The following is a 66837-nucleotide window of genomic DNA, read 5'->3' as shown; positions in this document are numbered from 1 at the left end:
GGCAAGCCTTACCGTTGTCAGGGAAAGCTATACACAGGTGGGTATATTACAGTGTATTCTAGTGACCTAAATTAGAATTAAGAAAAATTCTGCTGTGTATAATAATATATTAACTCTTGGTTTATATATATATATATATATATATATATGATAAATATATTTTTAATTTGTAACTTGTATTTTGTTTTCTACCATTACACTTTTATCTTCAGTAATCTTGAGGCTTGTCTGTTGGAAAGTAGCTCTGTGACGACTGAGGCCGCAGGCGTAAGACCACTTTCTTCAATAACTAGTAACATTTCAGAGAGTGTTTTAGAAGACATCAAAGGTGAGAGTTTGTTTAGAATTACTCAATTGTTTGTTGTTTTTCTGATGTTCTTACCTGGATGATTTTTTTACCATATTCTCATGATATTTCAAGTCCGGGTGCAGGTGGGGTGGGGTGGGGGGTTTTTCTGTCTGGTGAAAGGAATTTTAGCTTCCTATAGGCATTAATCTATAATAAAAAAAGTAAGAAATAGATGACATATAATCTGCAATTTGAATCTGAACCTGGTTCTGATGGTGCACATGGCTAGTAGGAAGTTGTGTGAAACCAGCTTTACAAAACATTGTGGTTACACAAAAATTGCAACAACTAAAATTGCATTCTTCCAAAAGATTTTGTATGCTTATTGTCTAACAAAACAATGATGAGCGTGTCATAAATGTATATGCCTATTTCCCCAATGTCCATTAGTGAAAACAAAAACAAAAATAAACTCCTGAATATGATTTTTGTTCCCCCTTTTTTACCGAAAATTGTAATAGTGTTTCGTTTTGTAAAGCTGGTTTTACATCTTCTCATTGACTATGCGTGTGTACTGTCACCACTATATTATACCCGTAATCATAAAACCTGGGCCTTTTGCTGGCATCTGGTGGTCATAAGAAAGCTATGGTAAAATGCACCAATCAGCTGTCCCCTTACATTTTAAAGAACCTACTTGTAGAATCAGATGATTTGTTATTATTTTTATTTCTATATTTCAGGTACACAGCCCATAAAATACACACAAAAAAGAAAACATACTAAAATAAAATATAACAAACATTTAAACATACAAAAGGCGTCTGTAATGGCACCAGAATATTAGTGCTCTTGTTGTAAAAAAACAAATGCTGGTTGGTCTTTACTATCATGATGTTTACTCATGAATATAAAAATCAAAATTCAATAGTCATCATGGACAAGACCTTGATAGTTTTACTATGTTTTATGTAAATGTATGTTTTGATTGTCATTTCTTTTTGCCAGTGAGGACTTGTTTTGTGGCTGAGCTTTCAAGAGCCAAGTTAATCCGGGAAAGTCAATTACTCGGTGATTCAAACAAGGTGAATTCTTTGTTAAATTGTTATCAATAATAATACAATGAATTTCATGTAAGCTTGAATGTGTTTTTGTATCAAATATTTATAAATGTTCATAACAATTTTAAATGACATCTAAAAACAACTTGACCAATCACAATGTGTTTATGAATGCATAGCTGTAAATCTATCAATAATTGAATGAAATCTAAGACTCATGGGTAATGGACATTACCAAATATCTTTTATAACCAATGAAAGCATATTCCTTGGATCTGAATGAAGCGTAAGGGTTTCATAAATTTCAATAAAAAACATTCATGTCTTCATGGAATTCACTGTAATAACTTTGGCTACATGTATTTACATATCACGATCAACAATTGAAATGTTACCTAGAAAAATAAATAAATCATAGGACAGTGATCAATGTAGAAATGTTTATTTTTGTATCCTTTTTGACTCCCATGTGCGAAGCACAAAATGGGAGTCTTTGCAGTTAGTGTGTCTGTATGTGTGTATGTGTGTATGTGTGTATGTGTGTATGTGTGTCCGACTGTTCCACTGCTATCTCAAGAACCATACATCGGTTTTTGATGAAACTTGGTGCATATATGCTCTGGGCCAATGCGCAGATTTGATTAGGTTTTGGTAAAAATCCATGCTCGTTAATTACCTAATTTGCATGATAATTAGCTAATTTTTAGCTGTTCTATGACTGTTCCACTGATATCTAAAGAACCACTCATTGGATTTTGATGAAACTTGGTACATACATGCTCTGAACTAATGCTAGGTTTTGATTAGTTTTTGGTAATAATCCGTGGATACTAATTACCTAATTTGCATAATGATTAGTCAATTTTCGTTTTTTCCACTGATATCTCAAGTACTAATTATCACATTTCAATGAAACTTGATACATAGATGTCATATGACACTGCATAGACCTGATAGTTTTTATGGTAATATCAGTTCATATTAATTACCTAATTTGCATAATTAATTAATTTTCAGCATTTGATATAAGTACTAATCATCACATTTCAATGAAACATGGTACATAGATGTCATATGACACTGCACAGACCTGATAGTTTTTATGGTAATATCAGTACATATTAATTACCTAATTTGCATAATTAATTAATTTTCAGCATTTGATATAAGTACTGATCATGACATTTCAATGAAACTTGGTACATAGATGTCATATGACACTGCACAGACCTGATAGTTTTTATGGTAATATCAGTACATATTAATTACCTAATTTGCATAATTAATTAATTTTCAGCATTTGATATAAGTAGTGAGCATTACATTTCAATGAAACTTGGTACTTACATACTCAAGGACTATGTAGAGATTGATTGTTTTCGATAAATATGTGTGCATAGTAATCACCTAATTTGCATAATTAGTTAATTTTCAGCTTTTCCACGGGTATCTCAAGTACTAATCATCGCATTTCAATGAAACTTGGTACATAGATCCTTTAGGACTATGCAGAGACCTGATTAGTTTTAGGGTAAATAATTGTGCATATTAATTACCTAATTTGCATAATTAATTTTTAGCTTTTCTACTGATATCTAAAGTACTAATCATCACATTTCAATGAATCTAAAATTATGCAGACCCAATTAGTTTCCGGTAAATATTTGTGCATATTAATCACCTAATTTGCATATTTAACCAACTTTCACACTGATATCTCAGGTACTATACATCACATATCAATGAATGTACATGGATGCTGTAGGACAATAGACAGACCTGAATAATTGTGGGTTAAAATCTGTACATATTAATTACCTAATTTGCATAATTAACCAATTTTAAGCTTTCACACTGGTATCTAAAGTACTAATTATTCCATTTCAATGAAACTTAGTACAAAGATGCTCTAGGACAATGTCCAAACCTAATTAGTTTGGGGTAAAAATCTGTTCATATTAATTCCCGAATAAGCATAATAATTCATAATTTTTTGGTTCTAATCACATTTCAATTAAACTTGGAAACATAGATTTTCTGTTACATTGCGCAGACCTCATTAGTTTTACACTCAAATCTGGTCATATTAATTTTCTGATTTGCATAATTAGTTTTCAGCTAAGTTATTTCGAATTATATTTAATGTGTCTCCAATACTCTCAGCACATGGGAGTTCTTTCTAAGCTTTCTTTGATTTTTTTTATCAGAGACCACCCCCTCCACCGTCAATTGATTACCCACTTGATGGGGAGAAGATACTTCACATTGATGGCAAAATAAGAGAGACATGTTGTGAGGTTTTGTTTGAGCAAGACAATGAAGAAATGTCTATAGCTACATTGATACTAGAATCAATATTAAAAGTAAGTATAATGCAATTTGTTTTGGTTGTTTTGTATGTGCACAGGCACTGTTACGTTATCTTATTAGATAAATCACGTGCTAAGACGTTTACATAAGCACATGTGCTTAAAATATTACCAGTAATTCCCTGATTATTTATTTGAGAAATGAAGGATCATATTTTTGCCGGTAAGGAGTATACATGCTTTGTACCGGATATGTATATATGATGAGTGTATATCTGTTATGTATAAGATGCCTTTGTACGTGCAGCTTCACTTACATTTTGATAAAGGTTTTGTTTGAGGTGAGTTTTCAAATGCTGGGTTATACAATGCAAGGTTTCCATAGAGATTCAAGTTGGAGGCCAATATGGTAGACAAGATACACCTTCATGCAACTCATGGAAAATTATACACTCACTACACTAGCTCATTTTGCTAGATTTGGGGCTCACTGCCATCACATGCAACTCTGCATTAAAGAACATACATTGCATACTTTCCATAAATTTCAGCAACCTAACGTACCTGATTCGTTTCTACCATTTCAGTGCCCTTTAGACATACGGAGGGAGTTGGCTGAAAATATTATCTGTGTTGGAGGTACATCACTACTGCCAGGATTTCGACTCAGACTTAAAGCTGAGCTGTTAGATTTACTTAACAAACCAACCTACAAAAACAGTTTACCTATTCCAACTATTAAATTTCACAACCCGCCTTCTGTTGCCAACTATACTGCCTGGCTCGGAGGTAAGTTTGTTGTTTTAAAAACATCCTAATATATAGCAGTGTAGAGTACGTCTGTCTTTGTGTTCGCTCATCCGCCTGTTTATCCGTCAACCAATCTTGTTCCACTGGAAGCTCAAGGAACGCTTGTCACAATTCTCCATTCTTTTTTTTAATGTCAGATAGGAAAAAAAAATTAATGAAATAATATTCTCTGGACTTTCATTTGCAGGAGCAATATTTGGCGCTTTGGATGTACTTGTCCACAGATCTGTTTCCAGGGATTCATTTCTGCAGCATGGCAGGCTTCCAGACTGGTCGTCACTCGATAATAGCATTCTTGAACAAGATCAACAACCTAAAGAAAAGACTCCTATTGCGCCATTAGCAACAGTGAGCAGACAATTCTCCAAAGGCAAATAATTTTTTTTTTTTTTTGCAATCTGCTACGAATGTAAAGCCATTAATTAAAGTTTATTGTCGGCAGTCTAATTTATATTTCTTGGTATAATTAGGGAAACAGTGTCACAGTGAGGCATACAAATCAGTAATACTGTGGGCACATTCAGTAATCACTAGGTCTTATTTTGCTATTTTCACTGATTAGAAAATCACTCAATCAATGTGAATGTGTAAAAATACAATAAAATTTATTGTTTCACAATTTCACCAAAAAATTCATGAATTTTGAAACCTTTTTTTTTTTGTTTAAATATTTTCAATTTGAATTAATGTATTTAAAACCTAGCGAATATGTTCAAATAGTAAAATTAAATATCAGTGTAAAATTGCTTTTACAATCTCCACGAGTCCCTTTTCACTGATGGGCTGTACAATCTGTGCAGAACAGAAATTACTTCAGCTTGTATGCTTTTTAATAATTCCAAAAAATGTATTTCATAAAATTAAATTTCTAAATCAGCAGCTGCATGATATAAGGTTTTGGAACCCTGTCAAATAAACAATATAGTAAACTTTAGATAATGTACAATGTAGTACCCCTGCAATACATGATATTAATGATATTGATATTAAAATTCAAAACTCTGTACATGATAATTTGTGTCAGGTGTCAGGTAACTGATCAGTTCGTTTGATCATCATGTACATTTACATATTTTTGTTCCTGGCGGTAGTTTCCCAAATATTGAATGTCTCTTTTTTTGGGGTGCAAAATACACTGCATTTTTCAATAGTGATCATATTCCATGTTTGGAAGCATGTGACAGGGACGTGTGACGTCTTCATGTCATAATGGCAATTTAATGCATGTAGTGCATTTTTCTGACGGAAACCATACTCCATGTTAGAGACAGGGCTGTGTGCACATCTTCTATCATAGTAGCAATATTACCCCTAAAAGTCACATCTGTTAGTTAATGTACATTTTAATTATTCCAAAAATCTCATCACAAATACTGAAATTCTATGCTTAATATCTGTTAATATCTTAATATCTGTTATTCAATAGAATTGCATGTGTTTACAAAAATGACCTGGGTCAGTGGGAATTTGGCAGGTACTTAAAATCCCACCATAACAATTTTTGTTTTAATATGTGCATCTCTGGAGATGTGTTTCCAATATAGCAAATATTGTATTTTGAATCAGTGGCCTGTAAATCATTGTGGAAATTATAAAATTCTGTCTATGACTAGATTCTTAAATGCTGATTTAAATTTATTTATTATAAGAGTATTTTTGAATCAAATACGCTAGAAAATACTGGGACAGGCAACTGTGGTCTTTTCTTGAATGTACCGTATCTTAATTAAGATTTGATCGTGGTTTTGAACAGTCAACACGAAGGATTACATTTCAATATTTCATGATAAATTGCAATATAGATGCGTTCAAAACAAACACATTTTTAAAAATCAGACATACACTATTTGAACAATTTTTTTTCTAAATTTTCGTCAGGCTCTGTAGTACCCGTAACATAATTCGGAAACGTAATGATATACTGTAAAATACTTTATTTCCACTTGGAATTTATTTTTGCTGCTGGGATGATTCAGTGAAAATAAAATCCAGCGAATATAACTTTTTTTCCTATATTTCACATTCAAGTCATCAAAAAATCAGTAAAAATTAAATCCAGCTAAAATACAATATTTTATAGTAATGAACTGTGATTACATAGAAATTCCAACAAACTTTTTCATTTTCTTTATTTATTGAAAGTCTATATTGTATTTTATACGAGTCACAATTTTAAGTTTTTTTTTTAAATTCAAATAAATTAAATTACTTGTTTATTTGAGGTATGATAGTTGAAAATTTACTATTGATCCTTTTTTTGTGTTACATTTCATACCATGGTTCTTTTCAAATAAAGTGAAAATAAACCAAGACTATGATAGATTTGGTGGTAAGATTAGGTAATGTTTCTGTTTGTTGTGGTTACATCTCCTAGGTATATTGTTCGTATTTTACCGCAGCATTAATATCTGATATTACGGATAATAAAAGTATTGTCGCTTAACGTATGTTTTGTGTGTGTTCTTTTCTCATCTTTTAAAGCACATTTGTCACAGCATTCAGTGTTCGTGATGGTACCGTGCAACATATACTATGCATGTAGAAGGCCCGGTTTGTTCACTTGAAATTAGAACGTTCACTGTGAGATGACAGTGACGATTTATATTTATGAAGTCTATTCTATCAACATCATCTCTTGATCCAAAATGGAAAATTCAATATTTTTTCACCAAGACAAAATCAATGCATAATTGCGATATGCGATTTGAACAAATTGTTGTAGATATTACATTTTAATCCAACTTTGAACTTTCATAAACAAAAAAAAAATATCATGGTTATAAACAAAACATGATGAAATTATCACTGCAAAAAGTGAAATATGAAACTATGTAAATCAACCTCTATGATACATCAGTACAGTGACTAAGTAATGGTTATTGCCAGTGCAAAAACATTCAACATTTAAAAACAAACTTTAATCCAAGGTATTTCATTGGAGTTTTGAAACAAATTAGGCCCAAAAACTGCCGACTGTTTAAAAGGTGGTAGTCGTTGCGCTACGCATGCACGAGATATGGGTCTCATAGAAACAAAGATGGCACCTTTGGCTGTTGCGCAGATCAACGAGTACAAACTGAGACGTTTAATTAGGTGTTTTTGACTCCTGTGTGCGAAGCAGACAATGGGATTCTTTGCAGTTTAGGTTTAGTAAAGGGGGAAGCCATGGTTCAATTTATATAGGAACACAATTTAATCAAGTTCATATCTTAACTATATTAAAAGTTAATTGAACTATATTAAAAGTTAACGTGTCTCGTTACGATGGTTAGACATGTATATGTTTGTGTGTGTCTGATCGTTCCACTGATATCTCAAGAACCGTGTGCTGGTTTTTAATGAAACTTGGTGTATAGATGCTCTGGGCTAATGTGCAGATTTGATTAGGTTTTGGTTGAAATCCAAGCATATTAAAACCTAATTTATATGATAATTAGCTAATTTTTAGCTGTTCCATGACTGTTCCGCTGATATCTAACGAAACTTGGTACATGGATGCTTTAGACTAATTCACAGATTTGATTGGTTTGGGGTAAAAAATCATGCATATTAATCACCTAATTTGCATAATGATTAGTACATTTTCAGCTTTTCCACTGATATCTTGAGTACTAATCATCACATTTCAATGAAACTTACAGAGATGTCATAGGACAAGCACAGACCTGATAAGTTATTAATATTTGTGCATATTAATTACCTAATTTGCATAATTAATACATTATTTACTCCAGTGTGCAAAGCACACAATGGGAGTATTTGCAGTTAGCCTGTCTGTATGTGTGTATGTGAGTGTGTCTGAATGTTCCACTGACATCTCAAGAACCATATGTTGATTTATAATAAAACTTTGTGCATAGATGCTCTGGGCATGATAATTAGCTAATTTTTTAGCTGTTTCATGATTGTTCCACTGATATCTAAAGAGCAATTCATTGGATTTTGATGACTTGGTACATAGGTGCTCTGGACTAATGCACATATTTGATTATTTTTGGTTAAAAATTAAAGCATATAATTAACCTAATTTGCATTATGATTAGTCAATTTTCAGCTTTTCCACTGATATCTCAGGTACTAATCATCGCAGTTCAATGAAGGCACAGACAGATATGTGAAATATTAATTACCTAATTTGCATAATTATTCACTTTTCAGCTTTTGATTCAAATACGATTACCTCATTACTTTTCAATGAAACTTGGTACATAGATGCTCAAGAACAATGCAGAAACCTGATTACTTTTGGATGAAAATGTGTACATATTAATCAACTAATTTGCATAATTAGTTAATTTCCAGCTTTTACATTGATATCGCAATTACTAATTTTCCCGTTTCAATGAATCTTGGTACATAGATGTTCTAGGACAATGCACAGACCTAATTAGTTTTGAGTTAAATTCAGTGCATATTGATTACCTAATTTGCATAATATTTTGTTTTGGTCTGTGACAGTACTTATCTTAATTCAATGAATCTTGGTACATATATACTCAAACAATATGTGATGATCTGATTAGTTTTAGGTTTATATACATCTATAATAATTACCTAATTTGCATAATAATCCACAGACATGATTAGTTTAATTTTGATAAAAATGCATATTGATTATTTATTATTAGCCTATTTCTGATATCTAAAAAAATCAGATTCAAATTGAATTCATCACAGAGATGCTCTGCAATTAATTGTACTGAAAAGCATGTCTGAAAAATCAAATGTATTTTCCGTATGTATTATGAATTTTGATAATGTGAATTGCATTGTTTTCATGTTGTGCATCTTGTGTTTCTCCAATACTCAGCACACGAGAGTTCTTTCTAAGCTTTTTTTGATTTAGGTGATTGGAAGGTATCGAAGGAGTCATCGGTGGTAATTAGTGTCGCCCAGGTCAAACCTCATACTTGCAATTTCCATTAGAAAAGCGCATTGGATTATAGAAAAATCAATGTTTATCAACACAAATGTTGCACATGCGCAGCACGACCACCACCGCTCTTTAATACTTTTGAACTTAATTGTTGGAAAATGATTTCAATGAGAAATCAATATCAATTTCACCTTATTTTTTCCCCTATTCATTTTTGCTATCTGTTGAGACTGTCATCAGGAAATATGTTAACCTCATATGACGAAGAGGAACTACATAGTCAGGGGCGGATCTCGGATTCTGGAATAGGGGGGGGGGCAATAAGTTCGGCCCCCCTCTAAATCCGCTCATGATAGTATAGTATATAGTACCTGGGATAGGAACAATCACTTGGAAATTCTTGAAAATAACTAAGATAAGGAAGGGAGAAAGAAAAGATAGGAGATATACATTCAATTATCACTATAAAAACAAATATTTGCCATCTTTGAAAATAATAAAAAATAAAAAAAAAAAATTTTAATACATCCTCCTTCGGACCGGATTCGAACCAGTGACCTATGGATGACAGTGTCATTTACCTCTACAGTCCACCGCTCTACCAACTGAGCTACCGAAGGGATTTCATAAATTTTGTGATTTCTAAAATATTTATTTAATCGATTGCCAAAATGTTGCGTAGACGTTTTATTCACCTGCCTTTTCATTTTCATTTTGATTTTTGGTGGTATTATACAATGTCTAGGTTTTAATAAAAGCATCAGCTTTTACTGAACCCGTGTCTTTCTTTGTGTACATCACAAAACGAGTTCTGGTTCTCCCACAATTCATTGCGCCAAATGTGTTCAACATGGCGGACATGCAAGAAAGTGTTGTCGAAGAAGCAGCAAATTCCATAGCAGACGCTGAATCTGTTATTCCGCACCAACTACCCGAAAAGGTTCTAAATCATGTAGACGAAATAACGGTCTTTGGTTTTGATGCATTAGAGAAGGAACACCCGCCAATTGATGCTGAATACATGCGCCCCACGGTGTCGGTCGTCGATGAAAACTCAGGTTTGGTCCTGCAGTCAGAAAATGTATGTTCGTTCCAGGCAGCCCCGTCGTCCCCCTCTGACATTTCGCCTGTGGTGAGCGAGGCACCTATGCAGACAGAAACGATACAAGAGGCGGTAGCCCCCACAGAGGCCACCATTCTCTCAAATGAAAATGTCAGTCCAGCTGTTACGCTACCAGCTAGCATGTTACTTGGGTCAATCGCAAATTTCATCGATACATCTGCAGGAAACCAAACAAATTTTAGCATCAACGACTTGCAGAACAATCCATCTTTAATGAATGTTTTGAACAGTGCGGAAGTCCAATCTGCTATTCAAAACAATCAACACATAACCATAGTACAGGTACCTGACAGATCACTTTTGGGAGACTTCAATAATCTAGGGGACAAAAACTTTTCTAATCTCATACAAGTACCATCATCATTAACATTGGACAACAATGTTAGTAATTTGTTGAAAACACAAAATGTAACTGCAGCTACAATACCAACAGCCAACCATTTATCAAATGTTGTCACGACGACTCCTACCCCTACTGTACAGCCTTCGCCAATAGTAACTGCTGTTGGAAAACAAAATAAATCTGACGAGAAGAAAAAGCCTCGCCGTGCTGTTACACGGTCAGGTCGTGTATCAAAGCCGCCAACGTACAGAGTAAGAGACTATAAAACCTTAAGACCGGGTGCCTTGGCAATGTGCAGTGATTCGGAAGAGTATTCAGACTATACTCCAGATGATGAAGATGGCGAAGACGCTGATCGCTCAGAAAACGTCAAATACCCGTTTGATTCAGAAAGGCCGAAACGGTTCCAGTGTGATAAATGCGATAAATCATACATTGGTAGGGCCGGCCTCGCAAGGCACTATAGACTGCAGGCAGATCATGGTAGTATAGAAGACATTCCAGAACCAGCTCCAACTCCAACTCCAGCACCTGTCCCGAAAGTACAAGTGACGTAAGTATCTAAGAGAAGTGAGCGGAGTAGAAGTTATTGTATTTTAGTTTATACATACACAATAACTTGGAACTTATTTTGCACTTGCCACTGAAAGAGCAACTCATTTCTTTACATGAAGTAATTTTTTACCAGGAAAAATGCATATTATTTTGTCATCAGGATACTGATCTGAACTATCATACATGTATTATAGACTTAAAAAATGCCAAATTTCTTTTACAAGATTGTGCTTCCAAGCATATACATGAATAATTGTTATCCAATCATCTAGAAACTTCAGACAATTTAGATATTTACATTACTGAGATCCAGATGTTAGTCTACCGATATGCAATACTAGTCTTTGTAGTAATCTGATATCTTATTTTCTGTTGTTTGAATCATTTTAAAACCAAAGTTTAGTCAGTTCTGTTTTTAAACGTTATTTTGGGCCAATGTTTTTATGCAACATTTTGCTGGGATAAAGTTTTGTATTGTTTTAGCCCCTGGATCCATGGTGTTGTTTTGAGTGGGCATTATTTACATTCGGTCGCAGGCTGCCCACTCAAAATGGATCCAGATATAGCAAAATGTAGTGGATGAGCAGCAAATTGATTCCCACTGTTTTTGATCAAGCAATCAAAGTTAGTTTTTTGCTGTGTCAACCTCATGATCCATGGTGGTGTTTGAGAGAGTAGTCAGTGATCTATTGTAAATAATACCCACTCTGACAACATTGTGGGATCGAGGCCTAGTATTGTTTTGGTTCTTTTTATGCACTCTATGTTCTATAGTGGACAGAAGAGACCTTGAAATTCATGAAGTATTTATAGAGGAACAACAAGCTTATATAGTTTGATAATTGCTAATGACCTCATTATTTGTGTTTATATTTTGACTACTCATAAATACATGTACTAGCATTTGCACTAGTCTTTTTGCCCTGTCTATTTTGGTCATAATTTTTCTAAGGGACCATGAGATTAATACTGTTCATATAATATTGAGGAAGATTAATTCTATAAATGATTACTTGTTACTTCGTTATTTTCGTTTATATTTGTCAAAACTGAGAGTATTATAATTGTTTACTTGTATGTGCTATTAGTTACATACAGTTCAGTTTTTGGCCAGAATTTGTCTACCTAATTTCAAACTAGCTGAAATCATTGTCACTGTCAGGCTTTTTCTTTTCTGTTTTTTCATTTTTTTCCACGTAATGGTACATACTGGTAGTCACAACCTAGTTGCATAATACACTGTGCAGTATTATATTAAAGTGTTCAGAAATTGAAAATGTTTGTTTTACAAAAATGTCCATTTTTTGTTGTGCAGCGAGACTGACAGACCAATGCCAAGGAGACGTGGAAGGCCCCCTAGATTAATAAAGCCTGCCCCGACAAGTGCGGAGTATGCAGTCAATACACCCAACTCCGTACCTACCACTGCTACATTGGATGGTAACAGTATGGTACAAGGGGATGGCCAATCTCAGACACCAAGTGATGTCAAAGTCATTTATCAAGCTCAGACGCTTGGGAAAAGAAAACAAAGAATAAAAGAAGTGAGTGTCTCCCTGTTGCCTCGTTTCCTGCTTTCTTTAGAAGGAAAGGTAACCAGGAATCAGTTACTGCCCATATATACTTCTGTGATAATTGTGGTGGCCAGTTTAGCTTATTACTAATGCATGTGTATTAATATTATATCAACGTCAAATTGTTTCGTAAAGCTTACATTGCAAAACATTTAGAGGGATGTCACCTGTGCACGCACAGGAATTGAGTCCCAAGCGACGATAACAGCACACGCTGAAAACATAAAGGTTCATGGGTAGACGCTTGTTTGTAAACAATGACACACTATGGCCAACTGACGCATGCGCAGGTGACGACTTCCTCGCTTTAACTTGGGTGCCAGATTTCAACGCTCCGGGTCATACCATTATCAAAGGGGGCGTAAGTTGAAATACAAACAAAACAGTTTTCTTCCAGGATTTTTAGCAGCAATAAAAAGAAACTACATTCGCTGATACATGTGGTATTAAATGTATGCATAATATTGCAGTTACAAGCTACAATTGTGCTTCTTTTCTTAATTTTATTTCAGCTTCTGCAGGCATTCTATTAATTTCTAATTTAAATTATCATTTTATTTAGTACCGTGAAGGAACAACCTTGTTCAAGGAACAAATTGAACAGCATGCTTACTTTATTGTGGATATAAAGGCCACTTAAAGTATGTACTCGTAGATTCCAGGTTGAAAGAAAGGGGAAACCACATAGATTGACCCATGAATATTTATAATTCTCATTCATGGTGCAATATTTTTTCTTCCAACAGCTACTAAAAACAGTTGGAGATGAGGACCTTTTAGAATTGGTCCTTCCAAGATTGTCCAAAGTTGTCACAGTTTGGGAGTTTCTACTTATGAAAGTTGAAAAGGGACGACCATGTCGAGCATACTTTCCCGATGTTTACAAAGAGCTTGGAAAGATACGCAAACAGGTACAGAGGATGGCCGTCGAGTGTTTGGAAAAGGCTGAACAACCTGAGCCAGTGGAGAACAGTTCTGAGAATGAAGTAGATGAAAACATGGTCATTGAAGATGAAGTGATAGCAAACTTGCTTGGTATTGAAACAGGGTGTTACAAAGTCAAAAGTTCCATGCCAGAGGTTGAATTCAAATACAAGCTACTTGTCACCGATCCAACAGAGGCTGAGAGAATGCCGCTTGACAAGCGAACTCTTGAGGTTGTATCACAAGATGAACTTGTTGATCAGTCTCCAACAAAGAAAAGGAAGGTAGATTGTCAACCACAGAGCCCATCAAAGGTATAACCTCAAAATAATGTTCTTTACTTGAATAAATACTATAATTATGATAAAAGTCATAAAACATGCTGCAATAGTGGATATTCCACTCACTGCGAGTTCCCTCAAGATGACACAGGTCAAGCTTTGGTTCAAAATGGCATCCTTGCATAACATTGGGTGTTATTGACCTATTTCCACGCTTGCGATCCGCTTGTTTTATCGTTCTTTTTATGTTTATATGAAGGATGATGTCGACAAAAACACAGTGCTATGGCTGAAGAGCCTTTTACGTAAATTTGGTGTTTCAACATCGAATTCTACACCCCTTGCAGTGGCTGGTATTGGGCTTAGATGTTACCAAGGACGTACTACAGTACAGTTAGTACATCTATGATGTGATGATGTCTAAGCTCGGCTAAGCGCCCATCCCCTTAAAAAACGCTTTTAATTTGACTGTCTAATCATAAAACTTGGTCTTTGATCATTGCATAACGAATATTGGTAATCGCTTTTATATAATACAGCGTGAATATCGACCACTATGAGTATGTTGTGAATGCGTAGACCATGGTAACTGTGCATAGACTACACTTCGACAATGACCTGTTAATAAAAGTGAAATTTGGCAAATACTTCATGCCATATTCAGTTTACCTATCAAAAATTGCTAGTTAACAGTTTTTAGCTCCGCTGTCGACTTTGTCGAGCGGAGCTTATCATATGAGTGATTGTCCGTCGTCTGGTGTCCGTTGTCCGTGTCAATGTTTTACATTTTCGACTTCTTCTTGAAAACTACAAGTCTGAATGCTTTGATACTTGGTGTATATGTACCTTGGGTATACCTCTCTCAGATTTGTTCATTTCATGATCATATCTTCAATTCTCTAATTTTGGTGAATATTTTTGTAATTTTTGGTAAAAAGTGATATTTTCAACTTCTTGTTAAAAACTGCAAGTCAAATTGCTTTGATATTACATATATAGGTACTACATGTGGACCTCTCTCAAATTTGTTCATTTCATAATGATATCTTTAATTTTCTAATTTTGGTGAATATTTTTGTCATTTTTGGTAAAAAGTGATATTTTCGACTTCTTGTTAAAAACGACAAATCCAATTGCTTTGATATTACATATATAGGTACTACATGTGGACCACTCTCAAATTTGTTCATTTCATAATGATATCTTTAATTTTCTAATTTTGGTGAATATTTTTGTCATTTTTGGTAAAAAGTGATATTTTCAACTTCTTGTTAGAAACCACAATCATTTATGGTCAAAAATGATATTTTTGAATTCTTGTTGAAAACAGCAAGTCCCATTGCACTGATACTATGCATATTGTTCATTTTCTAATGATATCTTCTGTTCTTTAATCGAAATGTGCATTGCTAACAGCGGAGCTATCTTGGCCGAGAGGCTGCTTGTTGAAAAAATCATGTCGTTTATTCGCTGAAATCTATTTGACTTTGACTGTGTTCCAACAGATTCTAATATTTTTAACCTCGTAAATTCGAGTGGTACGTAATTCATATTGTAGTAAGATATGCATACTTTTTTGTGACCATTTCTGTTTCTTCATTAAATGACAACGCAATTAATTTTGTAATTGTATTTCCCTCAAAGACTTAATCCCCACCCCCCAATCTGTCGCATAGTCAATTAAAATTGTCATGTGCACTCTTTTCCGAGGGGGTGCTCGGTTATGCACCCACTCCTAAATAATTATGATTTTCTGAGTGAGGACACTGGACATTAACATGGTTGAGTACTGTAAGTGTCTTGCGTGATCAAGTGTTTTTTCAAAGTCATTGGCACGAGAACAGGCACATTTCCTAGGTTGTGTTTTTGGTTTCGGGAAACGTGTAAAAAATCCATCATTTGTGTAATCGCTCTTGCATTCAGCGTAAGAGCATTTTTGTACAGTCGATATTGTTGTGTGAACAGAATACGGCAGAGTGAATAATGGCGCTACCGCCGTCTCTAGGGGAGAGCTTGACCTGTGTCACGTGATTGAAACTGGTTGCTAAGGATGTAAAGCTTGTCCATGCGAGATCTTGCAGTGAGCGGAATATAGCTTATATGCCAGTGTTGCAAAGCGTACTGTGCCATGCAGAAGGATGGGTGAATATATACCGGTAGTACAGTTATATTGTGGCAGTGGGAGTGAGTTGTGGCATATTTCATGTTGATATTGATCGTATATTCTCCATTTGAGTCACCACCCACTGGTCGAGTCTCGTATGCTCTCTTGTGATTATATGTGGTTCAGTCAACTAAGTTTGCATGCAGTCTAGGATATAAACATTTTGGTAAAAATTTCACACTCGTGCCAGTGCAATTAGTCTATGCAGTAAAGTTTTACTGCACTAGTGCTAGTAAAAGTAGTTTTTTGTGAATATAAACTTAGGTTCTTCTTAAATCTTGCATTTTTGTTTTCCTTGCATCTTTTCTCAGCTCAATTTTGGAACTTCTGGAGCAACATCTGATCCAACTACAATGCAAGTACAGGTCAAATCAGAAGACCAACCTAGGCAGGTAGGTCTATCAACACAGTTAACGTATCGAGGTGATTCCTCGCCCCCTCCACTACAGCCACTACCACTTCGACATAAGCAATCAACTTCAGCTGTTCAAGAGGCTCCACCATCTACATGTATACCCGAGACCAGCCAATCTACTCAGCAACAGACTATAGAAACCACCAATTCAGGAGACTTGAGACAAGATAATGGTGTTGTCATTCCATCTACAGTACAGCAGGTAAATATTTGTAGATCAGTCTTCATAAACATGAAGTGTGCAGTGCAGTGGAAGAACAGAAAAGTGTACTGTAAAATTTATATACTTAAACTTATTTTATTGTGAGTGGATTCCAAAAACTGAAAATCTTGTTACACTGATATCGAAGAGTCACTATCTGGATTAGAATGAAACTTGTTACATAGCTACTATAAAATGAATATAATTATGTTAATTAGGTAATTCGCATAATAAGTTTAGCCTTTTCATTGTCTGCACGAATGCATTGAAACTTGCATGATTGCTGTTTATGTAGATCATTACAGGATAATAACTTCTAATTGATCTGCATATTAATTATCGAATTTGCATTAGTTTGAATCTTAATTATAAATCTTAACTCTGCACAAATAGCATCGTAGACATTCAGAATTTCGATACATTTCGACACATGAAACTTGAAAACAGGTGGCTAGGACATCGGACTTAATTTTATTTCACACAATGCCGATGTAGCGAGCACTCGCACTCACTCGCAACTACATACAAATCGCCACTCGCAACTGCCACTTTGTAGCAACTGCTACTTTCTAGCGCTTGCAACTGGTGTATAAAATAAAATAAAACTTGGTACATTTTGATCAAATCTTGTAGCCATTTGGAAAGTATATCAATTTGGCCACAAATTAATAAATAAATTGCATTTGCAAAACAATGCCTCAAATTTTGCCATCAAAAATATTGTGACATTCAGTCTTTTCTCTGTATCTTTGCCATAATTTGCTTGTATGTAAAATAATTTTCATGGTGTATCCAGATAATACAGATTTAAGGTAGCAGGATAGTTTTTTTGCATGAAAAATGTAAACACCTATAATTGGAATAAATCTTACAAGAAACCATACAATCTATATATGCTTGGAAAGCTCTTGACTTGTATTTTCCTATTATTAATATTTTGTGAACATTGTGTTTGTTTTAGCGTCGCGTGATTCTGAAAATCAGCGGGGCTGATAATTTAACTAACGTGAATAAAATTTTAAATGTCAACTCTACAGTCATTCATGCGATCAAAAACTTTACACTGTTTTGAAGCAAAGGTCATGAAGTTTAAATCCGTATTTCTATTTTTTGCATTAAGTTTTTTTTTTCTTTCCGAAAATCACAAATTTCAAAACACGTTTTTTGGTGTTAAAGTTAGAGTATACCAGTAGTTTGCGCGAGGTTTGTGAAAAAACGCAATAGAATTTTGCAAATATGTAATTACGGATATGAAGCCAACATATCCAAGAGTAAGAAAAGCTAAACCGCGACATCGTTGCGCTATTCACTGAAACTCCATTTAAAATTAGGTCAACGGTAATTGCCAAAAACCGAACACCGAGAAATCGGCACTTTTATAATTTCAAACTTCAATCAACGTTAACTCCCGTTTTAGCAGCAAAATTTACATGGGCTAATTGTAAATGAAATGCTTTGAAAGTTGTTTTCGAGAAAAATCATGAACCGACATTTATATCTGTGAAAAACTTTGTTTTTTGGCCGTTTTCTTTCACGCTATGGTGTTTTGTGACGGTCTGTGCTGATAACGAATAGTGACATCATTTATTAAAGCTTGGATTATGCAAAGTGGGCGGTTCTGCTTGCGAGTAACAAACAATACAGACACTACACTCATACATACTGGCGAAAGGGTGGACCCGTTACTGGTTGAGGTAACCCCCGAGGTAACCCCTAATAGCTTGACAGTTTCACCAGAGCGCGCCGTCCCTTTCCACGCTACTATTTCGTTGCCGTGCATTTTGTTCGCATGAGCACATTAGATGAAACAACCAAGTATTTATCAGACAGATTTATTACATGTAACATAATTTACGAATTTAGAAAAACCTAAGCATGCAAGTATGCCTACTTGGTGAAAACTCATCTGAAAAATGGATTATATAAACAAGGTGCAAGCATATTCTTATCATTGATCAACCTTTACATGTAGTTTGTGGCCTGTTATCAGAATTTTCATGCAATGCATAGCCACCACAGATGGTCGTATTTTATTGTTTGCAACCATATTTTGTAAAAGGGAGCCCCCCTCCCAATGTAACTGCATTACTTCTGGACTAAGAAAGTAACCCTATGGTCAGACACCTTTCAATGACAAAGCCAAGAAAAAATATTACAGAAATTTATTGTAAGTTTTTATTCTGTTAACATATAATTACATTGAAGTGGTACATTCATGTACTTTTTTGTTTATTCAAAATTTGTTGTTTCAAAAGCGATTGTTTTGTCTTTGCTGTACTTCCTGTCTAGAAAGGCAGCAGTGCACATGTCTTATCAGCTGTGTGTAAACTACAAACAGATATCTTATCAGTTGTTTGTAAATAGCAAATAAAGAAAGTGGCCCAACTTAAAACTATTTACCCTCAATTCAGTTATGTTTGTAAACCATGCATATTAATGAGATGCACTAGTTTGGTGTACACTGGATAAACAAAAACTTGGCCATTTGTTTTGCACACAAGAAAAAAATCAGTTTACTTGTACAAGATATTTTTTTTCTATAAAATAAATACACCAATGTATGTAGCATGCCTTAGGGAGCTATTCGTGTGATTTTCAAAAAAAAATGTGAAAAGTGCCCAAAAAACTATTCTGCTACCTTAAAAATACATAAAGATTTATATTTTTCAAAGTTCAGCTCACACATAAACACATTCTAGAATGTCTATGTTTGAGATGACCTAATTATAATAAGATAATAACTTTGTTATTGTTGTTTCTAATATCACCCAGGATTCACAGTTACACACTGCTGCCACCAGTACAGTGAATTGCAACACTGTCAACAGTGGTGAAGTTTCATCAAACGATTTCAAAATGTTAACCGATAGTCAAGCAGAGACTGAAGTAAATAAACCCTGTGAGAACTCTATTGTCACCGAGATACAAGTGGAAGAATCTCGACAGCAATCGCAGCATCGAGTGTTGATGCTGCCACCGGGTTTCAATTTGTCCAAGACTCAAAATGGTTATGCCATTGATAAACCTGATGGCACAACGTGGCAGATCACTGGGGAGGGGAGCATACCTCTGGACACAATACAGGCATTATTAAATATGGACACTCCACAGGAAATCTTTCAGGCCCAAACCAATACGGGGGTCAATCACGAACACAGTGAACAGGTATCTAAGATTGTGGAAGTTGCACAGGCCTCGGTTTCTCAGGAAGAGATGGAATTAAATACCCAGAATGTTGATGCATTGGCTGAATCGCACTCGACTACGTCTGTACTGCCAGACATCAATACAAGTACACTTAATGCTGATCTGGTTCCAGGAACTGTTCTTCAGTCTGGTGTATCTGAAGAGAGTCAAGTACGAACGGTTGACCTGTCTCCGGCCATATGCTCAGAGAGTTCTTTTGTAGCGATGACAGAAACCCCAGCGTTAACAAATGGAACTGCTGTAAAGTCTGTTGAAAATAGTATTGTGTAGTCTATGTCATCATCAGCATTTGGTTTATACTCTATTTTATTATATATATATTACTTGCACTGATGAGAAATGAAAAAACTTCATTACAATAATATCTACAACACCTTATTGCTTACAGATGTACTGGGGTAGAACTTTGGCAATTTACACTCTCTGATCCCTCACGCTGCAGTGCAATGCAATGCAATGGTAATAGCATATTTTCTATCAGAAGGGAAGCTCAAATAAAAAGTTCTATTGTCACCTGATTGTAATCTTCATAAACAAATGGTTTTTCACACTAAGAGAGAAGTGTACTTTCAGAATTTTGCTACAAACACCTACATCATTGATGTTAAAGCTATGTGTACCTCATATCACTGTCTTAAGAAAAAAATCACCCTAAGGCCATAACAAAATTAGATTTTGCTTCTCATTCTAGAGAAAATTAAAAATTGATGCATTTTTTTTTTTCCAAGAGTAATTTAATATCACAACAGCAAGATACAAGTTCACCATTTAACATTTCTGAAAAAATTGCTTTTGAATATATGCATTGTGTGCTGGATTGGATCAACAAAACATTCTCTCAAACTGAAAGCAAAATATTTTCCCCAATTCCATCTTATGTGAGACACACTACTGGTACACAATTTCAAAATATACAAGTTTTGAGTTCTGCTGTTACCTTTAAAAATTGCAAGCTTTGGTGTGAATACACTCCAAATTCATCTGCGTTGGGGGTTTGATTTATCCACGTAAACATTTGATAGCTCATCAGTACGTCAGAAAACAAGGGAACCAATGAATAAATTTTGTGAGCTAGAAATCACCCCCCCCCCCTCAACCACCCCCCCTCAACCACCCCCAGTCCTGCTCGCAAAGTAACTGATGACTCTAAAACTCAAAACTGGTTCCCAATTGATGTGTGCGTGATGTCTACCGGGAGCAAAACCTTTTGGGGAGCCTAAAATGGCTTTAATGCTTTTGGCCTCATTTGGTATCCCTAAATTTGCTTTGTAATATTTATCATATGTAAACTATCGGTTGTAAGTAGATATTTACATAAAAATAAGCTTGTCTCAGGAAAGAATGACGGTTGTCCGAAAGTGCGTGAATTATTGTTGTCGGGCTCTTTTATGTGCTCTGCTAAAATAAAAAGTAGGGAGAAATGCTGGTACCACTTCTTGCTGCGACCTTTTATATTTTGATCTGAAACCACATTAGCGATGTGATGCTTTAACTTTGACTGAGTTTGAAATTGCATACTGTTTTAGTGTGGAATTGTGAACCCTGATCATGTGCTTTGATCATAGTCAAAATTAGACGCATGCCTGCAACCACATCATTCATGGAGAAACCCCTTAGCCCCAGCTTTTGGCAATGATAAGCAACTAATTCTTGTGATACTAGTTAAAATTGTGCTCTCTTTATTTTGAGCTTGTGTCCACATTTATTACATGGGTACGCAGGTGATCAAAGAAGCTGTGAATGTATTTGAAAAAAAAGAAATTCACTCATTCAACCTATATATATATATATCTGTGGTGTGAACCTACCTTTTAATTGTGAAACCTAAATCTGATGTTCATTTGTTTATAGCCTCATGTTAGCAACAGGGGAAAAATGATTGAAACAATACTCTGTGATTCCGACATTCTCTGAAAGTTACTAAGCATGTAACAATTAAAATGTCCATCATTTGAAAGCTTTAATACATATAGTTGGATACAGTTGTGTACAAGCCATACCAACGTATGTCTAAGACAATTTCGCTACTACCTACAGATATACTACCGGTACGCAGTTGTCAGTAGCATGTCTCTAGTTGGTCCCAGCTAGAAAACACAGCAGATAAATTAACACACAGTCTAGTCTTCAGTGTTACTACCATCTTGTACAATTCATAGGCGGTTCAATTGAAAGTGTTAAAAACGATTTTCAATACTCAAAACATTTAATCTCTCCAACAACATTGGTTACAACTTGACCGTATTTGCCCATATCTAAGCTTTCAGATAATATATAGGTTGTTGTAGTAGCATGCTTGTTAACTTTTAGAGATTGGATGAATCGCAGAGTAATTTTGAACTCATTTTATCTTTGTCGTTTCCCTAAACAAGGTCGAAAACCTGATGTAACCTGATATGTTTAAGAAGTAACACTTCAGTACGTAACTTTCTGTATTTCTGTTGATATTCTAGTATACATAGTCTGTTGCGAGTTTCACTGCTTGGTTTTCATCTCGTTTTCACTTCAAATTCACTTTCAAACTCCATCAAACATTTCCAGCACAGACAGTTTAACGAAATCAGATGTTTTTTTTTTCTTTTTTAGTGAATGTATGTTGTACCACTCTTGCAATGTATGAAGTGGTATCTCACGCCTACTTATAGGGCGGTGGTCGTCACACAGCGCGTGTTCAAATTTCATGTAAATAAACACGCGTTGTATACGTAGCTATGAGTCCCATATCGAACAGGACGCGGCCAACGACTGCCGCCCGTTTAAAGTGAATCCTATGAGCAATTTAAATTGCAATGAATTGACTCGCTCTCAAATCACTTTCCATCGCCAGTACCTTTTAAAAGCCAGTCGTAGAATACAAGCAATTTTATTTATACACGTGTGTAAAAATTTCTAAAATAAGTGCCTTTAGAGATGAACCATATATATGATAGTGTGTTCTGAACATGAGCTTGAATTGTGCAACTGCTCATGGTGGTGTGAATCTATTTATAATTGATCATCGTCACATCTGTCTACCCCCTCTTCCCTACCCCAAGTATGTATAAATGCAACACAGTTCCTGCTAATTAAGAGAGTTGTCAGAACAACTATATAAAATTCGTTTGCACAATTGTCATGCCAATTTAACTTAAATGTAGATTTCAAATCATTTGGATATTTGTAATAATTATTAATAAGTCAGTTGATTTCACCTGACTGTTTTACATATATATATATATTTGTGTAATTTTCCTTGCAGTATCGGTGAATATGAGGAATAATGAGTTATTTGTTATTAAACAGGCTTGTAACTTATGAGCATTGAATATTTAAGTACTTTGTAATGTTTCTGTTATGTTATGTTTTCCCACCCATATCTTGACAGTTTTAACCTTTTTACCACCAGACTTTCTTACCCAAATTGTTCTGCACTTTTTTCTTATATTTTTTCAATATTTCTGGAAATGAATCCTAATTTTGGAGCCATTAGACAAAATTTGAGTCAATTTTCAGTTATTACTAACAAAATTAAAAATATTTTGAAAAGAAAATGCAGACTATAAGCAAGACTATTTTGTGAATTTGTGATGAAAAGAGGGAACTGGTAGTAAAAAGGTTAAAAACATTAACTGGATTAGAAAATCTGAATTATTTAACATCCTGATGTTCAAACATAATGATTAAGTGAAGGTCATTGCATTTTGTTCAATGGGATTGAAATGAAATCTCATTGTATGCATCGTTTCACTTTTTCTAGCTCATTCATTCATTTTTTTTCTTACAACTGATTGTGAAAGCCACATGATACCATTTATGGAAAGTTCAAATCTCAGTTTTCAACATCTGTTATGCATTACATTCATGCATATATTATGTAAGAAGTGATGTAATAAACGATTTCCCCATGATCAAGTTCAAATCTCAGTTTTCAACATCTGTTATGCATTACATTCATGCATATATTATGTAATAAACGATTTCCCCATGATCAAGTTCAAATCTCAGTTTTCAACATCTGTTATGCATTACATTCATGCATATATTATGTAAGAAGTGATGTAATAAACGATTTCCCCAAGATCAAGTTAGCGTAATATGTCAGATTAACGTCATTAATGTTGCCGACTTGTTTAAAGTGTGTACACTGATGACATAAAGTGTCAACTGTTTATGTCTACCCAATTTTGTACAAAGCTCATTTACAAAAGTTGAACGCCTATCTGCAGACATTCAGTCTTATCTGCATACTCATGAATAAATACTTACGATTATTAAGTAGTTCAATAACCAGATATAAACGAGGATGATTATGACGTGTACAGATACAAATTCCATTTGATGCTAAAACCAGCATATGGCCTATAGTTCATGTGATTTGAATGTGCCTTCGGTTATCCAAACTATGGGAATTTGACGGATCTATATCGGGCTTTTCACGGTCAGACAACAAAAATGATGAATAATAACACTTATTTTAATTCATATTGTCTTTTGAGTTTATCAAAATTGTCAAATTGTATTGTATATCTGTAAGAATTTTTTTTTCAAAGTTGTTTTTATTATTTTTTTTTGTATGTAAATAAGATAAAAAACTTCACTTGTGAGTTTATAATAATGGTATGTCATGTATGGTGTTCTGAATAAACAGATATGCCAGTGTTTTGCTTTTTTTTCTGAAATGTTAGTATTTTTATTAACCGAATGTTTTTGTAAGAATGCATTTAATTATAGCCTCTTGTATCAAAGAACTGTTTTTAGAGGCAGAAAATGTATTGCTCAGGGGTGGTAAGGAGGTGTGTTGATTGAATGCACAGTTCTGCCAATGCTTTCAATGTCAAGGTTATATGAAAAAAAGACCTTTCAAATTTTTAACACATGTGACACGCAAAAGACGAGGCTCCATTTTATTTGAAATCAGTAAAGGTTGAACTAAATTCTGGTGAATCAATTTGACATCACAATTTATAAAAGGTACATTTAATAAATGATGATTTTCTATGAAAAACTGATCCATTGTGGGAATCCCTTCAGACAGTAAATATCATCAGACTTCCCCCAAGATGTACATTCTGTATAACATTTTCATATAAGGTGCCTTAAAAAATTTCAGTTTTGAGAAATTTGGCTAAAAATTAAATCTGAAAGTTATCGATATTCTGATTGAAATCTGAGGTGTCGTTTATCGACTACATTATTTGTCACTACAATAATAAATCTTGTCATGCACTGCCGCTTCACGTGCTCACTGAACACAACTAAGTGAGGAAGTTCAAAACGTTTGTTTGCTTGGATGCAATGGTAACACCTAGTAAAAAAAGTCATCCTATAAATTCAAAAGGTTGTGCAGAAAATATGTATTGATTTTGTGGCATAGTATTGTCTATTCAGTGAATTGATGACACCTCTAGATGCTGAAAACTCAATCACAACTGTGTCCATGCAATTGCCTTATGTTCGGCTATTGGTAGAACACTTCTGATGCAAATATCTCGCAAATACTGTAGCTGTTTTTTTTTTTAACAGTACACACAAAAGGCTTCAAACAAAATGTTGACAACACAATTCTAATGCAGCCGATAATGTATGGAGTACGTATGAATGTACCTTAAATTTGCATCTACCACAAGGCAATAGGTGATTTTCCGTTCAACTGCGAGATCTCGCGAGATGCATGAAAGACGCGCGTTGAACGTCTGCCGCAAAAATCAAACAATTTGATTTTTGAACTTGAATTGTTTTATTTCGTAGCTCACATCGACTGGCTGATCTTCGACAGAGGAAAATTGCTTTCGAATACCCTCACTTAATCAAAATCGTCTATCATCAAATGTGTACAGCACGATATTAAGCATAGAAATGCCTCCAAAATATTTTCACGTTTGTTGAATCCCATGCGATGTTTGACGACACTACGACCTTTGTTTGTCCTGTTTTTACGTTCGATTTCACGCATAACGGGTGATTCTCGCAGTGAGCGGTCTATTGTTATGTGATATTTCTATCTTGTAATAGTTTAAATGAAGATGAAAAGAATACCAGATCAGTTGACAATCGAATACCAGTCCAACTGTGCATGTTAGGGGCAATTCATACAGTTAAACCAGTGTTAGAGACAACCCCTATATATATATATATATAAAAAAAAAAAAAAAACATCTAATAATTAACATTCTGTTTATAAAACAATTTTATATATTCCTCAATTCAAACTTGATTTAATTTTGATAAACTCAAATGTGTTTTTATTGGCACAGTACCGTCTCTTTTTTCTCTGGGCAAATTTTACATCAAATATGTACGTACGAGTTGGCGATCCATAAACAAATGACCCAACCTCCATACATAAGACCACCTGTCTATAAAAAAAAACATTCTAACACAGTCCCTGGGGTGGTTGCTTTACACAGATTTTACTGCATAATTAAGAGGATGGGATAGCGTGCCGGGAAGGAAATCAGACAACATATTTATATCAAATTATTTATTGTCACCTATGTCCTGTTTCTAATAACATACTTTCTAGTAATAACTTAGATTTCTCCTCAATGTACGGCTGATGCAACCACGTGGAGTTGTAAAACAGTAACAAGTCTCTTTCATCACAATGAGCTATCTCTTCTAATATTGTGTGTTTTACTTCCAATTCTGTACTGTACATTGATAGCATGGTACAGGATGCTTCATCTAATTTTCGGAAATAAGAATAAAGAAAACTATTTTGAGTGTTGACGTATAGACGGGTTACTTAGGAACAACATCAAAAGTTCAATGTAGGATAAAAAACTTAATTCCTTTAGCCCCCCCCCCCCCCCCACTGAAACTCAATTGATAAATATTGATCATGTCGTCATTAAATACAAATTGATAATTGGACAGTAGTATGGCATAGCAGTTGGTTTTAGGTCCATGCCCTGCAATTGATCTCATTTGACGCACATATTTACACTCTGACCAAACCATTTTCTCGTCTTGGACGTGTTTTTTTTTTCATTTTCTGTTATTTTTGTCTATGATTGGATAGAAAGAGAACGAACTACAAATACTCCCAAGATTTTTTTGACTTCATTAAAAAATAAAATCGTTTTTGTAGGATGGAAACTTTATGAGGTCAAAACCCCCCACCCCCAAACTAAAGCAAATAATCCGACATCGATCTTTTTACGTTGTCCCTTATACAGTCTGAATGAATATAGTTTGAGAGAAGCAAAACATTCACTCACGAAACTAATATATTGAAAAGTGTATATACTCATAGTTTATTTATTATATAACCAAATGTTTTGTTTTATGTTTCCTTCTTTATTGGATAAACTAAATAGAATGAGAAATCTCACCACATGGTTATATTATCGATAATGACGTAAACTGTATATTCATTTCATTAGACTGTTAGATTGTTCCATGAATACGGCTTGTTCTACTCATCTAAGTTGACCTTTGTTGTCGCTAACTCCAGAAATGGACATAATTCTAAAGTCTCCTAGAACTAAGATGTAATGACACCGGATAAAGACGGTACTTTTATCTGGAACCCAATGAAATGTATAAACTGTTTACATCATTTCTGATAATAACCATGCAATGCATTTTAAGTTCTATTTAGTTGTTTCACCTGTTCTATTCTGTTTTCTACTATCTTACATTCTATTCAGATTTTCCATCAAAAAAAGAGTGGTACATTGCCAAAAATGTATAATTAATTACCAAGTTCTATAATCACCTACTATAATTTTCTATATACATGTACAAGTACATGTATTATATTTATCGGTCCAAGCAGATATCTCCTATTTTTAGATTTTACTCACAGAACTGTTCGGTTGACCACATTTGGAAAAGCGGCTCTTCACTCCAGTCACCATCTTTTTTATGTCCCTCCAGGTCACAAATTCCACGGAAGTTTTTACAGATAGTTTCCATTTTTTTTACCAATTTTGCCTATCAATGCAATGATAAAAAGTAGTTGACATTTTAAATTATGTTAGGGATGAAGAGATATAAAGCAAAAAGTAAAATTTTCAAACAATATAGGTAAACTATGATCAAAATCAGTAATAGCTAAATGGCTGCTTGTCGGCCAAATTGGATTGTATCCTTTGAAAAGCTGTAATAGGAGCCTGTATGTACAGTCATCAAATCATGTTTGTATGAAATCAGCTCAGGTATGTCAGGTTTCCTTTTCAAACTTACAACTTTAAGAATCTGAACAGCAAGTACAATGTTTGATCTACAACAGCAATAAATCACATAAAAAACACAGGACACTTTAGAGAGCATTATTGAATGACATTTTTCTAGAAAAAACCTGCAAAAGGGAGTACTGCAATTTAGTAGCGCCACCAAGTGGGGGAGATAGGGTTCTCCCTACCAGAGTGTGAAGGTTTTGACAATTCTAACTTAAAATGGACTGTGGCCACACGTGATCCCTGGTCAATCAGAATTTTATGGTTGCCAGAGCATCTGCTCCCCAGGGTAAGGGGGTGCATGGCCATGGCATGAGGCCGCTGCACTCCTGTTCCTTTGTTTAAAAAAATGATGTACCGGTACATACTAGTGTAATAAACTTGTAACCGCTGATAACTGAACACTCACCATTGAACTGTAAATTGAATGCAGCTGTTCGCAGTGTTCTTGCATTTCTGGTGGCATTTTATTGGTTGATGTACCATCATTGTCAGTGTCTGCACTGATAACTGCCGTCTCTGCTGCTTCACCAGATCTGTGGGAAGATGTCTTACAAATAACCTACAACACTCGTACATTAAACAGTCAAAACAGGGAAACATAAGATGACTGCAGCAATTGGTAGAGGATATATGTTGAGGGTAATTTATGATTTTACTAAATATTACTTTTTAGCCTGTAGAACATAGCTGAAATAAAACACACAGGAAAATTTAAAACAGAAATGTTGTTTAAAATATATATGATAATTTGTTTTCATGATATAGCTGAAAAAAAACAGAAAAATTTTAAATCGATCATTTGTTGGTTTTCATATATATTTTATGACGAAATTTAACTAATATCATGCGGTGATATTAGCAATCATCTGAACTTTGCAAACAGCTTGTATTATAATATATACACCTGTATTTTAATTGCCTGGATATGTTGTTCTGATTGGACGAGTGTGCGTCTTCAAATTATGCATACATTATATGACGTTTCAGATACTGTATTACATCTCAAAATTACATTTCAAATGAAGTTATAATGTATAAGAAATAAAACATCGCTGCATTGGGTATTGCACAATTTGCAGGATACATGCATATGAGCATATATCTCACAGTATGTGGCCCACTGTAGCGATGGTTTATTTCTAAATACCGTAATATTCAAGGAAAGTTATGATAAAGTTTTTTTTTTTAAATTTGTTTTTGTGCCAGGCGACAGTTCTGGCATTGAATCTCACTTGTTGTCTCTCCCGACTTTTTATGTATGTGCAAATTCAAGTGCTCATGCATTTTTACCACAGAAGTCATATCCATGTTTGCGACTACATGACAGGGCTGTACGGCCATCTCCCTATCAAATGGCAATTTAATGTGCTGTCCTGGTGTCAACCAGGCTCGGTCAAACACAAGCACCTGCGGATCTTAACCAAGGTTCCCCCAAAGTCGCATTCATTAGTGAATGAAACTCGGCCAGTGGAATTGGCCTTCTCATTGAGTCTGTGGCACACTCACCCAGGGTAGGGGTCGACCCTTTTGATGTTCAACCTAAGGTAGGATTTGAACCTGGATCTACCGACCATGAGCCTAATTTGATGTCACAACCACTAGGCTACCAGATAAATTTATTGTAAATGAAAATGGGAAATTGTGTTTATTTGATTCAAAATAAATAAAAGAATTATAAAAAAATACATAAATAAATGCAAAACTTTGGCGGGAAAAAATATGGTAATAAAAGTAATTGTGTTGTTCTAAAAATAGAACGGAACAAAACAATATCTACAACACTCACTGTGCTTGTAGTTTGCAGTTAGATATTTTGGATGTGATTCCAAATCCTTGCTCGTTTAAAATCTGCCATTTGTTGATATAGTTATGCCAGTCGGCGCAGTGGTCTTTAATCTTCCTAGAACTTCCCGTCAGAGACGTCGGTTTGGGCGACTGTCTGGTCGCCGACTGATATGGCGAAGAACCTGTGGATTTATTATAGCCACAATCACTCGAGGGATGAAAATTCAAATAAATCTATCGGTAATATTTGTTATCAATTATTTCCCGATTTGTCATCTCCTTAGATGAGTAGCAATGACAAATCGGGGAAAATAATAAAACCAACATACTTCTAATACTGATAAGTTTATTTGAATTTTCAACTCGTGTATACAGCAAAAATTGGGAAAATATGCCAAGAACTCTTGCCGTGTTATCCAGAAAAGTCTTTGTAGTGGGAGGAATACGTACCTGATATTGAACTTGATTCAGAACTACAAGAATCACGTTTCTTTTTAGGAGTTTTCCCTTTCTTCTCCTTCTCCATGCTGTTATTATGATCTATCAGGTGACTACGGCAGAGGTCAACGTAGGTCACATACTAACTCGACGATAGAGGGCGCTACTTATTTTATTTCCAGAACGGAACAACTCGGGTAATAAATACTGCTACTTTACAGCATTTTTCAAACTTTTAAGTAAAAAATCTATTTATTCACATTCTTGTGACAATTTGTAACATTCATTGCTTCAGAGACCACACAGGTATATGTTTAGATTAATTTTTTTGAATTACAAATCGAAGGGTTTGTGGTACTGTAAATGTTTCAATCCAACACAAGTTAAATAGTATCCTGCAAACCTACTTACTACATGTAAATATATATTTTTACTTTTGATAATACCGTATGAAATCTATAAAAAATACCAGGTTGAAGAATATTAGTTGCTCTTTCAAATTTCGCCAAAGCCTTACATATATTTTACCTATATCTGCAGAATAAATCAAGAAAACTACACAAATTGACTCCATTTACGAATAATTACCGGTTTGTCCAAACGCACGGCACAGTTGGAGGCGAAGAACTAATCACAAGACTGGTTACGAACCATAAGGAAATATTAGAGAAATTGAAATTAATTAGGAGAAATGAAATAAACAGCAATAATGATGATAATAATAATATCAGACAAATTCACACAATTACAATAAACCAAGATGATGTCAGAAATGCGATAAAATTTTGCAAATCTGGAAAAGCGTGTGGCCCGGATGACATAGTCAATGAATTTATCATGAATGGTGGTGAATCGCTTGTTCAGTCTTTGACAATTCTATTTCAATCATGTTTGAATAATAAGAAAATCCCAGACGAATGGAAACAAGGAGTTGTAAAACCAATCCATAAAAAAGGTGATAAAAAAGATCTAAATAATTATAGAGGCATTACTCTGAACTCAACAGTATCAAAAGTTTATGCTAAAATAATTGAAACTAAATTAAAACAATTTGTGGAAGATAATAACATATTAGGTGAGATTCAGGGTGGATTTAGAAAAGACAGACGCTGTGAAGACAATATCTTTACACTCAAAGGTATTGTGTCTCAGCGAAAATCTCAAAACAATTCTACATATGTTGCTTTCCTAGATTTTTCTAAAGCTTTTGATCGAGTTTGGAGAGATGGACTTCGGGTTTCACTGTGGAATGCAGGAATTAGAGGAACATTGTGGAATATAATTAATGATATGTATGAAAATGTTTTTAACAAAGTTAACTTTAACGACATAGAAACGGATTATTTTGAAACTACAGAAGGGGTCAAACAAGGATGTGTGTTAAGTCCTTTACTATTTTCAATTTACATAAATGAATTTGCAAAAATGCTGCAGGATTCAAAAATAGGGGTAGAAATAGGTAAAAAGATAATTCCTGGACTATTTTGGGCAGATGATGTTGTCCTCATCGCAAATAATGCAGATGAATTACAAAATATGTTAGACACAGCAGCAAAATTTGCAGACAATTGGAAATTAAGTTACAACAGCAACAAATCCCAAGTAATGTATTTTGGCAAAAAATTGCATAGAAAAGGCACACTCTGGAAATTAGGAAATCTGTTACTAGAAGAGACTAACACATATAAATACTTGGGAATAGTTATTTCTAAAACTATAAAGGACCATGCACAATTTACTGAAATTTACAAGAAGGGGATGAAATTAATAGCATATTGTAAAGCCATCATCAATCAACACAATAGTTACAATAGGTTTGAGTATGGTGATGTATTGTGGAAAAGTATAATTTTACCATCTATTAGCTATGGATGTGGTGTATGGTTTTTAGAAAATAACGATGATAGGAAAAAGTTAAAAAGTCTGCAATATCAGTTTGGCAAATTCCTTTTTAAAGTCAACAGAAATGTTGCTTGCTCTGCTGTATTAGGGGATTTAGGATGGGCTGATTTGAGCTACACCCTTGATACTTTTCGAATTAAATATTTGAACAGATTACAAGAAATGAATAACACCAGATGGACCAAAATTGTTTTCACAGAATTGCACAAGTCGTATGTAAACAACCGTAAGCTTACTTGGAATTGGCCAACATATGTGCACAAAGTACTTGAAACTAACGGATTAGACCATGTCTATGGGTTAAACATACCTAACAATATAAACTGGCTCAAAAGCTTTTATAAAATAAGTGAACGAAATGAAGTAAAAACGTTTGCAGATCAAATATCTAATATGAAATCACTGGAACATTACAGTTGGGTTAAAAGAAATAAGGAAAAAGAAAACTATATAAATGATCCCCTTGATCATCATGGCATATCACTGTATTTTAAAGTCAGATCTAACTCACTGGATTTAGAGGGTAATAAAATAACATGGGACAAATATAAAGGGAATGGAATGTGCAAGCTATGTAATGACGACAAAGAAGATATTTATCATTTTCTATTTTTATGCAAAGCAACTTATCATTTAAGACACAAATTTTATGGAGATTTCATGTACAAAGTTCAAAACCTTGAAGTAGACCCAACACTTATTAATAACTTTCTTTCTGGAGGAATTAATTTTAAGTTTAATGTACTTTTTAGCGACATATTGTGGAAAGTCAACAATAATTTGGGGAATATTGTATCCAAGGAAGTTAGAGTATTTATTACTCAATTGTATAAGTATAGAAAAGAAAGTTTGAATTTAATGTGATTTTTCTTCTTTCCTTTTTCAAATATGTATGATTTGGTTGTTTTCTTCTCTTTGTTTGCCGCTCCAAAGGCTAATAAAATATTATTATTATTATTATTACCAGTTGAGCAAGGCTAACCAGTCTTATGATTGGTTGTTAACAAATGCTGAACAGGCCACGCCTCCAACTGTGCCATGTGTTCGAGCGAACCGTTAATTATTCGTAAATGGAGTCAATTTGTGTAGTTTTCTTGATTTAATCTGCAGATATAGGTAAAATATAGGTAAGGATTTGGCAAAATTTGAAAGATCAACTAATATTCTTCAACCTGGTATTTTTTATAGATTTTATTTTCATTCTGTTAGTCTGTTTTTTCCAGTTTAAAAAATATGAGCTGGCTGGTGCCTTCATCCCTTGTCTATTTCTTACACTAGTTACCAGCCGATACCCCCCCCCCCCCCCCCCCCTCATAGGGAGTGCGTACAGTTGATCATAGTTCCTGGGCTCCCTGTGTCACAACCATGGTACATGTACTTTACATGGTTGTTGCCATGGCAATTACTATTGTTATTATCTGGTTACAAATCTCACAGAATTCCACGCAATTATAGTTATCAAGAAGTCGAAAACAGAATAAAACTACATACACGCCATACATTACATTACATTACATTTGAATCAGATTGATGTCCTTCCAACCATGGAGAATTGATGATGCGGGTCAACTCAAATCAGTATGTTAATTGTTTTACTAACACTATTTTTTTACTTAAATACTCAACAAGGATCACTAGAGAATCAAGACTCACCAGGAAACGAATGGCACTATAGTGTGAGTCAGTCAAAAGCGAAAAAAAAAATGAAATTATACATTATGGATGTTTGGTAATTTGAATCTTTATTATCATGTATATTACAAACAAGTGACTTGAAACTCGGGTAGCCAACAGGGAATGGTCCTCAGTTGGGGACATTAGCGATGCTTTAGCAGATCTCCAGGAGAGTGACACACCCTTTATTTCAACGTCACAAGACAATCCACTATCTATTCCATCTTGATGATTACACCTTTTTAGCAAGTAACGAGTACAAGAGAATTCCTGGAACAAACCAAACAAACAAATTAATGTTATTGTATGATTCATTCATGGTATATACAAGGTGTCTATCACAAATGTATGGCATATAACAAAATCACAATAATGGCACCAATCATGCTGCTCAGGCACATGAACATGAACATGAACATGAAATTGCATGTATGAAAAATATATCTACCTGTGACAACCGAAACATTCAACGATTCAATGTACTGATTCAACGCTCTGCCAGGAGGTATAGTCACCATCTTGGTGCAGGTTTCCATGACAGCATCAGTAAGTCCATATCCTTCATTTCCTGTAACATAAACAAAAGTTTTGATTATTATTTGTTTGTATTGACTAACACGAAAGTATGAATATACTTTCAACATAATTTGTTCTCAGCGAATATTTTGATAATCGGGAAATTTCGATTATAATTCTCTGCAGCAGAGATCCTGTCGATATCAGATATCAGTTTTTAAGATTATATCACTTACAATTACAGGATTTATAGTTAATTGTTACCTAGAACAAGCACTGAGGGAGTAGAAATACAATATTGGTCGCAGTCAACGACCGGCATGGCGTCCGTTACACTACGTCTATTCGCTGTGCCAATGATTTCCCATCCATGGCTACCAAGATTCTGAAATGCAATGTAATACGGCAATCAGATCCATCAAATAAATTGTTAAAAGACGGCTGTTGTCGTGAAACATACAACATATTCGTCACGCATGCATATTAGTGTAGTATGGGACCCATAGTGAAGGCAAACAATCTTGGCAACCTTTAACTATAATATTGCTCGAAATTCTTGGCTACTGAATTCATGACATCGTGGGTCAGGTTGACAAATTTATAATTTTAAAGGCAAAACTGTTTCTCTCAGTGGCTGGAAATCGAAATAAACATATACTATTATAATAGCTTTAATTAAGTGATCATGTATGCTTATTACCATCACAAAACCTGTAGAGTTCTTTATTTTAGTCAGAATTTATTTTCACTTAATATTGAAATGCCAGCTAATCACTCCAATTTATTTTTTATTCATAAATGACAAAAATGAATTCTACGTGTGAAAAGCAAAACATGCAACTGAGAATATCAATATATTACTAAACTTCTTCACTACCAAACACTTCGTGAAATTTTGATGTGCTAGCAATAAAACTAAATTTACCTTAAGAAAATCACTCAAACTTGGAACAGCATAAACTGGCATGGTTTCCATGGCACCCGCACTAGCTTTACTAACTATTGGTGTTAATGGGCAACTGGGAAAAAAAAACAAAAAACAAACAAACAAACATTGTATTGATTATAAAACAAGAAATCTGAAAAAGCATGAGAGAATATTGATAGAGAAACAGAACAAATTCAAATCGACCAAATATAAGAAAAAGTTTAAAGGGCAATAGTCGTTTTGCCATGCATGTACGACATTTGTGTTGATAAATATTGATTTTTCCTATAATCCAATGCGCTTTGCAAATGAAATCACAACTACCGGTACTAGTTTTGGCCTGGGCCTATTTAAACTAATTACTGCCGGCAAATCCTTAAAACCTTTAAAACACAAAAAATATATACTTGAAGCTTGGTTACCTCTGAATTTGGTTTGCGTAACAGTCAATGTTGCCATCTTTGTTTATATGAGATCCATAACTCGCGCATGTGCCGCAACCACAACTACCGCCCTTTAACTTGACGAAAGTTTCAATATGCCATAAAAATGTGTTTTCTGTAAACCATTCATTATTTTACAACGAAAGTGCGATCCACTGTGATTCCAGTTTCTTAGAAACCTCAGGGAATGCTTTCTACTAGTATTCTATACGTCGTAAACTTTATAATGGAACCAAATGAGAGCTGGTGCATGGAATCAGGTGTAAGGGTTATTTGGGACTGGAGACTTACCAGTTTTTCTTTCCAGTAATTATTTTATCGACACCAAGAAAATACGAAGATCTAAGAATGGCACCAAAATTCATGGGGTCCTGAAATAAAAAAAAAATATTGCAGGTTTTTCACAAAAAGGATATTTTGAACTACGTAGATAAAAATGAAAATATCAATTTGATTAAAAGTAAATTGTATTTTTTAAAACTAAATTTACAGACTCCATAAATCAAAAGATATGCATTAAAAAAAATTATCAAGTTTTAATTAATAAAATGCATATATGTGTGTAGGTCTGTGTGTCTGTTTTACAGCAATTCCAGGCACTGATTTGACGCTGAAGTAGTGCTAGATGTTGATAACTTACTACAATAAGTTACACACTTTGTTTTCAAATTCACAGAAGTTGTTACAAATAATGCAGACAGAATGTCTGCAATTTGAAGTGCATCGGAAGAAAGCTTCGCCCATAAAAATGGCGGTACATTAGTTTTAAATTTCTCCTCCAATAAACGACCGAGGCTCTCAACTTAGTTTCCAGCCTCAATTTGTGTCACATGTCATTTCAGTGAGTTCATAAAGTGGTGGCACTGTAAAGAACGTTATTTTACAGAACCAGCTGACCGACTGATCATGACAGAATTATTGATCAAAGTGCATTATTCCTACTATGGAAATATCCGTATCACGCCGATATATAACTGAAAGCTGTCTGCAACAATGAAATTGAATACATAAGTAGAATAGGTGTTATTCGATTATTAATTAGTTCTCGACGATGAGATGGTTGTGGATGTGCCACCAAATAATCGCTTTAAAAAGCTTATCACTGGCAACACACGATCAGACGTCCGGGAGGGTTGCCGCCATACACAAGTAGTTTTTGTCGAATTTCCCGTCCGTAAATGAGCGGCCGCAATGTTTTATAATATTCAACATAGTCTATAACGTTGTCAGATTCCTGGCAGGATACTCTCGGTGGTTACAAACCGTTTGATGATAATATAAGTTGTCTGCTTTGAAACACCATTTCGATCTCTAATCTCAGCAAATGACAGTCCATGAAAATACAAATCGACAACTCTTGTTCTCACTTCAACTGGTTTTTTAACTCCTTGCTTCTCCATCGTGGTGCTTAAACAACTTTGACAAATGCCGATTTGTAGACACGCAATCAACACGATGACTGACTAAAAGTGACTGAAGACAAAAGTCTAGGTGTACCTGACTTTGTAGCAAAAATAGAAAACATTGTAGGCAATATCTGTCAATCATTCCTCTGATTTGCAGCCTATGTTTATATTTCTAGTTACAACTTATGTAAATGTGAAAACAAAGTGTGTATTAACCTATTGTAGTAAGTTATCAACATCTAGCACTACTTCAGCGTCAAATCAGTGCCTGGAATTGCTGTAATAATATATCAAGACTACTTTAAGTGAAAATCAGAATGCCACTTTGGGATAATCTATAGTTCTGTGAATTACAGATCTACTTGTTTTGGAATACATATCCTTGCATCCTAATTTGCATAATGATTACCAGATACTGTAAAATATTTTTACTTGGAGATATTTCAGCAAAAACAAAATCCAGCGAATATACCTTTTTTTTCAAAACTTTAACTCAAAAATGAGTGCAAATAAACTCCCAAAAAGTGCTTTACAGTAACAAAGTTTTAGAATTATGACACATCTGGCATTTCAGGTCAGTCAAATTCCACATTGATATCAAGCTCTTGGGGAAAGTTAATTGTAATACATCTCTTGTGTATAGTGTAATGAATTACAGAGACAACAGTGCATTTATTATAGATATCGATGTCCCATGTGTTACTACCTTGACTTCATCCAATACCAGCCATACTTGTTTTTCATCACCTTCACTACCTATGTCTTCACTTTCTGGAAATTGTTCGAAGTTTAATCTGCTCACCTCCATACACACGCCCTGTTTAGAAATCAACATAGAATGTTATCTTGGATGCTACAGAATGCAACATAACATTATAGGTTTAACTTTGTGAGAAAAGACAACTTTTCATGAGTTTTGCCTGTTCACTGCAGTCCTAGGGAGTCAAAACTACTTTGTCTTCACAAACATTCTCAAAATATGAAATTGTGTTAGTTTTCAACTTCTTACGAGTGGGTCATCCATACCACCCAATCGCAAACGAGATTCTCTGATCGATGATCAAAGATAATATTTGATATGAAGCATTTTCCACCAAGATTAGTCTGAGATCCACACCACACTCTGGAGTTGTTTTCTGAATAGCCATTAGCCCCCCCCCCCCATATCTGATTTTATACAATGACTTTTTACTCTTTATGACACTGCTATTGAGCAAATAGCGAACATTATGTACTTCTTAGATTAGTTGTGTTTAGCATGCTCCCAAAGCAAAATTCAAGTGAAGGCAATGATAAATGAGTCAATAATGGTATAATACATCATGTTTTGATCAGTATAATTCACAAACGTTCTAAGATTCAGATTCGAAATTGAATATGACTTTCAACTAAGTTTTGGGTAATGGTAACCATACTTTGCATATATGTATTACCTGATGTGGTCTTTCTCCACTTATGTAATTCAAATCAGATTTTTTAACTGCCGATATTTCAATATTTTTTTCCTCACAGAGCTCTAGAAGTTTCAAAATTCCTCCACGTTTTGTCTTCATTAGTCCATCTTGGATGAAAACTTTAAAGATGGATCTTCTATCTTGTGTCAAAGCGATGATAGAGGGTGACAGTCCAAATAATAAATCATTGCCAGGCCTCGGCTTCCAGCCGTTCATAATCCTAGAAATTAATACTATGTTCATTAAAATTATTATCAGATAGAGCAATGGAGGGGGAATGTAAATACAACATTGAAATAAAAGGCTTTGCAGCGATTGTAGAACGACTGCAAGAATAACAGCTTTAAAAAAGAAAACAGATGAGTTTCCAGCTCAGATGAAAAACATGTCTTACTACAGTGGACGTACGATCCCTTCTGACAAGGAGGTTCTATTTCACAGCCCCAGTCTACTCTACATATAACGGTTGCCTTGACAACTACATCACTGCGCACATTAGAATATACTAGTAGCTGTGGGTCCATAGCTCTTCTTGCGTCGGTCTATAGTCTTTGTGATGGTATTTTAGTCATTTCTGATACATTTGGTGTCATTAAATTTTCAGACATTAGGATTATTATTGACACAATACAATACAAACTGACTGACTGACTGACCCCTCAAAAAATTGAAAAATGTAATCAGTGATCTGATATGTCTTAAAATAGTTTACTTACCCATTTGATTTGTGTTTGTTGGACCATTTCTGTTTACCTTTCAACTTCTGGGGTTTCCATGGTGTTTTTGTGTCTTTATCAGATTTCAACAAATCATCGCTTCTCGTATTATAAAGAATATCATTACTGCAGTCATTTTCATCAATATTATGGGCAACCATTTCATTCTCTTTTATAATATTTGATATTTTATCCACCCGTGTTTGCTTTTTGGAATAACTCCGGATCACCCGGGTCACGTCCTCGTCACTTCTACGTCTAATAAAACTGCCCTTCTTAGCAGCATTCGCATCATTGCTGTGGCGACCATTCAGAGGAGCAATCTCCTGGTTAGATCTGTTTTTTCGTGGCGTTACCGGGATTGTAATGCGGCTTGCTGCGTATCTCGCGGGATTCAGGCAGACGTCTTCGGTTTCCGAATGAGTTTCTACGCAGCGAAAACTGTCAACATCATCAGTATCCGCAGGACGACGGTGGTTCTGGTTCAGAGATGAAAGCACTGAAGTCGAGAATGTCCGCATATCCACGATCCATTGCGAATTGAGCGTCCTCAAATAAAGCTTTGTCAGTGTCTGTAATTTTGCCATAATACACACTATTCTGTGGATTATTAAATTGCAATTTTCATCTCCATCATTTCTCATTGATCAACGTGACCTGACAATCAGTAATTAGACTCACAGTGACGCGGTACGACGTTACTCACTCAGTCTGTTATAATTCGGGCGACTGTCAACGATGCTTTGTCTTCGGAAAAACGATGATTGTCACAAATACAGCGTGCGCTTACCTCCGTCGAAACCAAAACACTGTACATGTGAGACCACATGTGACCGGAAGTACATAAAAGGTCACCAAAGAATGGTGCTATCATTGAACAGAGCGCCACCAACATTACCTCCAACACCCTATCTTTTATTTGTTTTTCTTCACGGCTTCCAGTATTTAAATGCGAGAGCGGATACACCCTTTAAAGTATAACATTTTCCAGGACCCAGTAGACCGAGAAAAAATAAAATGGAATCTTAATTTAGCTAAAGCGCCACATAATCGAATCTCGTATCTGAGAAACAACGAAATGCGTCGAACACCATCTTCGCCAGCCAAGGACCATTTTACTCGGCCGAAGCCTTAACATTAACCACGGGTTCGTGCGCCGGTTATTGATGGCGGCTTTAACAAAACCGTGCGATTCGGACGATGGTCAAACACAAATATTTTTTTTTTTCAATTCACGAAACGTTGTCTATAGTGTTTTTATTTAACGTTTGAAAATGTAATAAATTTTATAAATTTCTAATACTAAATCCACTACACATAATCAAACGTTTCACAATTTCTATTTGGGAGACTGCCATATGTCGGTTTCTTACAATAAACTTTGCTACTTCATATGTTTACCTGATCTAAAAATAGATCCGAGGGGAGTTCTTAAGGTCTATGTGTTATTGGTAAAAGTAAACAAATAACTTCAAGGCAAACAAATATTGTTATTCAATGTTTTCAACTCAAGTTCTCAACAATTATATTCCAGATTTGATTTACTGTACGTCCTGTTAGATGTAGTAGTCTACCTTGTCGCCATGACAACGATTGGACCAATCAGCTAATGTTCTATGTTGGTGGGTGAACACGCCCACTGTGCAGTGTAAATTTCAGTGGCTTGTTTGGTAATGCGATACAAAATGGCCGACTGGTGTTTTCTCCCATAATTATAATAACCATTATATTTAATTTCACATTGACAACATTTTCTTAATTAATTAACGTACGAACGACGGGAGGTCATTTGTACTTTGTTTTTCAAACACCAGTCTCGCATGCCGCGAACTTTCAAAGTTTGTTTATCTGTTGAAAATATCACTTTATGGGTTATTTGTTTCAAAAACAAAGTTTCAAAGTTTTAGATATGTTAGACGGAAAACGGAAATTAAATATTTATTTGTGTTTTCAATTGGGTCCATTACTGTCTCGTAGTCGAAGTTATACAAAAGGTCATCTAGATATACCACCGTGTTGCTTGTTTCATTCGAGGGTTATTAACTATTTACAACCACCAACAAGTATGTGTCAGGCTTATGTTATTTCTATAATTAAATATAACACGGGATATAACGTCACATCCGTTCCATTCCACAGAGGTAGAAACGACAAGAGAAAACCTTATATTAATCTTTTATGGAGACCTGCCTGAAAAAATACTTAAGATGCTCGTACTCAGAACGAGGCCCCAGAAGAAAAACGTTATAACTGGCGGCATGGTGGGACTATAACTTATTTGCGATATTACTTTAAAGAAAAGGTTATTTATTAATTTTGCTGTAGATAACCGATGTTTTTTTCTTATAGCTAAATTTAAACCTCTGGGAACACACACACGGGTATCTAACAAAATGCCATGACATTTATCCACGAAACTACAATTCTTTAATTATTGGTATTACCTATTTTTATTTTTGTTGTACCGATGATTGATTTTTTAGCCGTCACGGTCGATGTTGTTGATATAGTTCACTCACCCCAACCAGCCTAAGTACATGCTCGCAGCCACGCCACACTTGTCGTGACACGTGATACCACCACGCCGCGTTGTTTGTCTTAATTGCCGAGTGAAGTCCAACAACTGAAGGTAACCCCCATCATTAATACGGTTCTCTCGACCCGATGCGACACAAAATGGACGAGTCAAGGCTCTAATTGTATCGCTTCGATCGTGTTATTAATTCGACATCAAACAAGACTGGTGTTTTATTGCTATTAAGTTAAAATCATTGAATATTCAGAAATTCGAAAAAAAGATGGCTCGTTTATAATCGGATATTTGTCGCTTCTCTGGTATGTCATCATCCATAAGTGTTAGCATTCACGTGAACTTGACATTGATAGAGAAACAAATTATTAGTATCTTATTATTTTGCAAATGCGGATAGGCTCATTCAAGTATTACCGTTTTTTTTTTTTTTTTGTTAAACCCCTTAAATGATGAGTCCATGTCGGGTCAAATGATCAATCTTTGCGGGAACGGTTATTTCTGACTGCACAAAACTAGCGAGACTCGCAAACTACTTGACACAAGTACCACCGATAGACTCATCTATGCGTTCGTGACGTCTTCTCCTTCCTTTTCCATCACCAAATACAAACTCAGCCCACTTGGCAGATTGTCGAAAATACCACAGCGCGTTTCATACTTACCGACTTCCACTGCCCCCCCCCCCAAACTGAAGCTCATATACATGTCAAGGTATTGTTGGTCACATTCAAAATCCTCAAAGCCATTGCTCGACAATAATTGACGACTCTGTATGTCCCAGGCCGAGATCTTCACTTAGTCGAAAAATTAAGATTGTTTCCATGTGTGGTAAATTCATTACATCCTAGGGTCAACGAGATTTTTCTGTTTGCGCGCTATTTTTATGAAACCAATTAAGGTGTGATACTCGTACTGACATTTTTAAACGAAGTTTAAAAACTTATTCTTTGAATAAAATTACCTATTGTGAATTTCAACTTTTCAACAATACAAGTTTTAATACGTTTTGTACAATGCGCCGGGACTTATGTGTAGTGCGTTTTCGGGAAAAAAAGTTTCTAATAATAATAATATCTAATTCTTCACGCGAAAATAAAGTTCAAACGCGGCTATTCACATGTTATTCGCCTTGGTTTCTCCTCAATAAAGTTGTCGTTAAATGATGCATAGGTATCAATGTCCACCATCAAAGTCGTGGGCGTGGTGAAAATATTTAAATCCAATTACCACACATCATAGCGATATTTCTATTATACGTCTACCCATAATGCAGCGGGACGGATGTCAACTTTGTTTTGTTTTTCAAAGTAGATGAAAAATGTTATCTAACGGTAGATCGTTAGAATAAACAATGACGCGATTGTTTGGTGCGAACACCATCAGCGATTTACAGAGCAACCACTCGAAGGCTGCATGCAAACGATGACTAATACTTAAGCTCGTGGGTTTAAATATTAACTGGGGTCGGGCTGAAAAAACACACATTCTACGTGTGCACAAAAGATATTTTTTTTACAAAATGTCCGCTTCTGTTTAAAGACGGTGGAGCTGGCGTGTCTGGTGAACAAAACCGTTTCGAGAACTTTTATGGTTTTAATTGGACCCCGATATAATCACCGAGCATTGTAACACCGATCCTATTTTGAAATACACCGTTATTGGAGTGCTTTGCGGGTAAGTTTTTACGATTTGAAATTAAGTCGTGATAGAAGGGTCAGTAACAGGTGGCACGTATTGACATGTGTCTGCACAGCTTTTCTAACTGGGAGGCGGGAGGGGGGGGGACTGTGATTTCTCCGTAAGTTACGATATGTGTGCTTTTTGGAACTTCGTAGTTTTCGACGGCAGTGTGCGTGGCTTAAACTTTGTCCCCATCGTGGCGTGTCCCCCAGTTCACCCATCGCCATGTCGAGACATGCTCAATGTACATTTCGCAATGAACGGCGTAGTATTACCATGTTTAGCTCATACCATTTCACATATTAATACATTAAAATTCGGAAAATATGGTTAATGTAACTTCCGAATTTTAACGGGTCAACATACATTTGCGTGACTCGGGTATGTTTTGCAAAAATGGGGCTGATATCCATGAGAAATGTTTACTTGTAAATGCTGTTTTCGTCCTAATTTTTACGGGTGTGTTTTATCTTGTCATCGATATGAACAATAGGACACTTAAGCAAGCATTGTTTTGATGATATATTTCATAATTTCGGAAACGACTGGCATGGATGAAAATAAAATATTAATATACGATAAATTGAACAGGTGTGTCGTGCGAATTCACAATCTCCAGGTACCTGAAAATTATTCCCACCAATCGCATATCTATGTGACATTTCGACCTTTGAACGGATCACATGTGTTCTCACACATGCACACCGGACGACAGCGAAACGAGGGGTGACTGTGCCGTCTGCCACTCCAGACAATCGCCAACAGGCAGGCACGCACACACGCACGCTACAGACGAAGCGGCGCGGTACTCATGTCGACCAGTTGATACCGGACGAATTATCAATTCAGAGGCATTATAGAGGGAGTTTTCATATGGAAAAAAACGCCAAAACGAAAACTTGTCCATCTACATTATTAGTAGACATTAACATAATAGTAATATGCAAAATATTTAAAGATGGTTTCCATAACAACACAACAAATCATATTTTACAATGAATAATTTTGTATATTTGTCAGTATTTGAATTGAGTAATATGAACTGTGACTTGTTGAAAAATAAAAAAATAAAATATTTACGTAGCAAAACAAAATGGTATTTGAGGCAAAGTGATTTTAATTAATAATATGTACCAGTAATTAATAGCGAACATAATTCCATATTTTATTATATCGTGAAACAAATATATCATAATCTAGCGTGATATCAAAATATAATATCGAATAAAATGTATAACCTTATCACTGTTTTTACCATATGTCAGTGTTTTGAGATAGGACGACTGACTGTGTAGTATAGAAATCAAATGTAAATATTTTTTAAGGGGTGTACCATTAATTATTCTGGGATAAGAACTAAATTAGTATATTCCCAGTATTCTATTGTTACAATCTGTGCGCCAATTATTGAACGCTGTTGAACCTTACTTTTATCTGATTTGATTTACCTGTTTTTAATTCTTCTAACTCTAGTACAATCCTCTAATAATATAATTAATGGTCTGTCCCTAGAATTGCTCTGTAATACCATCAAGCACTATGACCCAGGCAGAGTAGGCAATTCGATACAATTCATATGTAAGTGATTTTACTAACTATGGTCGTGATTATATTGAATTTTTGGTTTTAGAAAAAAATATGTTAGTGTACATGATGCAAACAAATACATCTCTAAGTAATCACGATGGCTTGCGAAACAGGAATAGAGTTCTGGTAACCATTAAACACATAAATGAAATGTCTATTTCTCTGTGCACGCACACCCCACAGTTAGTACCTAATCCGAGTAGATGAAGACCGGAACCGGAAGTGTTATGTCTTTTGAAATCGCGATGTAATGTGGGTGGTTGAAAAAAAAACAATCTCTTTGAGTGAATACAGTATATGCAAGATAGACTGGTTTCATGGCAACTCCACAGTGGGCATTTAAAAAGAGTAAACAAACTATGGAAATGGAAGTTTCATGGATACACTATAATTCGAACAGCTGCCATTTTGCTCCCTAATAATATCTATCTACTACAAATGTCGATAAATCAACTGTCTGTATATATATATATATATTGACATGAACAGACATTTATATCATTTGTCAAGTCATTAACAACTCACAAGTCAACAGGTTAATAATTTGCTTAAATATATTCTGTTTTATTTGTTTTATTGAGATGACAATCCCAGTAAAGTCTTTGCTTTTCCGTACAACCAACATAAAATTATCTACAGATTCACTATCAATGGTTTCTTTGTTGAGTCTCTGATAAGACATATAAGTAAGATAAAATAATCATGTAAACCCCAAAAGGGTGATATTCTGCCCAATATGTATTCATTGCTTAAAATAACAAGTTTAGAATAATCTAAATATCTGATCACTTATTAAGATTTCATACTCATGCCAGATATGCAGGCTACAGCGTGTACTTGAACGGTAATGTGTGAGATGGAAGGCCAAGTCTCAAGTTCACCCTTAGCACTGTATATAGGAGTTTAAACTAGTTTCAGTGATTTTTTCACAAACATAAAGCTGATGAAAGGATTTTAATTAAGAGTGTGTCATTCTTCAATAGTATGACATAAGGTTAAATCTATTGTAGATACAAAAATAGTGACTGGTTCTAGCTGGTTCAGATATGACCTCATACTAATATCAATATTTACTAATCTGTCTATCTTCTTTTATATCTTACAGGTACGGGTCATTCTGGTGTATTTACCAGCACATTCCTAGAGACGTACTTGTTTCCAAGATACACAGCTGTTTAACTAGACAGGAGTAACATTGGATTTAACAAGCATGGAGGGTGGTATAGAAAAGAACCACTCCCAACAAAATGATGAGGGCATGTCAGAGTTCTTCAAGAAGCTCATGTATGGGAAAACCGAGTACAGGCGTATGCAGGAAAAGAAATATGGCAGTGCACCTCAAACCCCCATAAAGAAAGGTTCACAGAGCAAGCGTCAGCCATCACAAAAGCAACAGCAACAGCAACCAAAGTCAGCAAAAAAACCCATTAAAACTGAATCATTCATCACTGCAAAGAAGGCCCCCAAGGTGCATGCAGCTCAAACGCCAGAGCCCGCCAAACCAGTGAAATCATCAGAGAAGGAAAAAGCCCAGTCAGTGTCAGTTGAAAGTAAAAAAGTACCAAATGCAACTCCGAAACAACAAGAAAAAGCTGAGACAGCAACTATCAAAAAAGTGGCAGATGAACCTAAAAAAGAGATAAGAGAGTCATCAGATGAATCGTCAGCTGATGAAAACATAACTGAGGTTGATCAGACAAAGGAGACGACTATTGTGGAAGATTCAAACAAGACAAATGTAATTGACCCTGCTGTTGAAAAAAAGTTGCCAGATGTAGAACCTAAGGTAACGCCAAAGGAAGAGGAAAGTTTACCAACATTAGATAAAAACAAAGACATAGAATTGAACAAGACTGAAAACAAAGAACCAATCATTGAAACACCAAGCACAGATACGACTAAACAAGGAGGGCCCGAAGAACCCAAAACTGAAACGATAAAGAAGGAAGATGAAAGGAAAGAGAAGGAAAAAGATAAAAACAAAAGTGAAACAGTGGTAGAAGAACCACTAGCTGAGGACGAGAATGTTAAGACAGAAAAGACAGACGAACAAAAGGAAGAATCTGACAAGAAAAAGAAAAAGAAAGACAAGAAAGAAAAGAAAGAAAAGAAAGAGAAGAAAAAGAAAGAAAAAGATGATACTAACAAAACCCAAAATGGAACAGAAGAACTGGAAACAGAACCCACAAATATCAGCGAGCCAAAGGAAGAAGAGGAAGAAAAACCAGCAAAAGAGGACAAGAAAAAGAAAAAGAAAGAAAAGAAAGAAAAGAAAGAAAAGAAAGAAAAGAAAGAAAAAAAGAAAAAAGAAAAAGACGATACTAATAAATCGGAAAAAGAAATGGAAAAGCTTGAAACTGAAACAGGGAATAAAAGTGAGTCAAGTGATGATGAGGTTCAGACCCCCAAGACAGACAAGAAACAGAAAAAGAAAGACAAGAAAAAGAAAAAGAAAGAGAAAGATGGTGACATAGACAAAACAGAGGAGTTGGATACCACTGATTTGAATGAAGAGGGTGAAGCCAAACTGTCTAAATCAGAGAAGAAGAAGCTGAAGCAAGAAGAGAAGAAGCAAAAGAAAGAAGAAAAGCTGCAAAAGAAAGAAGAGAAAAAGAAACAGAAAGAAAAGGCATCAAGCAAAAAGTCAGATTCACCAGACGTATCTGAAGCGGAATCCGCACCCAATACACCAGATTTGAACAAATCCAGATCTGATAATGAAGACACAGATGATGAAGAAGATCAAGTAAAATCTTCATGCTTCTTTTCAAGAAAGAAGAAAAACAAAAAGGAAAAGAAAAGCGCGAAGAAAGAGAAGGATTCAGAAAAAGTGGAAGAAACTCTTGAAGTAGAGCATGAACAGCTAGATGAAGATACAGACAAGGAAAAGAAAACAGAAGAATCTGATGAGGATGAAGCAGAAAGTCCTCCTGAACCAGATGAGGAGGTAGCAGTTGATTGAAAAGTGTTGTGCCTGGCATAAACATTCCTCTCTTGATGAACGTCTGGACCAGTAGTACATTTAAAAAAACATTGTGTATTCTCTGTATGGATATTAATTATTATGTCAATTCCCCATTTTTTATATTTCGACCATGTAAACCATGCACACCTAATACTAGCTAGGGGCATTTGCATGAAAATGGAACTGATGTGAGGTCAGCATATCAGAATCAAGATCTTTAAAATAATTTTGACCATACTTGCTCTCCCCCACATTTCAATATTTGATCCATCACATTTGCCACCACGTAAACTATATCTATTTCTCCCAATAAAGTCTACTGTGTTTGTTGATAGAACAAACAATGTTATCATTTAGATGATGAAACAGAAAATAATACTAGTTATTTTGTTTAGCTAGAAGAATTGTCCGCCATAGTCTGTTGTGAAAGTTTTGTATTGCTAATAGTATTTTTTTTTATTTTTTAATCTGTAGTTTTTTTTAAAAAACACACACACAAACAACAATTCTTCAGTATCTGTGTGGAAAGATGACATTACTTCAGGATTATTTGACTTTGCTTATTCTAGGTAATTCGGTAATACACATACTAAAAAACAAAAACAAAAATAATGAGACTGTAATTCATTGTTGTAAACAAAAATCATGCCATGGCCAATACACATTGGCATCATCTCTTAAAATTTATTAGAAAAATGAGAAATTCAACAGGCGAAATATTGTATACTATTGCTTTTTGTAACAGTTTTGCATTGAGAACAAATCTTCACATAGGAGAAAGAAATTTAGGTAAACATACAATTGTTGTTGATTTTGATTTTTGTTTCATATCAAATAATATATTTTTAATTCATTCGAGCGAGGTCAGTGTTATGTGCAAAAACTAAGCCAAAAAAACAACAACCTTCAATCAATAAAACGAAGAATACAGGATGAATACTATTTCAGATAATCGATAATTATGTGAGCATATTGACTCATATTTAGTCAACATTGTAACAACCTATTTTTCAAGAGGCAATTTTAATAAATGTTATTAGAGTGCCTTAGTGTGTGTGCTCTTTGGTTAATAAGTGTATATATGTGTTACCATAACAACATGGCAATCACTTCATCCTGCTTTGTACAGAATATCATCATTTAAAAACCATATCATTTTGATCTTCATTACATACTTTCTGATTTAGATATTTCGTCACAAAATATCTTAAAATGTGTGAAAATGTCCTAGGTACAATTTGGAGGGATGTGAATTTTGACACGAACTACGCCCTCTATCGTCGGATACAGTATGAAAGAGTACTGGAAATAAAACGAACGACGGCACTCGTAAAGTATATTAAATTAAAGGAACAAAGACAAATGGTTTCTAGATCACCAAACAATCGCTAATCTAAATGAATGGTGCCAGTATAAATTGTAGTGATCCCATGGGGCATTTCACTCTATAAGTGATCTGAGATGGGAATAATATCAAATATCAAAATACGGTATATTTACATTAACCTTTTCACCACTAGTTCCTTCTTTTAATCACAAATTCACAAAATAGTCCCGTTCATAGTCTGCACTTTGCTTCAGAAAATTGAAGCAAAAATATCCAAATTTTTTGAGTAAATGCTGAAAATTTACTCAAATTGTGTCCGTTGGCTCTAAAATTAGGGTTCATTTCCAGAAATATTGAAGAAGATAAGAAAAAAGGTGCAGAAAACTTTGGGCAAGAAAGTCTAGTGGTGAAAAGGTTACGCCCCTTCAGTCTGATATATTGGTCAGACAATTTATTTCTAGCAGTGCACGACAGTTCTATTAATAGCACTACTACTAATAAGTTGTATGTCCATTTCCCAGTCCTTAAAGGAAACCGAATTTTCGCGATAAGGCGATAGCTGAATATTTAAACTATGTATCCGGGTTAGTATTATGAATGGCGCATGCGTCGTGTTGTTTACGTTAGTTGGCCTTTTACAGTTTGTTTTACGATTCTGTATGTGTGTGGAAATAGTGGGCAGTGAAATTATTCTTGGGTGGAGTAAATAATGTATGTGTTGGTAATATGAGTACTCCGAAGAACAGATACCGTATTTGCTTTATTGGGAGCGCATCTGCAGTCGAAACTCATATAAACGAACATATATATATATATATTGTATGATGGATCAATAAAATATGACCTTATTTTGACCATAGGCACACCTTTACCATTTACGCAAGCGCATGCGCATTTAATGGATCAACTACATTTTCAGCTCAATTTGTGGAAGTGGTGTATTACTAGTATAATACTAGTATAATTAACTAAATATATAATTAACGCATCTTGTCGCACTGTGGTGGCGCCATTTGTGTACATTTCCCAAATGAGTCTGCTAATGCTGATAGAAATGGAGGTCAATTATCAGCAATACTAACTTGTGATTTTCTCTGTGCGATAGACCGGTCATTCGAGTTGCCCGCAAAAAACAAAACAAAAAAACAGTGCAACCTCTGGATCTATATGATATATTGTAACGGTACGTACCGTTAATAATACGCGCATGCTCATTTGCGTAGAGCAATATATCATGTCTCGAGTCGATCTGATTACAGTATTCATCACTCTATACAGGCCCTTGGCCATGAGTGAGATTTTTTCAAAAAAATGAATTTTATAAAAATAGAAAAGCACAAATTTGCTTGATGTAAAATGTCCTTGTCTTTTCATTGCATGTTAAATCATGTGTTTATTATTGTTTAAAAAATGTTACAGAAAAAAACAAAATTCAAGCATTTCTGTACACACTATGTGTAAACATATTATGATTTGAAGTCAACTTCACGGTTGCTCGGATCTCACCTAATGGGTATTTAGGGAGAGTTAGTTATTTTAAAAAAGTACTCGAGCGTGGATGAATCATACTTTTATTTCGAATAGTTTTTTTTTTAATTTGACGACACTTCGAAATAAAACTAGTACATATAATCTACATGTACGTAATATACAATTCCTGAACAACATGTACGTATCAGTAATTACTCATCTAAATAATTTAATCTAATTTAAATATTTTTAGTCATTATGAAGTGTTAAATTTGCTGACTTATATATATATATATATATATATATATATATATATATATATATATATATATGTGTATTAAAATATGTGTATGTGTATTATAACAATCATGGAATATTAATCGGAGTCTTAAAATAACAAATATACGTGCCCCAACACCAAGAACTGCCTACGATGACGGTAAATTACTCATAAGTATCACCAACGCTGGGGAATCTTTACTGCGTGAAACTATGCGAAATATTTTTGTTGTTATTATTATTAAAAAAAATCGGCATATTTACTATATGGCTTTCCAACCCCGATGACAAAAATAAACCAATCAGGGCGCCGGTACTTATGAAATTGACACACCTGCGTAAGAGAGGTCTATACATGGCATAGCAGAGCTTCCTGAGGGGAATGAATAACATATTGTAGCGCAGAGGCGAGTCTTGTTAATCATTAACAGGGTTCCGACCTTAATACATTCGTGGGCTTCTAAAGTTATCAACTTCAAAATGGCTGCTGCTTCTGCGTATTTGAAAACACGCTGGCTTATCTGAGACGATCCACGTGTAGAAACAGAACTGACGATCACTTCCTTTATAACGGGATTTCTCCAACAGTTATAGTATTTCTCATCGACAACTTCCCTTCAGATACCGTAGTTTCGGTGCCGTGGGATTGAAGCTAGGCTATTTTTTTTAAAAAGACAACTGATACACTTTGCACTGAAGCCGTTTTCCGTACTGTCTAAAAGGTGAGTGTCGGCGATCAGGGAATATCGAGGTGATAACTTTAGCGGGTGACAGAGCTAATCCTGGTCCGACTAATGTGTCTGAGCCAGGGATCATTCATACGCAAAATGACACAATTTGTTATGATTCAAGAAAAAAAAGTTCATGAAACCAGAGATCTGTTTTCAACAAAACTACGAGTTGTTAATTCAATCACGATAGGCAATCGGGTTTTATCTAGTTGACACGGAATATCGGGGTTATGCACAAACTATATTTGATGGAATCAAACAATAATCTAAATCTATAAAGTATTATATCTCACCTAAAAATTAAATTAATTTGGATAATGACTTTAGACAGATTGTTAACAAATTACGTTATTGATTAATTGTGGACCGTTTTACTTATATTGTTTTTTTTTCTTCAAATTTTATGAAGGCAGGTGAGTATACGTGTCGGCTCAGCTTGGTCAAAGGTGAGAAACACCTGACCCGTTATAAATTCACCTCTTTTCCATAATTCCATAATTTTCTCAATATGTCTTTTTCAGAGCATTTTCTCTATTAAATGATTTCAGTTTTCGAGCTGCATTATTTCGAGTAGTATAGTAGTTTAAACGATGTCATAATTCAGAAACATATTTAAACTAATAGCCACGTCTCAATAAACACATGTTTCATTTCAAAAACAAGTACAAGCCCCGGAGTAAAACGACAACATTTGCCTCTAACTTTGAGTGCTATATATATATATATATATATATATATACAAGTCGAAATTCGTCTATTACAAGACATTTACAGTGAATGACCTTTGAACAGACTACGCGGGAATTTGCAACTTACTACATCACGCTGCCAGCAGCGAACACGCCCACCTACCTGCGAAGTTATCAAATATTTACAAATCGTTCCCGGTACGGGATGGCCCCAGGGTTAAGACTTATGTAAATTGAAGCAATAACGGACGCATTACGAATATACCACATTGACATCGAGATAGATACTGATATAACGTACGTTACACAATTCACATAATACTTATTACCACTGCTTTCGAAAATATCATGCACTTAGTATGGGTCAGGCTACCGCTTATTGGATACCGTTAGGTAGATTTGCCGTTCAAGGCGTACATGATGTAAAGTGTACGGACATGCGATTTTGTTAAAACCCATCTTATTTATTAGTTGGAAGTGGGTGGAACTGACAGGCGGGAAACTCTTCATACATTGATAAAAAAGGTCGATGAGGTCACTGGGAGATTACAATCAGGAAAACGTGATTGATCTCAACTGGGTCAAAATAAAACTCGCCAATCACAAAGATGATGAAGACTCCTTAAGTTGGAATCGTTTTTAAGGCTCGCTTTGTATTATAATACATGTACTACTAAAACAAACAAGTAACCAGAATTTAACAATGTTTAAGCATGACGTAGTCTAAGCTCACTAATTTTATCACATACCATGATAATTGTTGGACAAGTTCAAGTTGACTATCTTGTTGATATCGCCCGTGACATCAAATCTAAATAAATAAATAATTAACAGAATTTTCATTGTTTTTGTATGGATATCGTATTTCGTGTTGGTTGTCAAGGACAATGGTTCGTAATTGTGATTTTGAAACCGTTAATTAACTTAATTTATAATTCAGAGCAATTAATTAAATCAAACGTATACGTTTCAAATGGCTGTATTGAGAGATAACTTGTAATAAGATCATAAGTGAAATGTACTATACTGTACATTTTTCTATGCACTTTATCATTATTTTATTATATAGTCATGCATTATGAACGAATATGAATTGTGTATATTGTTTTTCGATACTCCACACTATGGAGCAAATCGGAACTAAAATATTGTCATTATTCGGAAAATGGAAAACACTAAATATGCATGTTAATTGATTGTTATGGTATGTACAAAACATGCGTATTAAAGAATTCATTGTTTCATGGAATAAAAACTACAGTAATAGTGCTTTCGTTTCCCCAAAAATCATACTGTTAATATAAAATATTACATCTTGTCTATATTATATTTTAAAGTTGTTATCTGGTACTTTGCATTCGATGCGCACTTGTTCATCATGACCCTTGAGAAACATTTATATTTTATTTTTTATTTATTTCTTATTTAGGTAATTCACATTTTACTGTGGTATTCTTTGCAAAGGTAAAATAAACAGTCTCGATCAGGCTGCGAATATCGACATCATTATGGCGGATGGGAACGACTACGAATTAAGAAAAAAGAGGGATAACATGGAAAAGGCGCCACTTTCTCCGAACAGTGGCAAAATGAAGGATTTCTTCGGAAAGTTTGTTTATGGGAAAACTACCTACAACAGGAGACAGGCAAATAAGGCGGTGCTCCCACCCTCGTCCCCATCTAAACCCAGTGAGAGAACGTTAACAAGGACAGGGGCCCCAAAAACATTGTCACCTAAGCCGAAGTCACCAACAAAACAGACCTCTCCAAGAAAAACCTCCAAACCAATGGACAGAGCAGCACCAGTCACAAAATCTAAGGAACCGAAATCATCTGTCAATGCACAGAAAACTAAAGAATTTATTGCCTCATCTCATAGAGGTAAAACATCACAGGTATCTACCAAGGAAAGAAAACTGTCGGAAGGGAAAAATGTGGTTGGAACTCATAAAACTAAAGCACCAATATTAGATTCAAAAATATTGGTTTCTTCAGAAATATCGACATCATCACTAGATGCAAAAGCTCCACGAAGGAACACACTTCCAAAGGCGCACAAAGTTGAACCATCGCGAATGAGAGATAAAAGACATTCCGATGTCCAAATCATCAAACACAGTAAAAAACATAATAAACAGTCAATCGAATCGCTCACCATTGATCATACCGACGGCACAGTTACTGAAAACATGTCGGAGCTGGTGTACGATCTGGAACTCAAGAAAAAGCAGCCAAGCAGCGAGTCACGCATCAGTGAGAACGGGCATGAGGAAGATGAAATGAAAGATGAAAAAGACAAGGAAGACGGACTACAAACTGAGTTCCTGAAGGCATTTGACAGAAAAATGAAATACATCAATCCAAAAAAGACCTTAGATCTGAACTTAAACGAGACTGAGGAAGAAAAGCTCCTAAAAGATGGAAAGGCTGAAATCGAAAATAAAAACTCAGCATATATCTCCAATATCATAGACGTGACTCAGATGAACAAAGAGGTAGACGGCACTTTTTTGTGTTCTGATAAAAACGAGCAGAAACACGAAAAGGATACAAGAAAGGACAATCTCGAAATCATAGCAGTTGATGGAATAAAACCATCAAAACTAGAAGACGCCCACGATGAATCTAAGCCAGACAAGAAAAAGAAAAAAATAAGAAAGGAACAAAAAGAATCGGAAGTACTTGAAATAGAACAACTAGAATCTTTCAATAAAGCGAAAGAAACACCTGACAAGAAGATTAAACCGAAATTCTTTAAAAAGAAGGATAAGAAAGACAAGAGAAGCAGAAAAATGTCCAAAGGCTCTAAAACAGATGAAATGACAGACACTTCTGATGATGAACAAGTTTCCGAATTTATTGACTTAAAATCAAGCATTAAAAAACAGCATACAAATACAATCACTATGGAAACTGGAAAGAAGGAAGACATAATTAAAATGGAACCATTGAAAATGACAGTGAAAACATATTCGGATGTCCAAATCATGGAACAAGGTGAAAAACAAATTGAACATTCAATCAAACCTCTCAAAACAGATCAGATCAACACTGCGATAGATGCAAACACATTGGAACTGGTGAACGACCTGGAACTCAAAGAGCAGCCAGTCAGCATAATGCACGTCAATGAGAGTGGACATGAGAAAGAAGGGATTAAAGGTAAAATTAACAAGCAAGACGAACTACAGACTGAAATCCCTCAAACACTGGAAACAGAATTGATATACATCGACCAAACAATTACGTTAGATATGAACTTGAATGAGACTCAAGAGGACAAGTTCCTAAAAGATATAAATGGTGATGACGAAAACAAAAAATCAACCAAAATACTAGCATGCATCTCTGATGCCACCAACATAGATGTGATGCAGGTACACAAAGAAAAAGACGACACACTTTTGTTCTCTGACAAAAACCAGCAGAAACATGAAATAGATACAAGAAAGGACAATTCCGAAATTATAACAGTCAGTAGAATAAAACCATCAAAACTAGAAGAAAACGATGATGAGTTTAACTCTGACAAGAAAAGAGAAAAGGACAAGAAACTATTAGGCAAGAAGCAGACAAAATCGGAAGTACTTGAAATGGAAGAAGTAGAATATCTTGACGAGACTAAACCAGCAACACCAGACAAGAAAAAAATAACCGACATACCTGCATGCATATCCGATGCCACTAATGCCGATGTGAGCCAATTGCACAAAGAAGAAGACACTCTTTCATGCTCTAACAAGAACAAGTCGAAAAATAAGGAGGTTGAGAGGGAGGACAATTTCAAAGTTGCAACAGATTCAGTCGATGGAATAAAGCCATCAAAACTAGGAGAACCCTTCAATGAGTTTAATCCTGACATGAAAATGGAAAACGAAAAGAAGCAGTTTGAAAGAGAATCAAAACAATCAGAATTACTTAAAAATGAAGAACTAGAAAATTTCAATGAAATCAGAGCAGCGTCACCAGAACAAAAAAATACATCACCATTCTTTAAACAGATGGGCTCTGAAACAGATGATATGACAGACAGTTCTGATGATGAACAAGTACCAGAGACTAGTGACTTAGAATCTAGTGTTAAACAACAACCTGTAAAGACAATACCTTCAATAAACGACAAGGAGAAAGATAAAGTTGAACTGATGCAAACAACAAAGAAAACAGTATCAGACGTCCAAATTATTAAACAAGGTGAAAAACAAATTGAACGATCAATCAAATCGCACGCAACAGATGTTGACACAGTAGTTACCGAACACATGTCAGAACTGGTGCATGACTCAAAACTCGAGGAACAGCCAATCAGTATATCACACATCAATAAGATTATGCATGAGGAAGATGACATTAAAGATGAAAAAGACATGCATGATCAACTACAGACCGAAATCCCTCAAATAGAAACAAAGCAATCAAAAGATATAAATGGTGATAGCAAATTGGAACCAACTGAAATACCAGTATGTATCTCTGATTCCACCAACATAAGTGTGACACACATGCATAAAGAAGAAGATAACACACTTTTGTTCTCTGACAAAAACAGTCAGAAAAATGATACAAGAAAGGACAATTCCGAAATTATAACAGATCCAGTCAGTGGAATAAAACCACCAAAACATGAAGAAAGCCATGATGAGTTTAACTTTGAGAAGGAAAGAGAAAAAGACAAAAAACAATTAGAAGAACTTGAAATGGAACAACCAGTATATCTCAATGAGGTTACATCGGCAATACCAGACAAGAAAAAATTTACCGACATACCAGCATGCATAACCAATACTACTAAAGTTGATGTGAGTCAGCTGCACGAAGAAAAAGATGACACTCATTTATGGTCTGATAAAAACGAGCAGAAAAACGAAAAAGTCGTAGGAAAAGACAATTCCGAAATTATAACAGATTCAATCAATGAAATAAAACCATTGAAAATGGAAGAAATCCATGAGAAGAAATCCAAGTCTAAACCGGAAAAGAAAAAGGAAAAAGACAAGAAAAAATTAGGAAAGAAACAAAAACAATCACCAGTATCAAAGAAAAATAAACCAAAATTCTTTAGAAAGAAAGATAAAAGTGCTAGGAAAATGTCGAAGAGTTCGAAAACAGATGATATGACAGACAGTTCTAGTGATGAACAACTACCAGAATCTATTCACTTAGATTCTAATGTTAAAATACAACCTATGAAGACAATGACTTCGACAAATGACAAAAAGAAAGAAATTAAAGTAGAATCATCGCAAACAAAAGAGAAAACACATCCGGATGCCAAAGTCATTGAACAAGGTGAGAAACAAATTGAACAGCCAATCAAAATGCTCACGACAGACAAGCATATGGAAGTGGCAGTTACGGGAAACAAGTCAGAAATGGTGTCTGACCCAGAACTCAAGGAGAAGCCAATAAGCATATCGCATCAAAATGAGAGCATACATCAGAAAGAAGAGATCAAAAATGAAAAAGACAAGCATGACAAACTACAGACTGAGGTTCCTCAAAACCAGGAAACAGAATCCACATACATGGACCAAACAATTAGATTACTTTTGAATTTGAATGGAAATGAGGAGGAAAAGCTTGCAGAAGATATAAAGGGTGACGGTGAAAACAAAAAATCAAATAAAACACCAGCATGCATCTCAGATGTGACTAGCGCAGATGTGACGCAGGTGGACAAAGAAGAAGATGACGCTCTTTTGTGCTCTAGCAAAAACGAGCAAAAACGTGAAACAGATACAACAAAGGACAATTCCAAAATTATAACAGATTCCGGAATACACACATTGAAACTAGAAGAAAACAAAGAGAAGTCTAGCCCCGACAAGAAGAAGAAAAAAGACAAGAAAAAATTAGAAAAGAAACAAAAACAACCAGTAACAACGCCGGACAAGAAAAATAAACGAACGTTCTTTAAAACGAAAGATAAGAGCAGTAGAAAAATGTCGAAGGGCTCTAAAACAGATGACATGACAGACAGTTCTGACGATGAACACCTATCAGAGACTAGTGACCTGGAACATAGCATTAAAAAACAGCTTCCAAAGATAACAACTCCGAAAAATGAGAAGAAGAAAGACAAAATTACAAAGAACAAAGAAAAAAAGAAGGACAAAAAACAGAAAGGTTCTATAAAATCACTGGACATCTCACCAGAAAAGGCAGCGTCCACAGTTGGTTCCCATGAGTTGCTGGGTGAGAACATCGAAATGTCAGAGAAACAAGATGATTTTAAAAAGAAAGGGGTGAAAAATAAAAATAAGAAAGAGAAAAAGGACAAAAAAGAGAAGAAAAGTAAACTAAAATTACTTGAAATCTCTGAAGTGTTATCATCAGAAACTCCGCCGGGGTCCGCATTCAGTTCTCTTGAATCCCTGGATGAGGAAAATGACAAGAAGAAAAAGATGAAAAATAAAGATAAGAAAGAGAAAAAGGCCAAAAAAGAGAGAAAGGGGTCACTGAGAATTTCTAAGGTGCTGTCATCAGAAACTTCACCAGGGTCCGTGATCAGTTCTCGTGAATCACTGGATGACCAAAATGACAAGAAGAAAAAGGTAAAAAATAAAGACAAGAAAGAGAAAAAGGACAAAAAGGAGAGAAAAGGTTCACTGAGAATCTCCAAAATACTGTCATCGGAAACTCCACCAGGGTCTGTGACCAGTTCCCGTGAATCACTGGATGACCAAAATGAAAAGAAGAAAAAGGGAAAAAATAAAGATAAGAAAGAGAAAAAGGACAAAAAGGGCAAAAAGGAGAAAAAAGGTTCACTGAATATTTCCGAAGTGTTGTCATCGGAAACTCCACCTGGGTCCACAATAAGCTCCCTTGAATCGCTGGATGACCGAAATAACAAAAAAGAGAAGAAGAAAAAATCAAAACATCCAAATAAGAAAGATAAAAAAGAAAAAAAAGAGAAGAGAGGTTCACTGAGTATCCCCGAATTGCTATCATCGGAAACTCCGCCTGGGTCTGCATTCAGTTCCACTGAGTCGTTGGATGAGCAAAATAAGAAAAAAGAGAAAAAGAAAGTCAAAAATAAAAATAAGAAGGAAAAAGAGAAAAAGAAAGCCAAAAAGGAGAAACATTCATTAAAATCGAAGGAACCATCAAAAAATATTTCGCCGCACGAAAGCCTGGAAAAGACACACACCGCCGTCACAGTCTCCACTAAGTCCCTTCAAGCAGCTGAAAGTTCACAGTCGATACACAGTGATTTTACTTGGACCGAATCGGAAGAGGACAACAAAACAAATTTAAAAGATAGCACGAAATATAAGAAAAGAAATAGAAAATCAGGGAAAATATCATATCGTCCACCAAACAAATTCCGGCGATCTGGTAGTTTTAGTGGGGTTTCTAGAGGTTTGGGTTTCACAGTGGCCGATGGGTACACCAGATACGAAGGTAGTTTGACTCGTGCTTACGGGAGCGATCCACTAATACAAAGGCATACTAAGAATTCTCCAAACTGGACAAGAAAAACGATGAAACCAAGTAGGAGAACGGAGGATAAATTATCTCGCATTTTAGCCACGAGATTAACAAATAACCACAGCGACTTTGATGTTATCGGCGACAACCAAGAACGGTTGGAAAATAAGAGAATGATTGGTTCAGAAAGTGAGTTACCGGTGTGCGTTGCAAATAATAATGAACAGGAAATCGGAAACAAAGAAGTTCACTCTAATGTATTGTTAAAGCAATGCATAGGCGCCAATGACAGCATCACTAAACAGGAAGTCATGTTTGAAACGCCCACCACGGAAGACAGTAATATTTTTCATTGCAGCGCCGCCAACGCCGAAAATGGCAACAAACAATTACCTGAGGTACTACACAAAACTAGTGTGCAAGACCGAAGTTACGCTGCACAAAAACATCAAAAGGAATCTCAACAAATCTCTGATATTGTTGCGGAAGTACCGAAGGACGAATTTTCGTCAGAGGTATTGAACATGTGGAAGTCCATCGAAGAGAAAAGCGAGCTCGAGGAAGGGCGGGCGAAGTCGGTTGAAAGTGAACACAATAAGGAGCAACCCATAAAAGTCGTGAGTAATCCTGTTGCGTCGGTCCCCGATTTACATATTACGAAACCGGGGGTGGAAGCAGACGATCACACACTAACACGTCCACTATCCATTAAAACCGAGCAAACTAGTTCAGCGCCGGCTGAAAACCCAAAACGCGTGTATGTAAAACCGTCGCCACTCGTGCTCCCTCAACTGGACAAGTTGAACGAAGACGACTTGTTCACGAGCGTCACAGGGTTCGGCAGATCTCCGAGAGGTGTTATGCAGTACATGCCGTCTGTTAAAAAAATGCCCAGACGAAAATCGTATCTCTCCACGCACAAAAATGAAACTGAGGCGCCCGTTTCGGCAGTCAGCCAGTATAGCGATGTGTTTATCGAGTTCCCGTCATCGGGTGGATCGGCGACCTTTCACGTGACAGAAAATATTAATCCAGACAAATTTAGTTTCGAGCAATTAACGCATCGAGGTCATCCGATAGACACGGAGTCGGAATACTCCATAACCGAATCGATGACTTTGGAATCGTTCGCCGATTCTGTCATATCTGCACCCCGCGATGAATTGACTTCAGGTTCGCCGAGTTACGACAGTAGTTCTCCGCGTGATGTGGCATCCGTTAGCGACGGCAACCGAACGTCAGAATCGTTAACTAGCGGTGACGAAGGATCGACAACGGGTGCTTCGCAGTCTAGCTTCAACGCCAGTGAATCAACTGTCACCGAATCGCCTACACGCGCCAGAAACAACGGCAACACTACGGTCGAATCGTCGATCACTGGGCTCGCTAATTCTGAATTCGCCAACACCCGGGATGACATCATCGCCGTGTACAAGGAAATTACTGACATCATGCGGAAGGCGACAAGAATCCTTGAGGATACGCTTAAGAAAGCCGAACAAACTGTCGAAAACGAGGGATACATCGAAATTTTACAAAAGCAGAAGCAGGCTGCGATATTAATAAACGAAATGCTCGACTCCTCGCTGCTGACGCACAGTCACATGAGTCTACAGGACTTCAAGGGAATCTTGAAACTCACGCTAATAGCGACCAAAGTGTTAACGGAAGATTGGGGCGATTTGTCGGCCACTGAAACTGGCAGCTCACAAGCTTACATGGAACTCGTACAACTTCTACTCGTTGCCACGGAAACAATGCAATCAAGTTTAGATACTTGTAAGAAACGCGAGAATTCGCAGCCAACATTGGCACGTTGTAATTCCTCGGACACGCAAAGATCGGGATGGTCTACATCATGAATGAGTTTTCAAAACAGTTCAGAGGTTACCAAACTTTTGAACTTTTCGTGACATAAAACATGACTAATACCAGACAGCAGTAATTATGATTGAGGGCGCTTTAGTTTATCCTCAGCATGGGCAGTCGAATGATTTATTAGAAAGAGCAATAGTAACTGGTATTTTAAAAATTGTTTTGTTTCAATTTATTCATATGTAAATCTTGATTACAGCACTTGATGATAAGAAAGTGAATCATAAGTAAGCGACAACCAACAAGTACTGCTATTACTGTGATAATTTTAGAGAAGAGCGTTTACAAACTTAAAAAAGCATGTAGTTATGTAGTTATATTTAGTAATGGTTGTTAGTTGCATAGAATTGAAACGATGGTTTATTTGTGAACTCAGAAATAATAATTTGTGTTTATGATTCAAAAAAGAACAAAACTTACTAATTTGAGTTTAGAAATCACACATCTAACCAGACTCGACTGGTTCCTCTGCCTGAAGCGAATGGGGCAATGCATTCTGGACGTTTCACTACAAGCTCCCAGTCTTATGTTACACACTAACATATAGCATTACGTAAGTTTGTCTGAAAAGCTCTGAGGCGGTGAAAAGATACGACTCGACTGCACACTTTATCAGTCATTCGGTGACCACGTAAAAATACAACGAGTTTTCGTTCAACGTCACTGCCATTCCGTGGCCAACGTTTCAATGCGATTAGTAGCCTAGAATATTAATTTTTAAACGCCGAGCAAACACATAACGCTCCCAGATGAAAGAGACCCACAAATGTAGAAGAACGCAATTACATTTTTTTATATTGCTTTCTGTTCTCTAAATATTCAACTCACCATCTGTATGATGCAGTCTATAAACCTGACTCTCCTGCAAAAGATTATGAAAAAAGAATGGAAAGTGGAATAAAAAAATTGCATTCTTCTACATATTTCTTCTGCATTTTGTGTTGAGATTTTTTATTCTTCTGTGGTCGTTATTTTGTTTGCCCGGACTTCCCCCTTTAAATAAACTAGTTGATGTTAAAATAGAGTTGACAAAACAACACGTTTACTTATGATGTTGTAAACTTTCGTACTTTAAAAACATTTAACAGGACACTGCCGTGATAACTGTGAGCACTGTGCACTGTTCATTGGACCGTATTGCAGTTTTGATATGACAGCAAGGGGTACTAGTCACTACAATCTGACCATGATGCGACCTAATTTGCATGTTAGGCATACAGACGAAAACATACATTTGGTAACATTGATGTTTGATAATGTAATGTTGATGACCCAATTAGATTATTTCTCAAAACTAAAAACGTAACTTTTCAGCACACGCAACAGTATTTGTCACATGAAACATTAAGTACATGGATACGCATGCGCAGCGATTGTTATCGTACGTACCAAAACAAATATACACATGCATATTAGAAAATATTCTGTGTACTGAAAACTATTTAGTTCATGATAAATTAAAGTGGGAGAGTCGTCACCTGCGCATGCGTCAGATGGCCTTAGCGTGTCACTGTTTACAAACAAGCGTCTACACATGAGCTTTTGCATTTTTATCGTGTGTTGTTATCGTCACGTCGCTTGGGATTCAATTCCTGCGCGTGCGCAGGTGACGACCCTCCCGCTTTAAGTAAATTCATCAACATGCATTATCAAACAGCAATTTAAAATTTGTTTTAAATTGTTGCCTAGCAACGTTCCTCTTTAATTTATAACTGGTTGCTATGTGTACATTCTCGGGCATGCGCAGTTATCATGGAAACAGTCTACTTTTAAGATAGAGATGCAGTTTACCTGACAGGTATTTTAATTAGTTAATTAGGAAACCAAGATGACCTTCCTTGTTCACAAAACTATATATTTTCGGAAAGTTTATTGTATGAGTTTTAAAATTTTGTTCCATGAACACTGGTTTGAATTATGTACAAAAATGTGTTTTTTTTGGTCAAAAGTGATTAAAAAAATTAGCTTCTAAACCATGCTTCTGTTTTCTGTCAAAATTGGTTTATGGGTACATCTGTTTACTATGAAGAAAGTGCCGTCTTGAAAACTGTCTCAAATTTCACTACTTCAAGTTTATGCATAAAATAACATATATGCTAATTGTCTGTACGATTGTTGTAACACTGTTCAACTAAAAACAATGCCCCGACGGCGTTTTGAAGATAAACACATTGTCAATCATTTGTGAAAATTTCAAAACAAAAGGTCAAAGCGTCTAGGAGCTATTTTTTTTAAAGTTCTGGGATGTACACTAAAAAGAAGCTGAGATAATTGCTAATTTGCATAACAATTTACTCAGTAAGAAGTTTGCTAATGCTCATAATTAAAATGGCTGTAACAGTTCCAAATTTAAATGCATTATCGTTTTGTTAAAAGTTAAATATAGTGCATAATATGGAGATCTCGTCATTTCTTTTTTTCACCATGTTTCTTTTTTAACAGTCTATAGCCAAGACTGTTTGAATAATAAAAAGCAAAAAAAAAAAAACAATTTCACTCCCAAGTGCCCACGAACCTGCATCTCTACCTTAAATGATCTATCTCTTTGACAAAGTTACGAGGTTTTCTCATTCAAATTATTGTGTAAATATTGCATATAAACAGAAAAGGGCAAAACTTGTACATTGTATATAAAAGAAGATGAATTATGTGACAGTGCGAATAGGTCGTGTGTTGAAGGTCTCATTAAAATCACACGAGAAAGCGCGAGACAAACAATAACATAGTATAAAATGAAATACCAACTCAGAAACAAAAATGCCTATCCGCATTAATATAAATGATATGCAAATCTTAATCAGTGTGTCCAAATACAGGGGTATTATCAAACTCCTGGATGTAGCATAATTCCAATTTCGGAGGTAATTTCAATCAGATACTTCTACTGTAAACTCCGATTTCAATGAGATTTTCGTACGTACGTAATGCCCTGATTGTGATTGGATAAACGACGTTGGGACGAGTTCAAATGTAACGATTCAGCAGCAAAAAGTACTATACGCTACTTTGGCAGTAGAATGTTCTATGAATGGCCCTAAAGGTCACACATCCTGGTTCTTTCGTGCATTATAACACCAATAATTTTTGTTATTATAAATTTGTAATATATATTTGTTTTTTAATTCAATTGTTTTTGGGAGGAAATAACGGAGAAATTCACATAGATGGAGATTTTTTACCTCCTAAATATACCAGGATATGTGACTTGTTGGAGGTTACTGTCTATAACCTAATATTCCTACAAAGGTTTATCTTGGATATAATCTTTGGTACTACATCAAAACTAATATCGAGAATAAATGTATTTTTTTAATAATTGAATGATATATCATGGAATAAAATATATTAATAAGCTCATGTTACGTTTCATCTTGTGCTATAAGACAAATATAATCATGATGCAGTGGATATTTCTGACTTACATTGCGTCCCAAGCCTCGCTTTCAGGCCCACTTGGAGACTTGAAACACAAATAGTCAGCAATGGTCGAGGCATGATAAAGATGATTCGATTTATCCTCAGGCCGATCTTCGACAGAGGAATATTGCTTCCGAATACCCTTACTTAATCAAAATCGCCTATCATCAAATGTGGACAGCACATTATTAAGCATGGAAATGTCCTCCAAAATATTTCGCGTTTGTCGAATCCCACGCGATGTTTGACGCCACTACGACGCTATGATCTTTGTTTGTCCTGTTTTTACGTTCGATTTCACGCATAACGCGTGATTCTCGCAATGAACGGAAAATGGTCTATTCGAAAATACTTATTTTATGCTAATGAGTTATAATGCTGCAGTAATACGCCTTGTCTCTTTCCCGTGCTCCAATCAGGAAGTAGCTGTGGCTCCATAGCTTTTCGTTTGTCGGTCTTTAGCCTTTGTGATGGTATTTTGATATTTTTTGAACATCAGGATTTGTTATCAACACACGCAGCTATGATTCCTCTCACAGACGTGCGACGCCAAATTGCATCGCAAATAAAAGTAAACAAAAGCGGAAAATTGTCTTGCACCACACCATCGAAACTAACGCCAATCAACATTATGTTTATTTAATTCTCACCAAAGCCAAGACCGTGACAAAAAAACATTAGTTTGATGTTCTTGTTCCCGGGATTTAGTGCTCCAGACCACGCGCGGCGTAACTCCGGTGGCAGCCATTCTCTTCAGATCAAAAGAGGACAATATAACGTCACTGATGAAGCTATTCCCGATAACTTGTGGATACTCCCGCGTAAAGCGAACATGTCGTATACGTCAGATGCATGCGTATACTGCCCACATTTTTTGAGAGAAATGTACAAATAAATGTCTTTCCATGCATGTAGGATGCAGGAAAAAATCAACAACAGCAGTAAATACCAAGAAGTCAATAGCAACAGACGACCATTTCTTGGAGTTTTCAAGTTAGCTGTTCCACTTTCCGAGGAAAGTTCTGATACAGTGGCGTCATTTGGCCAAGTAATTTTGTTCTCGTTCGACCTCAATAAAACGGTTGTCACTAGAGTTACGTATGGTTTAGCGAGCTAAATTCCTGTAAAAACAACTTCAAACAGACATTTTTTGTCACGGTTTTAGCGCAGGTGAATGTTTACTATCGATTGATGATAGTTTCGGTGGCGTGATATATGGAAGGGTGTACTTTTATCGACTGTTATTTGCGATGTTATTTGGCGTCATACGTTTGGGTTACAAAAATCTATGGG

General features: G+C 35.4%; 6 protein-coding genes and 1 non-coding gene across 7 annotated transcripts in view; 4 read left to right on the top strand and 3 right to left on the bottom strand.

Moving 5' to 3' along the window:
• The window catches only part of LOC102803107 (actin-related protein 10-like), a 12839-nt gene extending 5927 nt beyond the window's left edge, over positions 1–6912 (top strand). Inside the window, exons 7-12 of the mRNA XM_085494338.1 lie at positions 1–37; positions 213–328; positions 1298–1374; positions 3558–3713; positions 4247–4448; positions 4657–6912. Coding sequence (XP_085350464.1) covers positions 1–37; positions 213–328; positions 1298–1374; positions 3558–3713; positions 4247–4448; positions 4657–4847 — 779 coding nt within the window. The 3' untranslated portion in view covers positions 4848–6912. The remainder of the gene's footprint in view (positions 38–212; positions 329–1297; positions 1375–3557; positions 3714–4246; positions 4449–4656) is intronic.
• Positions 6913–9875: 2963 nt separating this feature from the next.
• TRNAY-GUA (transfer RNA tyrosine (anticodon GUA)) lies at positions 9876–9965 on the bottom strand. Its single transcript is given in 2 exon segments — positions 9876–9911; positions 9929–9965. It is a non-coding gene; the product is annotated as a tRNA-Tyr (tRNA).
• Positions 9966–10168: 203 nt separating this feature from the next.
• On the top strand, positions 10169–24791 carry LOC102805193 (uncharacterized). The gene is made up of 5 exons (XM_085494324.1): positions 10169–11364; positions 12682–12910; positions 13687–14178; positions 16621–16926; positions 19699–24791. Exons 1-5 carry the CDS (start codon positions 10196–10198, stop codon positions 20401–20403), a joined length of 2901 nt encoding a protein of 966 aa, XP_085350450.1. The 5' UTR covers positions 10169–10195; the 3' UTR covers positions 20404–24791.
• A 1787-nt stretch (positions 24792–26578) lies between these two features.
• Positions 26579–30630, bottom strand: LOC100376416 (cyclin-dependent kinase 2-interacting protein-like). Its single transcript, XM_006815552.2, has 5 exons — positions 30534–30630; positions 30085–30265; positions 28705–28831; positions 27921–28050; positions 26579–26796 (listed from the first exon to the last, which is right to left on the bottom strand). The coding sequence occupies exons 1-5, from the start codon at positions 30607–30609 to the stop codon at positions 26600–26602; spliced, it is 711 nt and encodes a 236-aa protein (XP_006815615.1). The 5' UTR covers positions 30610–30630; the 3' UTR covers positions 26579–26599.
• A 3518-nt stretch (positions 30631–34148) lies between these two features.
• LOC102805309 (rRNA methyltransferase 1, mitochondrial-like) lies at positions 34149–40372 on the bottom strand. The gene is made up of 8 exons (XM_006815568.3): positions 39561–40372; positions 38824–39064; positions 38097–38207; positions 36276–36355; positions 35539–35632; positions 34878–34998; positions 34546–34665; positions 34149–34367 (listed from the first exon to the last, which is right to left on the bottom strand). Exons 1-8 carry the CDS (start codon positions 40202–40204, stop codon positions 34330–34332), a joined length of 1449 nt encoding a protein of 482 aa, XP_006815631.1. The 5' UTR covers positions 40205–40372; the 3' UTR covers positions 34149–34329.
• Positions 40373–43578: 3206 nt separating this feature from the next.
• Positions 43579–49370, top strand: LOC100377773 (uncharacterized). Its single transcript, XM_006815553.3, has 2 exons — positions 43579–43767; positions 46466–49370. Exon 2 carries the CDS (start codon positions 46571–46573, stop codon positions 48320–48322), a length of 1752 nt encoding a protein of 583 aa, XP_006815616.3. The 5' UTR covers positions 43579–43767; positions 46466–46570; the 3' UTR covers positions 48323–49370.
• A 2478-nt stretch (positions 49371–51848) lies between these two features.
• Positions 51849–62284, top strand: LOC144350416 (uncharacterized). The gene is made up of 2 exons (XM_078008610.2): positions 51849–52123; positions 54251–62284. Exon 2 carries the CDS (start codon positions 54330–54332, stop codon positions 62112–62114), a length of 7785 nt encoding a protein of 2594 aa, XP_077864736.2. The 5' UTR covers positions 51849–52123; positions 54251–54329; the 3' UTR covers positions 62115–62284.
• Positions 62285–66837: the final 4553 nt, after the last annotated feature.

Source organism: Saccoglossus kowalevskii, chromosome 2, assembly GCF_978046115.1.
Source record: "Saccoglossus kowalevskii chromosome 2, keSacKowa6.1, whole genome shotgun sequence".
NCBI lineage: Eukaryota > Metazoa > Hemichordata > Enteropneusta > Harrimaniidae > Saccoglossus > Saccoglossus kowalevskii.
Note: the sequence above shows the minus strand (reverse complement) of the source record. Positions and strands in the feature narration are given on the sequence as shown.

Bases quoted from the DNA above. Each gene is read 5' to 3' on its own strand.
- LOC100377773 (XM_006815553.3), top strand. From the start codon at position 46,571: ATGGAGGGTGGTATAGAAAAGAACCACTCCCAACAAAATGATGAGGGC.
- LOC102805309 (XM_006815568.3), bottom strand. From the start codon at position 40,204: ATGAGAAATGATGGAGATGAAAATTGCAATTTAATAATCCACAGAATA. The intron at 35,633-36,275 runs GTAAGTCTCCAG...TTTTTTTCCCAG, and splicing joins ATTACTGGAAAGAAAAACTG to TTGCCCATTAACACCAATAG. The intron at 34,999-35,538 runs GTAAATTTAGTT...ATTGCATTTCAG, and splicing joins GTTTGAGTGATTTTCTTAAG to AATCTTGGTAGCCATGGATG.
- LOC144350416 (XM_078008610.2), top strand. From the start codon at position 54,330: ATGGCGGATGGGAACGACTACGAATTAAGAAAAAAGAGGGATAACATG.
- LOC100376416 (XM_006815552.2), bottom strand. From the start codon at position 30,609: ATGGAGAAGGAGAAGAAAGGGAAAACTCCTAAAAAGAAACGTGATTCT. The intron at 30,266-30,533 runs GTACGTATTCCT...ATAAATCCACAG, and splicing joins TGAATCAAGTTCAATATCAG to GTTCTTCGCCATATCAGTCG. The intron at 28,832-30,084 runs GTGAGTGTTGTA...ATCTTCCCACAG, and splicing joins AACTGCAAACTACAAGCACA to ATCTGGTGAAGCAGCAGAGA.
- LOC102805193 (XM_085494324.1), top strand. From the start codon at position 10,196: ATGGCGGACATGCAAGAAAGTGTTGTCGAAGAAGCAGCAAATTCCATA. The intron at 14,179-16,620 runs GTATAACCTCAA...ATCTTTTCTCAG, and splicing joins AACCACAGAGCCCATCAAAG to CTCAATTTTGGAACTTCTGG. The intron at 16,927-19,698 runs GTAAATATTTGT...AATATCACCCAG, and splicing joins TTCCATCTACAGTACAGCAG to GATTCACAGTTACACACTGC.